This window comes from Choloepus didactylus, chromosome 1 (assembly GCF_015220235.1).
Source record: "Choloepus didactylus isolate mChoDid1 chromosome 1, mChoDid1.pri, whole genome shotgun sequence".
In the NCBI taxonomy this organism is placed as follows: Eukaryota; Metazoa; Chordata; class Mammalia; order Pilosa; family Megalonychidae; genus Choloepus; species Choloepus didactylus.
In genome coordinates, this window is record NC_051307.1 from 62,154,452 (window position 1) to 62,226,540 (window position 72,089).

Consider the following 72,089-nt stretch of genomic DNA (forward strand, 5'->3'; position numbering starts at 1 on the left):
TGTACAACCAATTTAATATATGTTATTTAATCCTTGACACAATCCAGTAGGTAGTCCCACTCATTATTAATATTTCAATTTCACAGATGAAGAAGTAAAGGCAAAGTGAGGTTAAGCCACTTACTTCATGTTATACAGCTAATAATTGGTGAGCCGAGATTTAAAACTAGGTGATCAACCTCTTAATCATTCTGTTTTCTTGCCTCTGGATCAAAACTCAGGTTAGAAATATTTAAAAAGAAAAAATTTGTGTGAATCAAAACAAATTATTCATGGAAATTAAAATCTCATGCAAAATAAGAAATTTAGCAGATGCATTGAAATTTTAGTCCATTTGGTTGTTTCGAAACAGAAAAAGGAAAGATTTGATTAGATAATCTAGCCCATTCTTTATCGTCAACCAAGTGATTGTATTCAAGTAGGATCCATTCAAACTATGGACCATTCAATAATGCTTCAGGAAGCAGGTGGGCTTCAGCTAGGACCTGAAGACAGGGTAGGTTTAAAAGGGCAGCAAAGCTGGCATAATAAATGAGAGGTAAAATAAACTTTGCATGTTCTGAAGACAGTGAGGAGACAGCTGTGACTGGAACAGAGGTATAGAGAGCAGTTAGATGATAGGATTAGATATTGTTAGGCTTGGGAGTTTGAACTAGATCTTCCAGCAGTGAGGAATCATTAGAGGATTTAATGAGACATGAAAGTGTTTTAGTATTCTAACCTCAAGATATGGAGAATGGATTAGGAAAGGGCAGTCTCAAGTTAGGAGAATGGTTAAGAGGCTTGTGCACAAATCCTGGTATGGAAAACAAGAGTGGGGTGGGGGATGGTGAAATAGGATGAATTTGTCTCTGCCTCTTGCAGGGATGCCAGTCAAGTAGAATGATGTCAGCGCTGTTCCCTGCATGGTCAGAATTAGATGGAGCCTGGTCAGAATTAGATGGAGCCAGAACAAACTGTATCTTAAGAAATAGAATTTCAGAGCTCAAAACTTAAGTTTCAACTCTATTCTCAGGTTTCAGGGGCAAACATGGGGCTGAGAACTATAGCTGAAGTTAAAAGGAGTTGGATTAAATAAAGCAAGACCTGACCAGGTGGTGAGGAGTTAATATGAGAGAAAAGTGAGAACACTGAAAGATGGTCCAATGTTTTCCTGTAGAAAGGACTAGCATATCTAAAGCTCCTTTTTTAGGGGCATAAATTCCATAACCTATTGGCTAACCATCATAAGCAGAGGATGGACAGACAACGACCACTCTGTCTTATAAAATGTTAAGAAATCTATTGCAGTTGACAGTAGTCTTTTTGGGCATTGCTAAGCCGGTCTTGAGGACCTCTGGAATGCTAGATTGGTTTTAGGAGCTTTCTCAAGAATTTGCATTTCTCTGAAACAGCAGAATATTTTGGATGATCACAAATCAGTTTTGAACCTCTGAGGAGACTGCAAGGAGGGAATGAATTTGAGAAACTCAGAAAGTTTAATCAAGATTTTAAAAAATAGAGTGAAATCTAAAATTAGAATTGTATAATTTTAGAGCAGAAAGAGACCTTGGAAATTCTTTGTATTCCCCCAGTGAAGGTCTAAGCTAAATTCTTAAAAATAACATTCACTGTTGTATTAAAAGTGTTTTTATACCTTGAAGATTTTTTTATATATTTTGTAGTATTTTTTAAAGTCCACCCCTCCTTTATAACAATAGATTGGATTCACAAACAATAGTTAAAATTTGCAAGAATAAGTTACTATGAACATTATTGTAAATGTTGCTGTGATATCATTTAAGGAAGAAATAAATTGGGACATTTAGATGCAGATGACAGTATCTAAAACATAATCTAAATCTATTGCCAAAAACCTAGAAAAATTGCTTAAAAGAATATCTTTGAGCATTTTAACATGAAATTTCTAGCCTAGTTTATAATCCTAGCCTACAGTTGTAACCCACACATAAGTAGGTGTGAAATAGTTAAACAGTAAAATCCCCATCTGTTACTGCCAAGGAAAATGGCTGACCAGGATACAGGAAGTAAATAGAGCTGCGATGTCATCAACCAGTTAGGAGGTGTTATCAGGAGGCACAGAAAGAGAAAAATTTAACTTCAAATATAAATACTGACCATGTATAGCAAAGGACAGGAATATGCTGCTGTTAGATTTTCAGACTAGCATGAGAAAATGAAAAAACATTAAAACTGTGATGATAAGAGAGAGAGATCCTTGAAGGATCAGGATATATTTTCTCTAGTTATACCTGATTAAGCTTTATATCAGATCTCTAGGGAGGAAGTGACATTGACACCAGGAACAAAGAAACGTATAAAATATTATTTACACTTTATAATATGTATACTTATGTTTATAAATTAATATAATCTTAATCTTATTAGTCTACTGTCACTTTGAGAGATGTGGGATTATGATCCAAAGACATTGGAATTAATTTGTAACAGGATTTTCTTAGACAAGCTGAGTAGATCCTGGCTTATTTGCTTACTGTTTTTTCCTCATTAATTTGAGCATGAGGAATATTCTTAAAGCCATATTACAGAATCAATCACAGAGATATACTCCAAAATCAAATCGTATTTTTTCTTTACATAGAAAGAGACCCAAATAATAGCAATCATAACCAATTTGTTTTCTCTGGAGAATACATTTTCTGTTCACAAAATAGCTATATATCCCATTCTTATTCTTATTATAATTTAAATCATATAATGAACTATGAAAAGAATGTCATGTCAGTGTACTCCAACCCTCATACTAAACAGCTTTGGACAAATGGCAGCAAATGGCAGTTTGTCATTTCTTGGTTAAAATGTGATTTTTTCAGATCCTTTGGAGATAGCCAACTATAACTTCAATACCCTTAGGTGATTCTTGTTTCCCCTTTTAGAGGTGTTGGGTAACTTCAAATGTGTATCACTTTCAGCATAAATTTTCATATATTGTAAATTTATAGCAGAATATTTGCATTTTTCCATATAAAATACAGATGTAAATCAATGAAACATATACTCAGTATGCAGAAAGGAACATGACACTTTTCAACTGTGCTAACCTCACTGATCAATTTGTTCAAGATAGTAAGGTGGAAAGCTGATATAAGAAACATTCTCAAAAAATAAAAATCCTGATCTAGATGTGTATGTCTTGAAGAATTAGCTAATTTAGCGAAATGACTCCAAGAAAGTCAGATGAGGAACATGCATGCCCAAGATGACCAAAGTATATGAATCACTTCTATAAAAGTAGAGTTCATCTCATTAGTCTTGCAAACATTCAGAGTTGACTTTATACAATATGAATGAAAATACTTGAGCCTTACTGGCTCAGAGTGAGAACTTCAGATTACAATGGAAAGTTTATCACTATAAGATTTTCTCATTAGAAATTCTCCTTTATTGAACGATTTAGCTATGCCCACAGTCTTGTGTTGGACTCTTGGGGACTGAGTCATATGTAGTGATTAGTCCAGATGAGAGCTCATAGGAAGTGTCTTTAGATCATTTGGATGTGTAGGAATGAGGAAAAATGACCCAGAGTTAAAAACCAGTGGTAAATCAAGGCATATGAGAGAGAACATATCTGCTGGTGAATGAGAGTTGTACAGGGAATATTCGGTCTTCTTGTCTTGACACTTTTTTAAAATTAGGAGTATGAAGGTATTCCTATTTACTGCCAATACAAGTCAAAACTCTAAGAGGAAAATGTATTAAGACTGAAAATAAATTATGCCACATCTCTAACAAGATGGACTGAAGGAGTTGACATCAATAATGCTGACACTTTTTGAGGAGTGAATTCCTGATCTCCAATTATAATGACTGAAATGAGGTAAACTAGTGCCTAAAATTCAAATATCATCAATTTAAGTGCACAGAAAAATAGCAAAAGGGAATTTTGAAAACTTCTATACAATCAGAATGTATGACACTTCCTCCAATGATAATTTTTCAAAAATCTTTTTGCTTAAAAATGGAAATGTCTTGGAAATTACACACTCCATTGCCTATTTTTCTTTACTGATTAAGAATGCAAAAGTTTGGAGTTCATGGAAATTCTGTTTTTGATTTACTGCAATATGGAGATTGCTCAGAAGAAAATATGATTCTGTTTTACAAAAAGAAAAAAAAAAGTAATACTGTTGTGAAAACCAAACAGTGATAGGCAGCTAAAACTAGAAGAGTGAGCCATCACTTAATATATTTACCCCAGCATTATATAAATAGTTTATCTAACAATGGAAATAACTCAGTAAAATATTTCCATATAAGCTACAATTTCAATATTAGAATCCCCAAATGGAAGAAGATAAAGATTTGAAAGGAATGGCCTCCTGTGGGAAATCCAGGTGTGGTAGATGATTTTTTATTAACTTAAAAAATTTAATAATGCACATGATTTATGAGGAGTTTACTATGTGCCAGGCACTGTCCTAAGTGTTTTACATGCTGTTCTAGACTCTGTGCTAAATGCTTCTATGAGGTAGGTGCCATTATTACTATGTCCATTTTGCATGTGAGAAAACTGAGACTATAAAAGTTTAAGTAACTTGCCTGAGGTCAACTTGCCACAGTGACTCATCTGTATTTGCCTAGCAATAAAGCATGTACACATGTGCAACATTATAGAAATTGAAGCAACGAAACCGTTTGTTTATTAAAATCAAAAAAACTTTTAAGCAGAATTATGCAGACTGAGCAAGGTTTGATTCCCATTCAATGCTGCAATACATAGCTGTTCAACATCACCATGCTTGGGAATTATATCCAGCACAGACCATAGTTACTTATTAATACGGATTATGAAATTATTTCTTGTTCCCCCACCCCTTCTTTCTCTTTTTCCTCCTCTTCATACACGTGTCATTATCTTCATCAAGGTTGTACATTCTTGGTTTCAAGGATCATTTAAGACAATACTTTTTAAAATATATTTGAGAAGTTGTGGGTTTATAAAACAATCCTGCCTAAAATATAAGATTCTCATATACCACCATCTTGCAATGGTGTGGTACATTTTTTACAATTGATAAAAGCACATTTTTATAATTGTGCTATTAACTATGGTCCATGGTTTAACTTAAGTTTTTTTGTGTTGTAGAGTTCCATGGATTAAAAAAATAATGTTTATTCATGTAATATGTATAAAACCTAAAATTTCCCCTTTTAGCCACATTCAAATATATAATTCAGTGCTGTTAATTATGTTCACAATGTTATGCTACTGTCACTACCATCCAGTACCAAAACTATTCCATCATCCCAAACAGAAACTCTGTACATATTAAGCCTTAACTCCCTATTCCCTACCCCCACCTCATCCACTGGTAACCTATATTCTAGATTCTGACTCTATGAGTTTGCTTATTTTATACCTAATTTACTTCATATTGAGACCACACAATATTTGTCCTTTGGTTTCTAGCTTATTTCACTCCACATGATGTCTTCAAGGTTCATTCATGTTGTCATGTATATCAGACTTCATTCCTTTTTATGGCTGAATAATATTCTATTGTATGTATATACCACATTTTGTTTATCCTTTCTTCAATTGATGGGCACTTGAGTTGCTTCCATTTTTTGGCAATTGTGAAAAATGCCACTATGATCATTGGTGTGCAAACATCTACTTGATCGCTGCTTTCAATTATTTTGGGTATATATATATATATATATATATATATGTATATATAGAAGTGGGGTTGCTGGGTCATATGGTAATTCTATACATAACTTTTGAGAAACTGTCAAAGTGTCTTCTACAGTGGCTGCACCATTATACATTTCCACAAGCAATGAGTGAGTACTCCTATTTTTCCACATCCTCTCCAACACTTGTAGTTTTCTGTTTTTTTTTAAATAGTAGTCATTATATTGGAGTGTGAATTGGTATCTTGTGGATTTGATTTGCATTTCCCTATTGACTAATTATGATGAGCATCTTTTCATGTACTTCCTGACAATTTGTATATCTTCTTTGGAGAGATGTCTGTTCAAATGTTTTACCCATATTACTTATTGTTGTCTAGTGGTAGCATTTCTTTATGTATTCTGGATATTAAACCCTTACAGGATATGTGGTTTCCAAATATTTTCTCCCATTAAGTAAGTTGTCATTTTATTTTCATGATAAAACCCCCTGCTCTTTTTTTTGTCAAGTGGTAGCATTTCTTTTTATATTCTGGATATTAAACCCTTATAGGATATGTGGTTTCCAAATATTTTCTCCCATTAAGTAAGTTGTCATTTTATTTTCACGATAAAACCCCCTGCTCTAATCTTTGTTATTACCTTCCTTCTGTTCACTTGTGTTTATCTTGCTGTCTTTTTCTAGTTCTTTGGTTTTTAGGTTAGGTCTCTGATTTGAAAAATTTCTTCTTTTTAAATGTAAGCATTTAGAACTATAAATTTCCCCCTCAGTACTGCCTTTGCTGCATACTGTAAGTTTTGGGGTGTTTTATTTTCATTTTCATTCCCCTTAATGTATTTCCTAATTTTCCTTGTGATTTGTTCTTTAATCCCTTGGTTGTTTCAGAGTAGGTTAATTTCTACATATTCGTGAATTTTCTATTCCTCCCTCTGTTATTGATTTCTAGCTTCATTAGATTATAGTTGGAGAATATTCCAATACTTTTAATTTATTGAGACAGATTTTCTGACTTAAAATATATTCTATCTAAGACAATAATCCATGTGCACTTGAGAAGAATGTGTATTCTGTTATTGTTGGGTGAAGTGTTCTAAACCAACTATAGTTGGTTTAGATCTAGTTGTGCAAGTCTTCTATATCCTTATTAATCTGTCTAGATGTTATATCCATTATTGAAAATGGTGTATTAAAGTCTTCCAGTGTTTTAGTTTTCTAGGCTGCTCAAAGCAAATACTATGAAAGGTTCAGCTTAAACAATGGGAACTTATTTACCCATGGTTTTAAAGCCAGGAAAATGTCCAAATCAAGGCATCATCAAGGTGATGCTTTCTTCCCAAAGACTAGCTGCTGGCAATCCCTGGATCCTCTGTCACATGGAAGGCACATGATGGCATCTATTGGTCTTTCCCTTTTCTTCTGGGTTTCACTTATGTTCTGGTTTGCTATTGCTGCTGTTATGCAAAACACCAGAAATGGATTGGCTTTTATGGAGGGTGGGGTTATCTAGTTACAAAGTTACAGTCCTAAGGCCACAAAAGTGTCCAAACAAAGTCATCATTAATAAGTACCTTCACTGGAGAAAGGCCTTTGGCACCTGGAAAACCTCTGTTAGCTGGGAAAGCATGTGGCTGGCATCTGCTAGCTCCCAGGTTGCATTTCAAAATGACATTCTCCAAAATGTCTAAGCATCAGCTAACATCAGGGGTGTGCAACTCCAAGCATCTCTGAGTTAAGTCAGCAAGCCTCTGGCCTGTGCCAGCATTTTTAAAGGACTCCAGTAAATTAATCAAGACCTGTGCTGAATGGTTGGGGCCACACCTCCATGGAAATAATCTAATCAAAATTATGACCTATAGTTGGCTGTCACATCTCCATGGAAACAACCTTATCCAAATATTCTTCAACATTGAATTAAAGAATATGGCTTTTTCTGGGAGACATAATATATACAAACTGGCACAGTTGATTTCAGCTTCTTGCTTCTCTGACTTTCCCTCTCTCTGGCTGAATATAGGACTGGCTTGATAGTATTAACAGCCATCTTAGTTGCAGTGGAACAAACCTTACCTGAAGTAACCTCATCAAAAGATGCTGTTTACAATGGGTTTACACACACAGGAATGGATTAGATTTAAGAATATGTTTTTTCTGGGGTATATACAGCTTCAAACCACCACACCTGCTATTACTGCAAAACCATCAATTTCTCTCTTCAAATCTGTCACTTTCTCCCTTTATATATACTTTGGGGGCCCTGTTGTTAGTTGCATATGTAATTATGTTTTCTTGTTGAATTGACATCTTTATCAGTATATAATAACCATCTGTGTCCCTCATAACAGTTTTTGACTTAAAGTCTATTTTATCTGATATTAGTATAGCTAACCCAGCTCTCATTTGGTTACTAGTTGCATAGTATATTTTTTTCCATCCTTTCATTTTCACCCTATTTATGCCTTTACATTTAAGGTGAATTTCTTGTAGACAGCACATAGTTGGGTCATGCTTTTTATCCATTCTCCAATATCTGTCTTTTGACTGGAGACTTCAGTCCATTTACCTTTTTTTTTTTTAAAGAGTAACAGGAAGAAAATTTATTATGTGAGAAAATATGTGGGCACTCTTGCAAAAACAAGAGGGGTGAGAGCAAGAGGCCCCAATATTGTGGGGCAATTTGCTTTTATAGATTAGCTTTACTTACTCCCCCTCCCTCTTCCTTATTCAGGATGCTTTCGCCTATTCTCCTTTATCTCCAGTGCAGTGCCTCGTGGTATATAGTATAATCAGGTGGGTCAGTTGGCTCCAACCTTCTTTGTACATGACTCATTCAGGTGGGGGTCCTTTGGCCCCCATATGCTACTTATTGCTGTTCTTCTCAGAGATATATTTCTCCTTGAGACTTGACCACTTCTGGGAATTTGCCTTTTTCTCATCCAGCTGCCATCCTAATTCTAACCCTACTTCATTTCCCCCCTCAGAGATTTCCAACTCCCTTAATCTTAAGGGAATTTGGGCCAATGGTCCATCTTCTGTAGCTGCTTCAAGCTGTCAGTGAGTCACAGGCCCTAATTATGGGAGCATAGAAGTCTCTAGCTATGCTATTGAGGGTGACTGCTTGAGTGTGGGGAACAGAAGCACAGCCTCTGGTGAGGAGAAGTTTGTTGTGAAAGGCTTTTAATCTGGAAGAAACAAACTGTATGAGAAATTTTATACGCAGTCTGAACAGAAGCATGAACAAAATGGAGTTCAGGGTATTCTTTAGAGTTCCTATGATGCAAGAGCCAGGCTCATTTTTAGTAGTCATGTCTCACGTTGCTAGAGAGACTTACACCTCTGGGAGTTATGTCACATGTAAGGGGGGAAGGTAGTGAGTTTATTTGCAGAGCTTGGCAACAAAAGTGGTTTTCTAGGGAAGACTCAGGCATTAATTACAAGTGGGCCTAGCTTTGCCATTACAGAGATAAGCTTCATAAGGGCAAGCCTTAAGATTGAGGGCTTGGCTTATTAAATTGGGAGTAGTTTTACGTTATTTTTTCTTTTTTTTTTAGTCCTTTAAGGGACTTTGCAAATTTTAAAATACTTTGACTCCTTTTTTTGTATCACATGGAGGTTAAAGTTTTTAGGATATAAATAATATTATCCTTTACCCTGTATTCAGATTTACCTTAGTCATTTATATATTGCTGTATGGAGTAATGTTGACTTTCAAAGCTGGAGAAATTTAATTCTTTTAGGTGTTACATAGCTATTTAAAGTTTTAAGGAACTGCTAGGTGAAATAAAGAGCAAAGAATCTTGGTATTTAGAAATAACAATTAAAGCTTAGGTTGTAAGAGCTTACATTTTAAGCCTTAGTTTTTTATAAGCATTTTAAAATGAAGTTACTTTTAGACATAAAACTATTTGACAGTTGTTTTATATTGGGGTCATCAACTACAAACTATAGCAGAAGTTTTGTCCTGTTTCACTTCTACACATTTACCAGGGTTATGTTAATTAACAGGTAGAACATAATTTTTATACTTGCCATGCTTTTCTTTTAAAGTCTTTTTTGTTGAAAATATTCTGACTTATAACTGACCACATATACTTTTAGAGAAGTCTTAGAGTAAAGTAGTGTAGTACCTTATTTTTACAAGGGGAAAGAATGAAACTTTTGTAACAGCTATCCTTTAAGAGTGTGAAGACTTGTTTTTGAAATAAAGGATAACTTCAACATAAACATAAAATATTTATTTTTTTATACAGAGTGTTTAAATGGTTAAGAAAACCTTTTATAACCTTTCATTAAGAGCAGACTAACAATTTACATTCATTTAACAGAATTCACTGTTTTAAACCTTCCACAACTTTCTGCATCCATCTAGGGTTGTGGTCAGCAATGACTGTAAAGAAGATTCACTTTCGTACAAGGGATATGTTAGTTCATAAAACTAATATATTGCAAGACTGTGCTCTGAGGTAGTTGGAAGTCAGTAAGGTCTGCTGCTAAAACATCCTTTAAGGTATGGAGATTATTTTGAAACCCATGGAGTAGCACTAAGTGAGCAGGATGGGAATATTTAAGTCCCTGACATTCAAAGATAAATAGGTATTGAGAGTCAGGGTGAAGAGGGATACAAAAAAAAATGCATCTTTAACATCTAGGACTGAAAACCTGAATGCAAGCAAGGGCTACTCAGCAGCTGGACCCAGATTGCCTTTATTCCATACAGATGGGTCTATTTGCTCAACCATCTCCTTTGGAATCCTGAGAGGCCTCTATCTGATAGGGTCCTTGGGGCATGCAAGGGGGTAAACACTGTGCAGGTTTACTTGTCTTATGATAGCCCCAGGGAATGAAGAAGATCCCTCCCTAGAAGGAGGGTGAGGCATTTAGGGACAATGAGAAATTGATGGGACACTAGACAAAGGAGAGGGTTAGTGAAGGTTCTAATTTTGGCTTTACCATCAACTCCCATAACTAGGTAGGTCCAGAGTGGCAATTCAGAACAGAGTAAGTGGCTCTATTTAACTAAGAAATTAATAATCTTGCCTTCCACGTCATGTATCACCTGAGGCTCCACTAAGTTGATGGTCAGATGTGAATTCAGCAGGGCCATGTGTGGTCTCAGGCATCCTCAGTCTTCTTCACTGGCCATGAGCAGGGCTTGAGGGGCTATTCTGCCCCCCCCTTCAGGAGACAGTACTCTTCCTGGCCCAATTCTCATGTTGGTGGCATTTGGGTCAAGAGGTCAAGGGTTGTCTGAGTTTCTGGCACTTTCTCTGCCAGTGGCCCTCTGACTCACAGTTGAAGCAAGTTCCTTGAAGGGCTTGGAGTCATGATTTGGGTGACTTTAAGGGGACAGGGAGTTTTTAACATTGCAATAAATTGAGCCTGTTCTCTGGTCTTTTGCTTATCTCTTCTTGCCTTCTCCTCCTCCTCAGCCTTGTTCCAGTTGTTAAAGATAGAAAAGGCAGATTCTAATAGGTCATTAGTGGGAGTTTGCAGGCCCATGGAGAGCTTTTGCAGCTTTCTCCAAATGTCAGGGGCAGACTGGCTGTTGAAATAATTGACCAGCAAAATTTGAGCTTCCTGGGAATTAGTATTAGTATATTTTTTAGGACTTCTAATAAACTTCCCTGGAACAGAGCCATGTTTTTCTCTTTTTCCTGAGTGATCTTCCTTAGACTATTATAATAAACTGGCTTGGCAGTACATATTCTCATGCCTTTTAGCAAACAAGTTTTAAAAGGGGATCATTAAGAAGATTTTCTTCTCTAATGGAAATTGAGACATAGGTACAACACAAATAACGAGTCTATCTCACGTGCTTGTCTTGATAGAGACCTATGAACATTTGGGCATAGGGAATTTCTGACTACTTGCCCTGTCTTTTACAGAGAGTCTCATTGGAGGGCTATACTTCCCCATCTTTTAATTTATGCTGACTGTTGGCATTTTGTATTTTCTCTGGAAAAGGAAATAGAGGAGCCTCACTAGCACCTGTATGACCATGCGGCATTCCAACATGCATCAGAGCTGGGAATTTCCCTCGTCACTGGCCCAATCTCCCGGGAACATGGTGGGGGGGTAGGTAAAGTCATCGGGCATCCCTGGGATAAGACACTGGGCATCCCTGGGACATTTCTTCTCAGATGTCTAGACCTATGCTCCTGAGGTAGGGTTGCCTGCCCCACCTGAGAGAAATTTAGAACAACACTCCTGGGAATACCTTTGTCCTCTAAATTTCCTGTTTCCTGAGGGCTAAAAAGTGAGCATGCTCTAAAAGAAGGGGAGCTTTATATTCAACCACAAATTGTCTCAATAAAGACTAAACAATTAAGGCCTGGAGGAGAAACACTCCCTTTGGCATAAAACAGAGATGACTCCCTAGAATGTTAAAGAGAACACACTTTTTTTAATATGAGAATCTTTAACCTAGAATTCTATGTTAGAAAAGATGGAATGTCTCAGAAGGCATTGAAAGCCAGAAAGAGGAGAAAGAAGACTTTCTTGGAGACAGGGGAGAGGATTTCTTTGGAAAAGGTGAAAAAAGGAACAGATTCAGCAGGAGGAAGGGGAAAGGAGGGGCAAGGAAATCTTCTTAGGCAAGGGAGGATTAAGAGATGGTCTTAAGAGGGGAGAAAGGATAGATTGTGGGGAAGTCTCAGAGAACTGAGGAAGGAGAGAAAGAGGGTGAGGGGGATCAGGACTTGATTTAGTTTCCATTGGACTCCTGCTCAACTCAGGGAGAAGCCCCCAGTCAGGTCCCAAGGGCAGTATCACCCACTGCCCTGAGCCTCCTTGGATCTTCATGGTATGGAGACAGGCTCCTGCTACCTCTGAGGAGAGAGCAAGAGATTCAGAGTGGGCTGAGTTTATGTCCTGGGGCAGCCAGATCAGAGCCCCTAGATTCCTAGGGACACAGAGTTGCATGAGGACATAGGAGAGGATAGCAATGAGCCAAGTGAGAAGAAAGTGAAAGCATGTGGCCAAGCCTCCTGGTCAATAACTGTGAGTTACTAGTCCAGACAGAGAGTAGTGCCTCCTGGCTGGCTCACCAAAATATATTGCCAGATTTGGCTTCCTAGGTTCTTGGCCATGCCATGAGAAAGAATTCAAGGGCACAGCACAGCACAGAGTAAGCAGGCAGAAAATGCATTAAGAATGCATGTGAAAGAACATGTGGACACTACTGCAAAGACAAGATGGGTGAGAAGCAAGAGGCCTCCATTTACCTTTAAAGTCACTACTGATAATGTAGGACTTTCTTTTGCCATTTTGCTGTTGAGTCTTTTTAACTCATACCTTTTTGTCACAATTCTTCTGTTAATGCCTACTTTCAAATTTATTTGACTTTTTTATTGTACCCTATTGAGTTGCTTCTCATTTCTATCTGGATATACTTTTAATATATTTTCCTTGTCATTACCATAGAGTTAAAATTTAACATCTTAAATATATAAAAATCATATTTGATTTGATACCAATTTGACTTCAATAGCATAGACATACACTCCTCCTATACCCTTCTGCCTCCCCCCTTTTTGTACTTGTTACAAATTATACCTTTGTATATTGTAAGTCCCAAACCACAGATTTATCATTACTCTTTATGCATTTGCCTTTTAGCACCTGTAGGAAGTGAGAAGTGGAGTTATATACTCCAAATTACAGTATAATAGTACTGGCATTTATAATTGTCCAAATAGTTACCTTTACTGGAGGTCTTTATTTCTTAATGCTACTTTTAACCACCATCTAGTGCCCTTTGCTTTCAGTCTGAAGAACTCCCTTTAGCACTGTTATAGAGCAGGTCTAGTTGTGATGAACTACCTCAATTTTTTTTTACATGGGAATGTCTTGATATCAACCTAATTTTTGAAAGTCTCACTGTATACAAAATTCTTGTTTGGCAATTGTTTTTCTTCAGCACTTTCAGCATTTTAACTCACTGTTGTCTTGCCTTCACCGTTTCTGAGGAGAAATTGGCACTCAATTTAATTGGGACTTCCTTGTACATAACACACTTCTTTTCTCTTATAGCTTTCAGACTCTCGTCCATGGCATCTGATACTGTGATCAATATACAATGGGGTGTATTTTTCTTCATGTTTATCCTGTTTGGTGTTCTCTGGGCTTCTTGGATGTTCATATTCACATCTTTTGCTAAGTTTGGGAAATCCTCTGTCATTATTTCTTTGAATATTCCTTCTACTCCTTTCTCTCTTTCTTCTCCTTCTGGGACTCCCATAGTACATATATTGGTATGTTCAATGGTGTCCCAGAGGTCTCTTAGGCTGGTTTTGCTTTTTGTAATTCTTTTTTCTTTCTGCTCCTCAGCCTGAGTCATTTCAATTGATGTCTTTGAGTTCACTTATTCTTTTTTTCTGCCAGCTCCAATCTGCTGTTGAAACCTACCTGGGAATTTTTCATTTCGGTTATCATGTTCTTCAACTCCAGTGGTTCTATTTGGTTCTTTTTTAAAATTTCTATCTCTTTACTAAGATTCTCATATTGCTCATTAATTGTTTTCCTGATATACTTCAGTTCTTTCTCTTTATTTTCCTTCATCTCCCTGGGCATTTTATTTTGCCCTTAAACTCTCATTATTTTAATGATACAGTTGTAAACTTGGGTTCCCAAAGTGTCAAAATCCTGAAAGCCTCTATTTCTAGGAGTTACATAAAAAGAGAACTAACAGTGGGGTGGAAGATATCTTGAGTTTTTTCCCCTGGTAACATTTAGAAACCAGAAAAAAGAATCTGGGCTCTTAGTAATAGACTTCCAAAATAAAATTTTATGGGAGTGTTTTTGTTTTAAGGAACAATAAAGAGAACATGATACTGCTCAAATAGGACAAATTACTTAAGGAAAAAAAAGCACACACCAAAGACTCTTGGCACCAATTCAAAGAAACAGAGCTAACCAGATTTTGATCTATATACAATTAATATAGAACTTTTTAACAGGATCAAATGCCTATAACAAAATACAAGTCCCCCATCTTTTGGCAATAAAATAAATGGAATCAGTATGAGGATATTTTAGAGGAGCTTAAGGTCACATTCAGAATGAAACAGACAACTTTCAAACTTAGAAAACATAATGGGATCTTTCATTAGCTGCTTGATTATATCATGTCTAAATAGAAACAGGATAATATCTAAATAGATGCTTATTTTCAAAACTAATATAAGCTATTTATCATGAAAAGCCTATACCTAATAAGCTGTTTTTCTTCTCTGTTTTGCTATGTTCTAATGTGTATGTGCTCAAGTTTAATGAAGACTATCCTTTGCAACTCCTCTGAAAAGCAGAAAAGCAAGAAATGAAGTAACGAAAGTAAGCCTAAGAAGTCATGGGGCTCTGAAAGCCTTTTCTCTAGCTGGTCATGGCCACTTATACTTCAATACAGAACGTTAGAGTGCTTTGGGAAAATGAATCATCTTGACTAGTAGGTTTCTTGTCAAGGTCCATCAGATAGCTCTTAATCAGACCATTAGTCTAAAGCTCTTGGGTAATTATTAAAAAAAAAAAACTTTAATTTTCCTATTGAAACCTTTTATTCTGTTGCTTTTGGTACTTAAATAAAACAGTTTGCCCATAGTTCACTGTACCCTAGACTTATAATACCAACTTATATGTGGTCAGTTAGGAACCAGGCCAAACTGCATTCTTCTTAGGTCTATTTGGTTGATAAGTGGTACTTAACTAATGATTTCTTTCATTTAACCTTTAATATGAACTCATAAGTCATGTTAATTATGCCCCAAGATATGAAGGACTGATGGTAATTCAGATGGGCACCTCTGAAAAGGTTTGTTAATTTCCTGTCCCATTTTAGCCAGATTTCTTGGAAAACTTTGGGGAAAGATTAAATTCCCCACCAATCTGAAACTGAGTGCAAGTTTTTATAACATTAAGTGGAAAAAACAAGAATTGCAGCATAGCACCCAATAGTTCTCCAGGGATAAAAATCATTGACCAAATAAACACTGTGAGTCATTGCAGTAGGCAAATACTCCTTAATGGGAGCTTGAAGGCCAAAAAAAAAAAAAAAAAAGGGAACATCACTGGATCCATTACAGAAAAGAATGGGCACCAACCTCGATAGTGCACTCCAATTCCATACTGTTTCAGTGCCCTTAAAGCCTGATAACTGTTAGTGTTTGTACATTTGCCATGATGCTTCTGGTCTTGAAGCAATGTTTGAACTCTTTCAAATGGAGTGAAAATTATTTCTGTTGTCCCTCCAAGTACTGTCACCATGCTAAGAGTTACAAACTCTGGGGTGCTGACATGCTTATGGAGAACACAAGTAAAATCCTCATACAGACCAAACTTAAGGGCCAGTGTAGTTGTCTTCTGCATTAACGGGGGAAGGATTCAGTGGTACAAGTTTTGGAAACCATCTCTCTCAACTGAATTGTATCCCAAGTTTTGATTTCAGGTAGCTGTTGTCAAAAAAGGACCTTCTAAATAGGAAAAGTGATTGCTATATTGTTGAAAGCTGCATAGCAGCTACACAAGTAACCTTCGTTTCACAAACATTTGTAATATGAGTTGATATAACTTGATTTGAAGATGTTATGATCAGTGGCTTCTTTTCATGGGCTTCTGAATCCATCATGTTGCTTAAGAACTTTCTATCCATAAAGGATTTTTTTTAAACCTGTAACACCATCTGAGCCTGATGGTAGCTTTTTGATATCTTTCCCAATTTCATCTATTGTTAATGTCTTTTAGGTTCTTTCTTCTGGAGACAATTGTGGGGACTGAATTTCCCATTACCACAGCTTTCCCAACTCCTGCCAGTTAGCTGCCCATCTGCAGTTTGGTGAGTGAGGGGACAAGCCAGTTCCCATGCAGGAACAGACCTCCTTGAGCATTTTTAAGATTATGTAAAAAAAAACCTTTGTTTGGTATGTTCACTCTCTGGTCTCCTGGATTTTTATCCTCTTCCTTTGGTCAGGACATCATTTCCTGTTTCTTTGTCTTTTGTAATCTTCTGTTGCAGTGTACATTTTGATATTTTAAAATGTTAACTCTGGGATTTATTCCCTGACATGTATGTATCTTGATTTTGTAACCAGCTAGTGATATGACAGAGATTTTCTTGAGTGTCAAACATCCTGTAGGGAAGATCTGCAAGGGTCAGGGTCTTCCCTCTCTTTTCTGGGCCTGAGTCTTGTCCTGGGCTTCTGTTTGCTACAGGCCTTAGAAGTTCCCATGTTTACAGGAGATAAATTTCCCTTCTACCTCCCAGGATACAGGCTGTCTTCCTTTCCCAGGAGTCCCACTGCTGGAGTTAAAGCAAGGAAGCCTTTGCCCTAGGCTGTCTGCCTCAATTGTTTCTTCAAATGCTTTCCTTACCTCAAGCTGCTTTTGCCTTGAGGGCAAATTCTGGGAGGAGGTTTATGCCAGAATGGAGTTTGCCTTTCCCAGGTGGAACAAGGCCAGGGACCAAAAAGGGAGTGCTGGCCAGTTCCAAACTGACCTGGAGAGGGGGTGAGGAGGGGGCCAGGAGAGTTGCCAGGAACTTCTTCCATACCTTCCCAAAGCTGCAAATGCAGATCTTCAACTGTCCTCTGCAGCTCTGAGGAAGCCTGCTATCTTTATCTCCTCCACTGCCTTTGTTAGGGAATGTGAAACAATGGCTGCTTTCAGAGCTGGCCTCCAGCTATCTGAAGTAGCTAGTCAAAAGTTATGATCAGCAATCATCTCATGACCACCCTGGATCTTGGAGAAGTGGATTTTTGTGTTCCTTTTTAGGCCTCAGCAGGCTATGCCAGAGGTCGGACCCCACTGCTGTCTGCCATGACAATGGGGGTTAGGTGATGGTAACTGCCATGCAGAGAGAGCAATTTACTGGTATTTACCATAATTTATCAGCCTTTTCCTCCTGCTCTTCTCTTGATGCTGTACAGTGCTCTACTGAACTCTCAAGTTTTGAAATAGTTGCTTCAGACATTTCTTGCCTGTTTAATATTTGTTCTGGTGGAGGGACTGATTCCCGGAGCTTCCTTCTCCACCATCTTCCAGTCTAAGTCAATACTTTCTTGAAGTTTGAATTTTCTTTATAATTTTCCCATATAGGGCTTGAACGTCTCCATAAGGGAGAACTTATCCCCACCAGCACTGTCAATTCCATCTTTGGACTGAACTAACAATGATTATCTTATAATAAAGCTAAGATTATCTTCTTGTAAGTTTCAATCACTATTCCTAGTATGGTCCCTTGGCCTCATAGAATAAGCCATTTTCAATATGCAATTGCTGAGTAGACTAAGTATATCTCACATAGAGTAAGGTGCATGTTAAATATGATAAAATCTCATGATATTGTACTATTGGTAGGTATGGAAAAGATAGGAAGAGAGGAGAGGAGAGCAAAGAAAGGAGTGTTAAAAAAGTTTTATATAGGAGGAGCTAAGATGGTGGCATAGAGAGGAGTGGAAGACTCTTAGTCCCCCCTTGGAACAATTCATAAATGACCAAAAAACTAGTAAATAACCTGGAATAACTGTGGGGAAACAAACGTGACTGTCCACTCATCATCCACCAATCTGAACTGGGAGGAATGCCTGAGATTGCAGCATAAAATCTGTAAGTAAAACTGTGGACCCAAGCTGAGAGCTGAGAGCCGAGAGCCCCTCACTCATGGAAGCCTCGCGGTGCTGGAGAGCAGCACTCTCTCAGTCCAACTCCAACTGTGGTTTTAATGTTAACTGCTCAATACAGGCAGCGAATCCTCAACAAGCAGAGGCTTTTGTTGACAACTGACCTTGGGAGAGTCAGGGGACATATCTGTCTCAGTACGGGAAGCCCAGAGGATTGGGTGCTATCTCTGGCTGACAGGTGAACCTGGGAGCTTTTCTGTCCCTTTCTCTTTCTGTGGAGAACACCTCAGCTGTTTTCAGCCTGCAGCGCTTTGCAGTAAAGACAGCTTCAGCCATTTTAAAATCAAAACACTTTGATCAGCAGAGCCAGAGAAACAAATAACTTATTGATATGCAATGACCTCTCTGGAGGGGGCATAGCTTCCCAAGAGGAAAGGGAGGGGCCCAGCTCTACTGCCTGCATTTGCAGAACCAGACCCCAAAGCCTGGGGGAGAAGAGCCACAGGCCAACCCTCTTACACCAACCAGTGAAAGACTGACAGGTGCATCTGCTGGGCAGAAAAGCACAGGTGTATCAACCCTCTAAGAAAAACCATCAGGGAAACCAGGTACTGAATATTTCCTCCTTCTGTGACCTGAGCCTGTTCTCATCTGGGAAAACCTGATTGGGGTGGCCTAGGAGGTCAGATGCCTAGACAACAGAAAACTACAAACTACACTAAGAAAAACAAACCTATGGCCCAGTCAAAGGAACAAATGTACACTTCAACTGAGATACAGGAATTTAAGCAACTAATACTAAATCAATTCAAAAAGTTTAAAGAAGATTTCGCAAAAGAGATAGAGGCTGTAAAGAAAACACTGGGCATACATAAGGCAGAAATCGAAAGTTCAAAAAAACAACTAGCAGAATCTATGGAAATGAAAGGCACAACACAAGAGATGAAAGACACAATGGAAACATACAATAGCAGATCTCAAGAGGCAGAAGAAAACACTCAAGAACTGGAGAACAAAACACCTGAAAGCCTACACCCAAAGGAACAGATGGAGAAAAGAATGAAAAAATATGAGCAATGTCTCTGGGAACTTAAGGATGAAACAAAGTACAAGAATGTAAGTATCATTGGTGTCCCAGAAGGAGAAGAGAAGGGAAAAGGGGCAGAAGCAATAATAGAGGAAATAATCAATGAAAATTTCCCATCTCTTACAAAAGACATAAAATTAGAGATCCAAGAAGCACAGCATACTCCAAACAGAATAGATCTGAATAGGCCTACGCCAAGACACTTAATAATAAGATTATCAAATGTCAAAGACAGAGAATCCTGAAAGCAGCAAGAGAAAAGCAATCCGTCACATATAAAGGAAGCTTAATAAGACTATGTGCGGATCTCTCAGCAGAAACCATGGAGGCAAGAAGGAAGTGGTGTGATATATTTAAGATATTGAAAGAGAAAAACTGCCAACCAAGAATCCTATGTCCAGCAAAGCTGTCCTTCAAATGTGAGGGAGAGCTCAAAATATTTTCTGACAAACAGACAATGAGAGACTTTGTGAACAAGACACCAACCCTACAGGAAATACTAAAGGGAGCAGTACAGAGTGATAGGAGAAGACGGGAGTATGTGGTTTGGAACACAATTTTGGGAGATGGTAGCACAGCAATGTAAGTACACTGAACAAAGATAACTATGAATATGGTTGACAGAGGAAGGTTGGGAGCATGTGAGACACCAGAAGAAAGGAGGAAAGATAAAGACTGGGACTGTGTAACTTGGTGAAATCTAGAGTGTTCAACAATTGTGATAAAATGTACAAATATGTTCTTTTATAAGGGAGAACAAGCAAATGTCAACCTTGCAAAGTGTTAAAAATGGGGAGGCACTGGGGGAGGGATGCAATCAATGTAAATTAGAGACTGTAACTAACAGAATCATTGTATTATGCTTCCTTTAATGTAACAAAGGCGATATACCAAGGTAAATGCAGATAAGAGGGGGTATAGGGGAGGCATGTTAGACACTTGACATTGGTGGTGTTGTCTGACTACTTTGATTTAGGGTTACTTTTCCTTTTGCTACTTCCTAGCTGTCATTTTTTTCCTCTTTCTTTTGCCTCTCTACCTTCTTTGACTCTCCTTCCTGCCCTGTGGAAGAAATGTAGATGCCCTTATATAGATAGTGGTGAAGGTGGTGAACACATAAATATGTGACCATACAGAGAACCATCGATTGTTTACTTAGGATGGAATGCATGGTGTGTGAACAAAACCATCTTAACAACAAAATGGGTTGATGACAAAACCTCAAGGGCAATATACTGAGTGAAATAAGCCAGGCACATAAGGACAAATATTGCAGGGTCTCACTGACAAGAACTAATTATAATATGTAAACTCATAGACATGAAATATAAGGTACCAAAATATAGGACGAGGCTTAAGAATGGGGACTGGTTACTTAGTATGAGCAGAATGTTCAACTAGGATGAACTTAAATGTTTGGAAATGAACAGAGGTGTCGGTAGCAAGATGTGAGAATAACTAACAGTGCTGAATGGTGCGTGAATGGGGTGGAAAGGGGAAGCTCAGAGTCATATATGTCACCAGAAGGAAAGTTGGAGGACAAAAGATGGGAATGTATAAAACTGAATCCTATGGTGGGCAATGTCCATGATTAACTGTACAAATACTAGAAAACTCTTCCATGAACCAGAACAAATGTATGACAATACATCTAGAAGTTAATAATAGAGTGGCATATAGGGAAGAAATATATACCTATTGCAAACTATATACTACAGTTAGTAGTATTTCAATATTCTTTCATAAACAGTAACAAATGTACTAAACCAACACTACGAGTCAACAATTGAGGGGGGGTTGGTTAGGGATATGAGAGGATTCGAGTTTCCTTTTCTTTTTTTGCTTTTTTTAATCTTTCACTTTATTTCTTGTCTGGAGTAATGAAAAGGTTCTAAAAATTGAACAAAAATTAAGTGTGGTGATGGATGCACAGCTGTATGAGTGTACCAGGGGCAACTGATTGTACACTTTGGATCTTTGGATAATTGTATAGTATCTGAACAATCCCAATAAAAATTTAAAAGAAAAAAAGTTTTATATAGAATATTTTAAAATGAATTAATACTGTTCTTTAATGAAGATTCTGCAAACAGGCTGAAAATAGAAGCCCACAAAATTCCGCCGATACATCAATAAATCCATTATCTTCAACTGGTTTGTTGCTTGCTTGCAGGCAATTTTTTCAAGAGGATGCTTATATATATTGGATTCTTGTTAACATTAATTTGCTTAGCAAATCTTTCTTACTATATGTTACACATGAAACATTGGGCAATTCTGGGCTTGAATATTCCCCATTCTGAATTAATATGATCTGATGTTTTACAGGAGAAGTTTTTGTTTGGAGGATATAGAGTGTAAATAAAAATTGACAAAAAACATATGCACTCATTATTCTTCCTGAGGTGTGCTAATTGTCCACACAATTTAACTTCAGGTATATTATCTTGGTTTTTAAAATTTGTTGCCAATAATGTGAACAAATTATAATGCCTAATACTAGTACCTAATACAGTGTTAAGTAAATAGTAAGTATTCAATAAATACTTGCTGAATTTAATTAAGTTGAATTAAGGCAGGTAGTAGAAAAAATTTACATAGGCTAGTCAAATTTATAAAGCTGAAGAAAAATGTTTCAAAGTCTGGATTATATTTTAATTTAGCTGGACACCATACAAAGGCCCAACACAGTTATGAGATTGAAATAGTTCAGTGAATATCACTATGCCAGGAAGAAATAAGTCATGTAAAATTGTCACATGGAAATAACACTAACTTTTGAAACCTGCAAACAAATTAAAGGAGTTAAGCTGCTAAAAGTCAAACAAGCAGTTCTGAGCCTTCAATTTCTTCATCTAAAAAATCATGATAGATTATTTTACTCTAATAATTAGTGGGCTGATTAAATAAATTATGACAAAATACTAAACAGTATGTGTATTATCATCTTATTTTTTAGAATTAAATTAAAATAAATCCATAGAAAAAGTTCTGGAATGATACACAGTACACCAGAACAGGTAACAGTGGATCCCTTTGCTTAGGTGGGATGATTGACATTAAACAAATATTTACTGAGTTTATACTATGGGGGTCTTTGGACATTAAAGTTCCAATTTTCCATTATTAAAACATTGCAAAGGAGGAGTAATTGTCTGAAAGTCAATTAAATTTAAAAACAAAAACTGACAACTCCCTGCAGCCACACTCCTGCCAAATTCTGAGAGGCAGGCTCAAAGAGTAAAGGATTGCAAATTCATCAAGATATATATTGAATGAATTGCCAAACACTGAGAATTTCTATGTCTTTTTATAGTCATTATTAAGGTAAGGTATAATGTTGATCAACTTTATTTTGATTAAGTTGCTTATGGAAAAACTATTTGTAGTCAAATTATCTTGGGAAAACTTGTCAAAAGTTTTCTTAGTGTGTATAACTCTGTAGGACTTTTTCAACCTAAAAGCATAAAAATCACAAAATCTCTTGGTTAGATCCAATGGAGAAGATGAACACAAGAGCAGAGAATATGAGCGTCCATAGAATTGCTATGTGGGACCATTTCTAGTCAGAGGCAGCATGTTGCAGAAATATGCAGAGACATTTCATATTGCCCATATGAAATGCTGGGAAGGCTCTTTGCCAGATCAAAATCACAGCAAGAGACACCCTTGAAGAAGAGGAGGCCTGTCCTTCTGAGGCTTTACCCGAGGTCTCCTGGTTATGGCGCTTCGCTTGCAGCCTTGGGAGTTGTCAGTTTGCAGAAACCCCAAATTCCGGTTAGCAGCCCTGTCAACAGGTCCCAAACCAGCAGTGAAGCCTGAAGTGGACTCTCTGGAAAATGAAGCTGTTGCCCAGAATTCACCAACCAGAATCCCCAGAATCTGGAGCTCTTAGCATTAGCCAGAAAAGAGTGTGGTTGGGGAACAGTGCGGCCCTCCTGTGAGTTCTGGCACAGGTTACGAGTTGTAAGGACTCAACATTATATTAAAGCATTTGTTGACCGTCCAAATGGCCAGGTTGTGGTTTCAGCATCCACTCATTAATAAGCTATTAAAAAGCATCTTTATAGGACCAGGAATGTGGTGGCTCATGAGGATGTAGGAAGAGTGCTGGCAGAGAGATGCTCAGAGGCAGGCATCAACTTCATGGTCTACCAGCCAGCTCCTTGGGAGGCAACCTCAGACTGAATGAAACAACTACAAAGTGCTATGACAGAAGGCAGTGTGGTACTACAGAAACCTCAGAGAGTCTATGAATAAAATAGAAACATTAATTGTTTTGAACTTGTATAAGAATTTCCACCATTACATTAATCAAAAGAGAGCATCTGAAGAACAACCAGCTTGGATCTTTTATGACAATATAGTAACAGTGAAATATTATTTCTAGTAAAGATTGTGTGCCCTTCTCTCTTTGTGGTGGTGTTTTAATCAAGAGCCCCTCTCTTGGACCTGAGAAAGCTATTTGAGCAAAGTACTAACCAATTATAATTAGCTTTTGAAGGACAAATTGAAAGTTGTTTATAAATTTAAAATAAAGGCCTATTATGGAAAAAAAATCACAGCAAGCAGCATCTTCTCTCTATACAAATAAAAAGAATGGTGTGTGGGTAAGTGATTCCCTATGGTGTCATATAGACTTAGTCCTTTGGGAATCTTTGACTTGAAGATTGTTTTATCAGAAAATGTCTGACACTATAAGCCATCAACTGTGGGATGTTTGTAAAACAGGGATGATGATTTTCTAGTTTATTTAATTTTATTAGAAATTTACTTTTATTTTTGTTTCAAATTTCCAATTTGACCATTTACATTGACAAAATTAACAGTGACTGCCTGTAGAGGCATTGTTTGTTAATTCAATAGATATAACAAAGAGGCATTTGATAAATTAATAGGCGTTATTGGGAGTAATCAGATAATAGGAAGGAAAGAAACAGACATAGATGCTTTTGAATAAAGGCAGGAACTATCAGAAAGATCAATAGATATAAGGACCACACAATGAAAATAGAGAGCATGAGGTTTTTGGAGAGAGCAGTGTATTGGGTGTCAGAGTCCAAGTCTTAGACTGGGCTGTCCATACTACATTTGTGATCTAAGAAGAGTCAGTTAACTTTGGTGACCACAAATTTTGTGATTTCTTAATATAAATAACAATAACATATGCTTCCCCCAACTTTGGTAGGATTGAATATAATAAGATTTTTTTAAATTCAGTTTTATTGAGGTATATTCACATATCATATAATAATCAATGGTATACCATCAATTGTTCACAGTACCTGTGCTGGTTCGGTTGTATTATGTCCCCCAAAATGCCATTATCTTTGATGCAGTCTTGTGTGGGCAGGAAACGTATTTGTGTTGATTTGGGTTGCAGACTTTTGATTAGATGTTTCTGTGGAGATATGATCACTCAACTGTGGGTGAGATCTTTCATTGGATAATTTCCATGGAGGTGTGGCCCCACCCATTCAGCATGGGCCTTTATTAGTTTACTGGAGCACTATATGGGCTCAGACAGAAGGAGTGAGCTAGCTACAGCCAAGGGAGACACTTTGAAGAAAGCACAGGAGCTACAGATGGAGACAGTTTGAAGACAACTATTGAAAGCAGACTCTTGCTCTGGAGAAGCTAAGAGAGGACAAACACCCCAAGAGCAACTGAGAGTGACATTTTGAAGAGGAGCTGCAGCCTAGAGAGGAATGTCCTGGGAGAAAGCAATTTTGAAACAAGAAATTGGAGCAGACGCCAGCCACGTGCCTTCCCAGCTAACAGAGGTTTTCCAGACACCATTGGCCATCCTCCAGTGAAGGTACGCAATTGGTGATGTGTTCCTTTGGACACTTTATGGCCTTAAGACTGTAACTGTGTAACCAAATAAACTCCCTTTATAAAAGCTAATCCATTTCTGGTGTTTTGCATCCCTGCAGCATTAGCAAACTAGAACAATATCATTATGTAGTTTCATCACCACAATTTTTGAGCATTTTCATTAACATACACATAAAAGAATAAGAATGAAAGTTAAAGCAAAAAGTACATTTAAAACATCCCACACATCTATCCCTCTCTATTATTCATTTACTTTTTGTTCTCAGTTTTCTATTCATCTGTCCATACACTATATAAAGGGAGTGGGAGCCACAAAGTTTTCACAATCATAAGGTCACACAGGGTAAGCTATATAATTATATAATTGTCTTCATGAATAAAGGCTACTGGGTTGCAGTTCAACAGTTTCAGGTATTTCCTTCTAGCTATTCCAATTCACTAAAAACTCAAAAGAGATATCTATATAATGCATAAGAATAACCTCCAGAATGACTTCTCAACTCTATTTGAGATCTCTCAGCCACTGAAACTTTATTTTGTTTCATTTCTCTTTCCTCATTTGGTCCAAAAAGGCTTTCTCAATCCCATGATGCCAGGGCCAAGCTCACCCCCATGAGTCAAGTCCCATGTTGCCAGGGAGTTTTACACCCCTGGGAGTCATGTCCCACATGGGGGGAAGGCAATGTGTTTACCAGTAGAGTTGGCTTAGAGAGAGAGGCCACATCTGAGAAACAAAGAGGTTCTCTGGCGGAGACTTTTAGGCAAAATTTTACATAGGCTTAGCCTCTCCTTTGAGTAACAAATTTCATAAGGGCAAGCCCCAAGATTGAGGGCTCAGCCTTCTAAGTTGGTAGCCCCCAGTTCTTGTGAGAACATCATTAATTCCCCAGGTGGGGATATTTAATATTTACACATTTCCCCCCAGCCCCTCAAGGAGACTTTGCAAATACATTTTTTTTCTCTGCCCACATTGCTTTCATATGTATTGGGGCTTCACACTAACTTGTACAAAACACTAGATTTCACTCCCTTTTCAGTGTTCCATGTAATTATGTTGTTTGAATAAATTGACCATACATGTAAAATTATATAGTGTGTTACAAACAATATAGATTTTGCTCCTAATAAATATCTCTTCCTTTGGTCTCATACAGAAGTTGAAGTTTTGATAACACTGTCAATATCTTCCTTTACCCTTTAATCTGATCTACCTTAGTACTAACCAAGTTCATTTCATTCATATCTCTAATTGAAGTCTGATCTCTTTTTTCAGACTCCTTAATATTTGCTGTATGGGGTAATGCTGATATTCATAGCTGCCAGACTCTGGCTCTGAGTCTCAGTTGTTACACAAATACCCAAAGTTTCAGGGACTGACCAGGTTATACACAAAGAGCTCAGCATCTCAGAATTTAGAAATAACCATTATAACACAGGAATAGATGTAACTGCTGTAAGAGCTTACAAGGTAGGAACCTTTACAATAAGCCTTCCCCTGATAACCTATGCTCTCAGTCTTAATTCTCAGAGTCCACATTAATGAGGTATTATAACTTTTTTCTTTCCATTTCTGGCTTAGTTCACTAAAAATACTATCTTCAATTTCCATTCACCTCACAACTTGTAGCAGCTGTGTACAGCACAGTTTGCCATTCCATTCATCAGTTGATGTACACTTAGGCCACATCCATCTATTGCAAATCATGAATACTGACACCATAACCCCACTGTTCAAATGTCCATTTGTGAACCTCTTTTCAGTTCTTCCAAGTATATACCCAATAACTGAGTTGCAGGACCATATGACAACCCAATGCTTAGCTTCCTGTGGAATCACCATACTGCCCTCCAGGTGGGCTTCAGAATTCTACGTCCCCACCAATTGTGATAGGTATATCCCTTTCTCCACATTTTATCCAGCACTTGTATCCCTCTGTTTATTTTTTAGACAGTTTTATTCACATACTACATTCCATCCTAAGCAAACAATTAATTGTTCCCAGTATAACCACATGGTTTTGCATTCACCACCACTATCTATATAAGGACATTTCCATTTCTTCCACAAAGAAAGAGGAAAAGGCAAAAAAAAAAAAAAAAAAAAAAAAAGTAAAAAGAAAAAGAAAAAAAAAATGATAACTAAAAGGTAACAAAATTAAAATTAAAATAAAATACCATAAAAAAGTCAACACCACCAGTGCTAAGAATCCCATACCCCTCCCTTATAACACCCTCTTATAGACATTTACCTTTGGTATACTGCCTTTGTTACAATTAATGGAATTGTATTACAATGTTACTGTTAACTATAGGCTCTAGTTTGCATTGATTGTATTTTTACCCAAATACCACCCGATTTTAACACCTTGCAAAGTTGACACTCATTTTTTCTCCCTCATGTAAAACATATTTGTACATTTAATCACAATCATTGACCACTGTAGGTTTCACTAAGTTATACAGTCCTGGTCTTTATCTTCTGTCTTTCCTTCTGGTGTCCTACATGCCCCGAAACTTCCTCTTCCAACCATACTCACAGTCATCTTTGTTCAGTGCACTTATATTATTGTGCTACCATCACCCAATATTGTGCTGCAAACCTCTCTATCCTGTCTTTTCCTTTCTGTCTGTAGTGCTCCCTTTAGTATTTCTGTAGAAATACTACAAAAGGTATCTTGTTCACAAACTCTCTCAGTGTCTCTTTGACAATATTTTAATCCCTCTCTCATTTTTGAAGGACAGTTTTGCTGTATATAGAATTCTTGGTTGGCAGTTTTTCTCTTTCAGTACCTTAAATATATCATACTACTGCCTTCTCACCTCCATGGTTTTTACTGAGAAATCTGCACATAGTTTCATTGAGCTTCTGTGGTATGTGATGGCTCACTTTTCTCTTGCTTCTTTCAGAATTCTCTCTTTGTCTTTTACATTTGATAATATGATTATTAAGTGTTTTGGCATAGGTCTATTTGGATCTCTTCTGTTTGGGGTACACTGTGCTTCTTGGATCTGTAATTTTATGTCTTTCATAAGTGAGGGGATATTTTTAGTGATTACTTTCTCCATTATTTTTTCTGCCCTTTCCCTTCTCTTCTCCTTCTGGGACACCAATGACACACATTCATACACTTCATGTTGTCATGAATTTCCCTGAGATACTGCTCATATTTTTCCATTCTTTTCCCTATCTGTTCTTTTGTATGTAGGATTTCAGATATCTTGTCCTCAGTTCATGAACCTTTTCTTCTGCCTCTTCAACTCTGCTGTTGTATTCTCCATTGTGTTTTTCATCTCTTGTATTGTGCCCTTCATTCCCATAAGTTCTGTTTTTTCAGACTTTTGAGTTCTTCCTTATATTTGCCCAATGTCTTTTTTGTATCCTCCATCTCTTTTGTCATATCTTCCCTCAACTCATTGATTTGATTTTTGAATTGATTTAGGAGATATGTTTGATAATATTTAGTTGTTTCAATTCTTGTATCTCAGTTGAAGTGTAAGTTTCTTCCTTTGGGCCATATCTTCATTTTTCCTAATGTGGTTCATAATTTTTTGTTTTCTAGGCATCTGGTTTCCTTGATTACCCCAATCAGATTTTCCCAGACCAGGTAAGCCCAGATCTCAGGAGGAGACTGTATTCAGTATCAGGTTTCCCTGAGGGGATACACAGAAGATTGTCAGACTTTCTTGTGAAGCCTCTAGACTCTGTGTTTTTTCCTATCCTGCTGAATAGGTAGCATTTGTCAGCCTGCAGCTCCCCAGTGGAGTAAAGAGGTGTGGTGCCTTTAATTCTAAGTGGACCCTGGCCTGGCCAGGGGCCGAGGGTGTCAGAAGCCAAGCTAAAGTTTTTTCTGGTTTCTCCCAGTCCATGGGATCTCAATTCTCTGTGGGAGGGCAGCCACTTGAGCTGGGCGCCACCCCAGTTTCTCTGAGAAGATACACCCTTTAGAGGGTTATCTTCTACAGTTGAATTCCTCCTATATCTCTCTGACTCTGTTAACTCCACCCTTGCCTGGGCCAGTGCTGACAATTGAAAATGCCTGAGAAGACATAATGTTGAGTGAAATAAGCCAGAAACAAAAAGAGAGATATTGTATGTCACCACTAATTTGAACTCTGTGGAAAATGTAAAATAAGTGTCTTATATTGTAGAATATAGGGGACTTATAGATAGAAACTAGTGAAGGGGAAATGATAATCTAATAAGAACAGATAAGATATTGAGGGTAATCTTATTGATATGGGAATGCTCAGGAATGACTATGGTTTGTTAATTTTTGGATTGTGGTAGGAACATATTGGAAGCAATGTAGTTATTTTAGGATATCTGTTTTTCTTATTCCTTTGTTTTGTTTTGTTTGAAATGTTTCTTTTTAATTTTTTGGTAAATAAAGTTAAAAAGAAGAAAATGGCTGTGAGTTTCTCTAATGAGCTACTTAGGGTGAGAGGGAAAAAAATGGAAAAATAGAGTAAGCCCTTTTTCAGAGCCAGTCCCCAGTCCCCCAGTTTTGCGGGTCAGCCAGTGTTGGTACCTGGTTCTCTGTGCCCCTTTTCTTGAAAAATGGCCATTTTCCAGTATTCTGAGCTCAGTTGTCTCCAAAAGCCTCTGTCCTTAAATATTTATGTGTTTTTTCTATCAGCCCTGCCTCCTCTCTGCTGGGAGGAATCTCAGGTTCCTTTCTTGCTTGCTTTGGGTTTATCTGTGCTTATAGCTTGTATTCAGTAGTCCACATTTGTTAATTGGAACCACAATTGGAGCTTTGTTGAGTTACTTTCCCTCTGTCCAGGTAACCTGCTTCTTTTTTCCACAGGGAATGTTTCAGCTCAGTCTGCTGTACTGGTGGGGGAGAGGTGCCAGCCCTGCAGTTAGGGGAGCTTTACCTTACAGTTCTGTGGTCCAATCTCAGCTGTGACACCCATTCCAGTCTAGTGTATGATGTGTTTTCAGTCACAGATGTCTTCCAACAGTTGTTCCAGACTATTTACTACTTGTTCCTGGCTATTTACTAGTTGTTCTAGAGGACTAACTAAGTTCCACACTTCTCTATGCCACCATGTTGTCCTGCCTCATAAGATAAGGTTTTACTGTGAAATAAATGTCACTCATCCTGAGACAGAAAATGAGATGGGTAGTTGAACATAAAGGAAGGAGAGAATTTCTCCACTTTCAGAGTTGGGTTAGGGAAGTGAAGAGAGAATAGGTGGTTTTGGGCCTATATAGTGAGACCCCTCTTGACCCAGACAACATAGCACTACAGATGAACATTAAGGGACATATTTGTGGGTATTACTAAAAAGAGTTTTAAGAGATAAGTTGCTGAAATATTGAGAGCCCAATTTTAGTGACAGGAGACTGATCATAACACTCAATAACAGAGATTTCCTGCTCTGCCCTAAACCTCGAGGATTTAATGTCAAATCACCTGTGTTCCCACAGTGATCATATAAAATAGTGAAATTCCTCACCTATATGAACACACTTTCTGTTTTGTCTCCTTAAGGTGATAGTAATCAAGTTGTTGACTTTTTGAATTGCAGATGTATCTATCTCTTGGTGTTATCACAGGAAGAGATACCCTGAGAAGAGAAAAGAGAAATTCTTGCAACAAGTAGGATGGTATCTCAGAATCATTTTATTTGGATATTCAAGTGAATGTGCCCCATTTTGTATTCCAAACTAGTTACAAATATATATGTGTAAGTGCAGATGAGTGGAGAGTGTGTGTGTATGTATGTGTAGGTGGATGTTTTAGAAACTGAAGCATTATGGAAATTTAGACACTCCTTTAACTACATAATTCCAACAGGTGAGAAACTTGGAAATTTAAATTGAATGAAATGATGAAAAGGATGTACAGCCCCACATTAAAGGTAGGCCAGGAGAAGCACCTAAGATAGAGGGATTTTGTTCATTGCAAAAAAAGATATTTGGAAGAAGGAGGCCTTCCTACTTTTGATAGCATCAAGAACAACTATGATAATCATGGCCAAATAAGAAGTAGTATACTGGATAGTTCTTGATTAAGTATCATCAGAATAATGGATTGAGTCAAAGAAACAGAACATGGTAATCAATAGATTCAATGAACTACAGAGGCAGCAGCAACAATAGCAAAGGTATCACTAAAGCAGAAAAGCTGTCACACAGTGGTTAAGTGAATGGTGTCTAGTGCAAGGCTCTGGGTTTGAAGCCTGCTGCTATCAAGTGCTAGCTATATGACCTTGGGCAAGTTAGTTAAACTCTCAGTTTCTTCATTTGTAAGGTCAGGATAATAATGCTACCTAATAAGAATGTTTATGGCAAGGATTGAAAATATGAATACACGTAGAGTGCTTAAATTAATGCCTATTATCAGCTGTGCCAGTCTGAATGTATTATGTCCCCCAAAACTCCATTATCTTTGATGTAATCTTGTGTGGGCAGAGGTATCAGTGTTGATTAGACTGTAATTCTTTGAGTGTTTCCATGGAGATGTGCCCCACCCAACTGTGGGTGATGACTCTGGATAATTTCCATGGAGGTGTTATCCCACCCATTTAGGGTGGGTCTAAATTAAATCATTGGAGCCACATAAATGAGCTGACAAACAGAAGGAACTCAGTGCAGCTGAGAGTGTCATTTTGAGGAGGAGCTACAGCCAAGAGGGACACTTTGAAGAATGCACAGGGGCTGAGAGAATAGCTTCAGATGAGAGACAGTTTGAAGAGGGCCATTGAAAGTAGACTCTTGCTTTGGAGAAGCTAAGAGAGGACAAACACCCCAAGAGCTACTAAGACTGACATTTCTTTGAGGAACTGCAGCCTAGAGAGGAACGTCCTGGGAGAAAGCCATTTTGAAACCAGAAGTTTGGAGCAGATGCCAGCCACATGCCTTCCCAGCTAACAGAGGTTTTCCAGACACCATTGGCCATCCTCCAGTGAAGGTAACTGATTATTGATGTGTTACCTTGGACACTTTATGGCCTTAAGACTGTAACTGTAACCAAATAACCCCTCTTTTATAAAAGCCAATCCATCTCTGGTGTTTTGCATTCTAGCAGCATTGGCAAACTAGAACATCAGCATTAGCTATTAATAATAAGAATAAAAATAATACAATGGACTGTACTTATCAGAGTGAGGTATTGTCTCCTCTTCTCTTTCAGAGCCCAAACATAAGAGTAATAAACACTAACTACTTTAGGAAGCACCCAGCCACAAAGTCACAAAATTCTTACTTTTACATAATAAAATGTAAATCCTAAAACTATGTTTACATAAACCATAAAGACATTCACTTTTGTTTTCAGTGAAAACATTCAAAAGAGATATAAACCCACTGCCCTTTTCACAAAGACATAAAATATCAGATTTACTCCCTACATGACTATGGTGGTTTGAAACAGTATGTACCCCCAGAAAGACATGTTCTTAGATTTAATTAATTTCAGTAGGTGTGGACACATTGTAGGTAGTACTTTTGATGGGGCTACTTCAGTTTCTGACTCACCTCATTCAGGATGGGTCTTAACCCTCTTACTGGAGTTTTTTTTTTTTATAAACAAAATTGTTTAGGCTTGCTAAAGCTGCCAAAATGCAACATACCAGAAATGGATTGGCACTTTTTATTAGTTTACAAATGTACAGTACTAGGGCCATGAAAATGTCCCAATTAAGGCATCGACATGATGAAGAAAGGCTGCTGTCATCCGGGGTTCCCCTGTCAGATATCAAGGCACATGGCTGGCATCTGCTGGTCTTGCACTTGTGGGTTTCATTGCTTTCAGCTCCTTGTTCCAGTGGCCTCCTCTCTGAGCTTCTGTAGGTCTTCTCTTAGCTCCTCTAGGGCTTTTCTCTCTAAGTTCTCTCAGATTTTTCTGCCTTTTATCCTTTCATAAAGTAGTCCAGTAAAAGATTAAGACCTACCTTGATTGGGTGGGTCACATCTCAATTGAAATTACCTAATCAAAAGATACCATCCATAATAGGTCGGAACCCACAGGAATGGATTAAAAGAACATGGCATCTCTGTTACTGCAAAGGAGACGTTAGACCTGCTTATAGTTGTGCCTAAGAGTCTCCCCCTGAATGCCTCTTTGTTGCTCAGATGCAGCCCTCTTTCTCTGGCTAAGCCAACTTGGCAGGTGAAATCACTGCCCTCCCCCCTACGTGGGATCAGACACCCAGGGGTGTAAATCTCCCTGGAAATGTGGAATATGACTCCTGGGGAGGAATCTAGACCTGGCATCGTGGGATGGAGAACATCTTCTTGACCAAAAGGGAGATGTGACATGAAATGAAATAGTTTCAGTGTCTGAGAGATTCCAAATGGAGCCGAGAGGTCACTCTGGTGGGCACTGTTTTACACTATATAGATAACTCTTTTTAGGTTTTCATGAATTGGAATAGCTAGTACTAAATACCTGAAACTATCAAATACAACCCAATAGCCTTGAATTTTGAAGATGATTGTATAACAATGTAGCTTACAAGGGGTGACAATATGATTGTGAAAACCTTGTGGGTCACACTCCCTTTATCCAGTGTATAGATGGATGAGTAGAAAAATGGGGGCAAAAAAACTAAAGAAAAAATAGAGTGGGGGGGTGGATGATTTGGGTGTTCTTTTTTTTAGTCTTATTTTTTTATTCTTACTTTCCCTTTTTCTGGTACAAGGAAAATGTTGAAAAAATAGATCAGGGTGATGAATGAACAACTGTGTGATGGCAATGTGATCAATTGATTGTATACTTTGGATGATTGTATGGTATGTGAATAAATCTTAATAAAAAAAGTGATAAAAAAAGGAACATGGCATTTTTCTGCAGTACATAACAGCTTCAACCTAGCACAAAAATGAAGGCAGAGAGAGAGAAAGAGAAAGCCACAGAAGCAAGAAGCTGAAAGCAATGAAACCTGGAAGAGAAAGAGAGACCAGCAGATGCTGCCATGGGCCTTGCCATGTGGCAGAGGAGCCAAGGCTCACCGGCAGCCAGGCTTTGGGAAGAAGGCACTGCCTTGATGATGCCTTGATTTGGACATTTTCTTCGCCTCAAACTGTAAGCTAATAAATTCCCGTTGTTTAAGCCAACCCATTTCTTGGTATCTGCTTTATGTAGCCTAGGAAATGAAACTAACGACCAGAAAAGAACTTCAGTGAAAAAGGATATAATTATTTTTATATTCCCTGTGAACTAACATCACATGCTATTGTTGTTTAAATCCCAGAGGACATGTCTTATCTCCAATATTTTAATTCCTTTTGTCTCAGTGACATAAAACCTTGTGTTCTCAGCATAAAGTAATTTGAATACCTCAATATCAGGGAAAAGACCATGCTCTCTCTGACTATCCTGAACAGGGGTGGACTTTGAAAGGTATGGCCAGGTGTCATGAAGCTCATCCCAAAGCAGTGATTCATGCCTTCTCTTTTGGGACTCATTAAATTCAGTCTTATTGGACTGTTTGGTGCTATAACTCCTGAAAAGATGCATCTTTTGGGTATGTGTGTTTGTGTTGGGGGGAGGGGGGAATATAATCTGTATGTGAACATACTTATTGGAGACTTCCATAAAAATTCAAAGTCAAAGTGTTATAATTAGGTTAGGAAGCAGGGCCAAATGATGGAGGAATAGATGTACTCCTATTAATTAAGAAAAATTTTCATATTGGGATTTGAGTGTTATTCAGCTTGCGTTGCTTGGTCTCATCCAATAAACTGACTCATCCTTTGAGATTAATCTCCTATGAAACTATTCATGTTGTCATTACAGACTGAAGATGTTTTTAGCCATTCAAACACCCTTGTATAGAGAATTCTCTCTGGCAGTTTGCTATTGCCAGGATAATGGAACTGAATTATGGTTAAAAATGGCCCATGTTTAGCCCCATTGACTTTGGCAAGTAAAATTTCTCCTGTAAGAAACATTTGTCTAATTGTCAATCAGTGTTTTGATAAAGACTTGGCTCATCATTGCATCCCAAACATCTAGCCCAGTGCTTGGCACTTAAAGGTACTCAGTGAGCTATTACTACCATTTTTGGTTATTTATAATGCACTCTTACTGTGGGAAATTGTAATTTGTTTTTTTTTCCACAGGAAAAAGACATTTTCTCCAACTGTAAACTATTCCAGAAACACTGTCATTATAGATGGTGTTAGGGAAGGAAAATAATAATTATTTTCCAGGAATTCATTTACATGCTAGGATAATGCAAAATACAATGGATCTTTGACAAACAGCCATGACCTTTAATTTTTTATTTCCTACTCTTTCTTCCCTCGTATTTTCCCAACTATACACTGGATATTTCCATTTGGTTAGTCAGCATGTTCTAAGCAAAACTCATCTTTTACCGCCTTCTCCTTCTGCATCAGAATTCTCTGCAGTTTTCCATGACCTGGTCACCCACACTTGAAGACTTAGCAGTATCTTTGACCAGTCTCTCAATTTTTCTTCAAATTATCCAAAGATTCAGTGATATGAACATATTAATTATTTGAAATAACACATATCTATCCATTATGTACATTCTTGCTTTTCCATTGTCATATCACAACCTTGGTCCAGGCTTCTATCACTTTGTATCCATCCACCTCTCTGCTGCTACTTTCTAGTAATGCCCGGTCATCTTAAACTGCCATTATCAGATACATTTTTTCATAAATAATTATTTTATTATATTATTTCTTCTTCAATGTCCTTCAGTGATACATCCCTTTCTTAAGTGCAAGCAAGATCTTTGAATGTAGGAATTACATATTTCTGTGAGTCTAAAGGACTTGATTTATATTTAATAACACCTGTTCAGAGAAAAAGTACTGAAAAGTGAAGACAAATTATAATTTCAGAAGTATTAAAAGTTTGCGGAAAACATGCATCTAAGAACCAAAGAAATATGGTACTTTCTTCATTTCTGTACCCCTAGAACCCAGCCTAGTGCCTATTACACAGTAGTCACTGAGTAAATATTAACTGATGATGAATAAACATTATTACTTCAAATTGATATGCAGTGTCTTTGGTTCTCAGTCTTAGCTTGCCCCAGTTTAAATCCATATGCTTTTTAGAGTTTTTAGTTTCTTTACTTTTGTGATTATTTAAATTCTCTCCTCTAAGCCTTTCTTGGTTTTGTTTTGTTTTAGGTGATCTCTGCCTCCCAGACTGATAATGTTCTGCTTATCCTTCTGTTCTCTCAGTTCTAAACTCTTGCATTTGATTATCAGTAGTTTGGCACTTAGTCCACTTTTACAGGTGTAACCAGATAAAAACAATTATTATCTTAATAGGTGGTACCAGAACTTCACTCACCAAAAGTACTATATCTGTTAAGGAAAATACCCTCATGGGTCATTTGAATGTGAAAAAGTTCTGGAAGTTGCAGGTAGAATAAAAAGAAGGTGGAGATGCCCTGCATAAGGAAACAGTAATGGTGAGAAACTGACCTTTTGGTGCCTTTCAGAAAGGAGGAGTAAAAAGAAGGTAAACTTAAGCAGGAGGCTGAGGGGAAGGCTAGAGGTTAGAGACTGAGGCAAAGTTGATGGAAATGGCCAAGGGACATTTAAAACACCAATATATCTAATATTCTATTGTAATTTTTTTAGTGTCACCATCTGAACCCACTGGTGTATTCTTAGCCCTCATAAAGGCATTATGTGAGTGTGGTTAATTTTGTGAAAATCACTTAGATATGATGTCTGGGTTATCTGGTGTGGTATAGGGACAGCATATTTAAAACCCAAGATGGTCTATAAGTTGAAATAGGAAAAAGGAGATTGAAATAGAAGTAGTCAGGAAGAACAAACCCTCCCTTATTCCCCAAGCTGCCACTGATATCTGATTTACATCTATTTGTCTCCCTCTAAGATACTTAGTAGCAGAGACCTCAACTTTTGTTCTTTTTATACTTCCTTGCTTTGCCAACAATGAAGCTCATAGTTCATATTCATCAAAACATCAATTTGAACAATTTGTCCACTTTGATTGATGTAGAAAAACAATGCAAATATCTATAGAGTGACTGAGCTTCAGTTTAACTTTACATATCTGTCTCAGGTTCTATTACTAGAGAAATCTCTCTAAAGTATCTTGTTTTCTAATATGTAACTGAAGCTTTGTTCACAATATTTCCTGTCACTTGTGGGTGGAAACTAATAGGATTGCTATGAGCCACTGAATCGAAATATGGTTTAGAGAATATAGTGAGTAATGGTCTTGGTGGTTTATTGGGCAGGAAAAACATTTACCTTGTGAAAAACCCAGATGGGTGTTTTTTGCTTAACACTCATTCATATCTCACTTAACATAGTGCCATGTCATTTTTCACTAGATTGATATCCTCTAGCCTGTAGTTAATTTTTATTTTTTAAGAAGAGAGGGAGGGTGCTGTTTTGCTGAGTTTCTCCAAGGAGCAATTCATTAAAAAAGTTATAAGATTAATGAATAAGAATTTTCTTCAGTGATGCAAATAGATACCAACTGTGGGAAATATCTATAAAGAATGCAGTCTTGTTCCTTTGGGCTCAGAATCTCCTCCACCCCCAATGCTTACAACTAGGAGAATTGAAAGACCCTTATTATAAATCTATGGGAGTGATTTAGGCTAGAGTTCCACTAATTCATTCAATGAATAATATTCATCATCTGTTATATGGAAAATATAGCATTGGGCACTGCATGGAAAGCAAATATTAGTAAGAGAAAGTTTTGGATTTTATAGTCTGGAGTTAAAATCTAGTGTATAATCTAGGCATTGAGTTAACAATAACACAAAGTACCTTAAGAGAAGCTCAACTAATAAACTAAACTGTTGAGAGGAGTACATGTCATTTTAGTTGGCCTGAGCTGAATATTGGGTTGGGTTGGAGTTAATATGTGAGTACAGGGAGTAAGAGAGAGTACAGGGGAATCCCAGGTAGGGTGAGAGACATGTTTGCCTCCAAAATCTCTCTTCAGTTTGCCTCTGACTATTGCTGGCACTTTATTCCTTGGGACCCTCTTTACTACTTGCTTATCCTATGGCATTAGATTCCTAACAGGTCTACCCTGCTATGAAAAAACTTTCAATGGTTTCTCATTGTCTACTGAAAAAATAAAGTCCATGTACAAGGCCTTCATAATCTGGCCCAATTCTACCAGGGGCTATTTTGCCACCCAGGGGACATTTGACAATGCCTGGAGACATTTTTGGTTATCACAACTCTGGGGAAGGTGCTTCTGGCATTCAGTAGGTAGAGGCCAGGGATGTTGCTAAATAAACAGGGCAGTCTCCAATAAAAAGAATTATCTGGTCCAAAATGTCAACAGTGCCAAGGTTGAGAAACTTTTGGTTTACATAATATTTAATTAAACTATGTAATTACAATAACAGATACAAAAAATTTGGGAAAGTGACTCAATAAATGTAAAACTCAACTAATGACAATAAAATCCATGGATGAATGAGAGTAGCCTGTTAGCTATAAGTATTTAGCATGTACTATGCATTAGTCAATATGTTTACATAGGCAATGCAGTGCATTATTTAATCTCAAAAATAAATGCTGTTTTAGTGAATGGTGATTAAGGAAGCTTTTACCAAACCTGTATTTTCCTAAACATGCTTGTTTCTGCACACCCAACTTTCCCATCTCCCTTTATACAATTACAGTATTTACTCCCATTTGGGGAGCTCCTCTTTTCTTTCATGGTCCTGACACAGTTTGTGACCATTGTGTTCTTATCCTCAACCTGCCCAGGCACGGGTTTGGACATGTCACTAAGGCTGAGCCAATCCTAGAACCACATCCACCTAGACACAGTAATTATCTCACAGAGGTGCACATTTGAACCACACCAGGCCAATCAGAGTTGTAGGTGGAGAGGAATTGGTTTCCTCCACTTACAGAGTAAAAAAGGATGTTGTCATCTTCTTCAATGCATGGAAAAAACCTGCCTGTTATAGGAAATAAAGAAGCCAACATGCAAAGAGAAGCAGAGACCAACAAAAAATAAGAGCTGAATGGAGACAAACACTGTGGTGGCACCAAGGCTCCTGATCCAGACTCTGAATTACTGGTTTCTGTGACTTCTCTTCCAAGTTTATGAGCTATATCACTATGCTTCCTAGCAGATGAATTAATTCATTTCCCTTTTTAGTTACATTGATTGTTTCTGAGTTGTGCTCATATGTAATCAACAGAGTGTTAATCAATCGAGTTACTCCATATCTAAGGGTGTAAATAATATAGGGAGCACGCATCTTGCAGCAGGATGGGATCTGGGATATCAGCCCTTATTGTTACACAAAATTTCCTTCAGTCTTGATCAGGGACACAAACTTAGGGATACTCTACCTTAGCAGCTCAACATCTATATATTCCTATCAAAATCCAACAAAATTATTAAAGATCAAAACACTAAAGCTTTAAATTTTAATAGACAAAGAGCTCAAAACATTTACAATTTGAAGAATTTTGCTTTTCCTTTATATGACCTCAGCAGGAATCAGCATGTATGCCATCATAACAGAGTCTGCCCATCAGGTCCAGATGTGGCCAGATGTTGTTTTAAGACAAATCCTTTTTTGGTCAAGGTTCCTATTTCTTTGGCAGTTCATTCCTTTAAGAATAGGCTTCTGATATATTTACTCCCAGTAAGCGTCATGTTACCAGTACCACACCCAAAGCTCCTTTTGAAACTTGGTTTTCAGACTTGCTTTATTTCTGTGTTTCTTCAACACCATGCCTGCCTTTGTCTAGGCTACTGTGCTGGTTTGAAAGTATTATGTCCCCCAAAATGCCATTATCTTTGATGTATGCAGATGTATCTGTGTTGATTAATTGTAATTCTTTGAGTGTTTCCATGGAGATCTGACCCACCCAACTGTGGGTGATGACTCTAATTGGATAGTTTCCATGGAGGTGTGGTCCTGCTTATTCAGGGTGGGCCTTGATTAATTCACTGGAGCCCTATAAAAGCTCAGACAGAAGGAGCAAGCTTGCTACAGCCAAGAGGGACACTGACGAATGCACAGGAGCTGAGAGAGAAGCTTCAGCTTACAGAGACATTTTGGAGATGACCTTTGAAAGCAGGCTTTTGCTCTGGAGAAGCTAAGAGAGGACAAATGCCCCAAGAGCAAATAAGAGTGACATTTTTGAGGAGCTGAAGCCTAGGGAGGAACATCCTGGGAGAAAGCCATTTGGAAACCAGAACTTCCAGCAGACACCAGCACGTGACTTCCCAGCCAACAGAGGTGTTCTGGACACTGTTGGCCATCTTCCAGTGCAGGTATCCAATTGTTGATGTGTTCCCTTGGACACTTTATGACCTTAAGACTGTGAATTTGTAACCAAATAAACCCCCTTTATAAAAGCCAACCCATTTCTGGTGTTTTGCAAAAAGGCAGCATTAGCAAACTAGAACAAGCTACCTTAGGGCTATTGAGCTTAAATGGGAAGATTATATCCTTAATCTGATTTTCCCCTAGAAAAACTTTAGTCAACTAAGAGTTTGCATTGGAGGTTTGTCACTCAACGTTTTTTAGTCCCATTTCTTACTTTTGGAGTGTGGGAGCAGCTTACTTGCCAACGTGGAGGGCTCTAAATTTCTGTTTTTTCCCTCCAATTCCATTTCATCTTGCTTTCAAATAGTCAGTTCTTGCTGAGTTCATTTCTTTTGGCAATACCTTGCTAAATTCTACAAAAAAACACCAATGCACAGTATTAAAGCATTATTTCCCACCCTTTTCCTTTAAAACCCCTGGTTCAATACCTATGTGAGCTGCCTTCCAAGTCACTGCATGCAATAGCTTTATCAAGTATTTTACCACTGCAAAACACATTATCTTTTCAGCTTCTGATACCAGTTTCCTTGCTGTTCATTAGCCACTAAGCAGAGTCACATATTTTAATTTTTTGTTATACCACATTCAGTTATTAGTTTCTTTATTAGGATAATCAATGTTGGTTAGTTGCCAGAATGTTCTGAAATTTCAGTGCTTATACAAGACAGGTTTAATCTTGCTCACATTACATGAGAGTTGGTGGCTATGGGATGGAGGAAAATCTCTGTTTCATGTGGTTGGTTATTCAGGAAACCAGGCTTATTAAGGTGCTGCCATCTTATAGCTACACTGCCTGGAACATTTGGCTCTTGAGGTCTTCCTGGTACAGGAAGGCAAGAATGGAGAAGACATACCAACTCTTAACTTCTCAGGATTAGAAGTTATACATTTCACTTCTACTCAATTTCGTTTGCTTAACTAGCCACCTGGCTCTAATCTAAGTGCAAGCAAGGCTGGGAAAAATAAGGAAGGTCATGGAATATTTGGTGAGCTCTAACTGTCTGTGCCCCTGAAAGCTACTATAGAAACAGGCAGATGTGAGAAGAAGACTAGGCATTAGCAGCAATGTCTTGGCAAGAAGGTGTCCGTGGTAGTAATTTATTCTGTTCAGCAAATATTTCCAGTTATCCTTCCATTATTGTAGTATTGTATTTTTCTATTGCCTTATGTGTTATAGCTATTCATTACTCTAGACAATGAAATGTGAGCTGAAGGATTTGTGTTTCTTCCCAGCAGAATCTTTAAGGGCAGTATGCAATTTGTTGTGCACTATCTTCTCTCCCTCAATGACTGGCAGTGTTCCAGACAGAGGTGGCCTCATTACCTTGAGTTGCAGAGTAAGTATGTCATGGAGCAGAAATCCAGCCAGATCACAATAGACATGTAGTGAGAGGTGAAATAAATCATGGTTTTAAGTCACTGGGATGAGGGTAGTTGTTATCACTGAAACATATTTCATTCCATCCTGATTGATTATATGTTTTCACTTCTTTGTTTCTTTTATGTCAGGGGTTCAACAAATGTCTGTTGAAGGGAATTTTAAGTGTCTCCTCTGCTTGTTTTACTACTGTTTCACTCAGTTGCCTTTGTGTCTGCTATTACCAGTGACGTTTCCAACAGAACAAATTTCTAATAGTTCCCAGGATAGTATCTGAACTAATGGCCATTCATGATCTGGGGTAAAGAATATGTGGGATGTCCACAAATGGCTCCTCTTATCCTTGTTTTCAAAGCAACTTTCAAAACACAAATCCCATGCCTTCCCTTCCTTCCTTTCTTTCTCTCTCCCTATTTCTTCTCTTCCTCCCTTCTTTCCTATTTTCTTCTTCCATTTTGTTGGAGGAAAACTTTCTTCACAATGACAACAGTACAATGAATCTTAAAAATATTCTTAAAAATTGTTGAAGTGGCTTCATTTTACTTCTAGGTTTAATTACAGGTAGAATGATATGACTGAAAATAATCTAGATTTGGATTCAGAAAATTTGGTTTTGAATCCTGTCTCTGCTATTTACTAGCTCTGAGAATTTCAGCTAATTTCTTCAACTGTAAAATGAGGCTATGTCTATGGTAGGTCTGTATAGATTAGAATGAAATAGCAACATCCTAAAGTAATTTGTGTGGAGAATAAAAATATATACTCAGGGCCCCCCTGAAGAGCTGGGGGAGGATGCAGAGGTGTTGGACTTCCTCACCTGGATTATTGCTGATGTTCTCACAAACACTGGGGACAGACAGCTTGATGTGCTGAACCCTCTGTCTTGGGGCTGACCCTTATGGAGCTTGTTGCTGCAAGAAGAAGCTAAACTTGCTTATAATTGTGCCTAAGAGTCTCCCCCTGAGTGCCTCTTTGTTGCTTATATGTTGCCCTCTCTCTCTAACTAAGCCACCTTTGCAGGTGATCTCACTGCCCTCCCCACTATGTGGGACCTGACTCCCAGGGGTGTAAATGTCCCTGACAATGCAGGATCTGGCTCCTGGGGATGAATCTGGACCTGGCATTATGGGATTGAGAACATCTTCTTGACCAAAGGGGGATGTGAAATGAAACGAAATAAAGCTTCAGTGGCTGAGAGATCTCAAATGGAGTTGAGAGGTCACTCTGGTGGATATTCTTATGTATTATGTAGATAACACTTTTTAGATTTTAATATATTGGAATAGCTAGAAATAAATACATGATACTACCAAACTCCAATCCAGTAGCCTTGACTCTTGAAGATTATTGTATAACAATGTAGCTTACGAGGGGTGACAGTGTGGATCGCACTCCCTTTATCCAGTGTATGGATGGATGAATAGAAAAATGGGGACAAAACCTAAATGAAAAATAGGGTGGGATGGGGGGATTATTTGGGCATTCTTTTTTTATTTTTATTTTTTATTCTTATTCTGATGGATGATTGTATGGTATGTGAATGTATCGCAATAAAACTGAATTAAAAAAAATGAGGCTATGTACTACATCTTCCACTATAATAAACATGAAATATTATATTTGTGAAAGCTTTTTAAAGGTTACCTGATTGTAAAATGTATTGGTCCTCTGCATTTGTCTGTTCTGTACAGAATTTTTAATACAATCAACCAGAAGAAACTTAAAGGAAACAATCTTTAAGAAAAGTCTTTAACCTGCCAATCTGTATAAAAAACTATTGACTAAAATTTTAATATGGAATTTATCCAATCCAGATTTATATCTTTAATAATACCTGGCAACAAAATGATTAAATGAAAAGGATTGAATCTACACAGAGTTGTAAGAAGTTATGGTATAAGTTACCAGATAACTTAAGCAAAATTCTATTTAAAAATAATTTTGATATTTACCTTCAATTATCCTCATTAGGGAACTGGCAAAACTCATAGCCAGTTGTGCATAAAGGAAATGTGGCTCATGATTCCCTCCTGTTGGTTTTAAGATTCTCTTCTCTTTTGTCATACAGTTTTGAATCAACCAATGACTTCTGTGTCTCTTGCCTGTTGATAACTCAAGTAACTGTCCTGGAATTATTGTTTTCTTGCAATTTCAAAGAATTCTTAGTAACTCTTTCTAATAATTTCTTTAAAAATTTAAATAGATAGCCCTTTTTGATAGTTAATTCCACAGAGCTAAAGATTGCTGTTTTAATTTCACATAATTTAAGGTAACTCTGCCAGATCTCATCCATTTGTCCTCATATCCACATCAACTTTTGTATAGCTTAGTTTGCTTTCTGTCCAGACAGGCTGACTCAAGTAGATGACATCAGTGAGACTCCATGCCCTCTGGCTTCTGGTTGAGTTTGGTGAATGGGGAGCCCTGGAAGTTCAAAGGAGAGAAGGAAGAGAGTTAGCCATGGTACTCTTCCTGCAAGGTCTCCTCCAGCAGGCTGTGGCTCTCCAACAGATGGTTGCTTCTCTCAGTACAGCAGGTGTAACTCTCTCTGGGTTCCTGTGACTATTCCCTCCCGTCTTAATAACTTGACTATTCAGATATTACTTACCCTTGGAAGTATGGTGCTCATAATCCACATCATTGCAAATAGACTCTTTGTAAATACACCCTTTTAAAATTATTCTATTTTGACCTACCATCTGTTTCCTCTTGGGACACTAAGTGTCCAATGGATGTCTCCTTTTGAGTCTACTCTGCATATTCCTACTTTGTCTTTTGTTATTGCTGTTGTTGGCACTTTACCTGTGTATGATATCTGCTATGCATGCCGTTTCTGTGTTTTTTTTTTTCTATTTAGTATTATGTGTCTCTGAGCCACCTCTATGTTCTCTTTCAAATGAGGGCTGTAATTTTCAGATCTGTAGTGTGAAATATATGCCCCTTTAGCATATATATTCTATAGATAACTAGTCCCATGCATAACCACAGTAATACCATCAAAGTCAGGAAATTAACACTGATACAATACTATCATCTAAAATGCAGATATCATTCAAGTTTTCCCAATAATGTGGTTTGTGATCAGAAGAATCTAATCCAGGATCACACCCTGTACTTGGTTGTCATGTCTTTGTCATCTCCTTTAATTTGGTTCAATTCTCAGTCATTTTTTGACTTTCACCTTGACAATTTTGTCAAGTTAGTTTATTAGCTATCTATAAATTCATATTTTTCTAATATTTCCTCATGATTACTTTGAAATTGTGCTTTTTTTTACTGCTGGAATAGCACAGTAGTGATTTTGTGTTCTTCTTACTGCATCCTATCAGGTGGTATTTGCTTTTAATTTGTCCCACTATTTAGGATGGTAATTTTAATCATTTGTTTATGTCATATCTGCCAGGATTCTCCACTCTAAGGTTGCTCTTTTATTTTTGGCAATTAATAATTGTTTTGTGGATAGTTGAGACTATGTCAATACTCCATTCCTCATCAAACTTTCATCTACAATTTTATCATCTATTGAGGATTCTTGGCTGGATTAGTTATTACTATGCTGGTTGCTGAATATTTATTTTCTAATGTTACCATTTCTTCTGCATTTTTTAGTTGGCATTGTACCCTAAATGATTTATTCCTCTCAATATATTTTACACTTATTTATTTATATAGGTATGGGCTGGTGAATCTTTCAATGAGTTTATAATTATTCAATGGGTTTATAATCTTTTTTTTTTTTTTTTTTTTTTTTTACTGGCTTTTACTGTCACTATTCATTCTGATGCTTAAATTTTCCCAGATTGGCCAATGAAATTCCTTTCAAGCTGGCTCTTATAATTCTTTGACCATATCCTTACTATGTGGAATAAGATATTGATTTATTTTCCCTATTCTAGCCCTGAAGTCAGCCATTTCTCCAAAGAGCCCTAGTTCCTTTCAGTGGAGAATTGTATTTAGAAACCAAGATCTGGGCTCTTGTCATGCTTCTGAAGTATTGCTTCCTCCAGACACTCTGAATGGATAGAGCTGGAGAATATATTCATGTATATATTCTCATACATACATTTATTCACTAGTACATTTGTTATTTATTACGATATAACAAATTGCCACAAAACTTAGTTGCTTAAAACAGTATTTATTACTTCAGAGTTTCCATAAGTCCAGAATTCAGGAGCAGTTTAACTGGGTGGTTCTGACTTGGTATCTCTCATGAGATTGCAGTTAAGATGTCGGCTGGGGTTGCAGTCACCCTAAGCTTGACTGGAGCTGGAATACCCACTTTCCAAGTGGCTCACTCACATGCCTGACAAGTTAGGGCTGGTTGTTGGCAGAAGACCTCATTTCTTATGTCATGGACCTCTCCATAAGGCTCAGTGTCTTTCTAGCATGGTGGTTGGCTTCCCCCAGAAGTTGTGATGACAAGAAGGAAGTCAGAATGTCTTTTATGACCTATCCTGGAGAGTCACACTCTAACATTTCACATTACCCTACTGGCTACAAATATCAACCCTATTCAGTATGGCAGAGGACTACATGGAGGTATAAATACCTACAGGCAAGAAAAATTGGGAGCCATCTTAGAGGCTGAATACCACAAAATCTATATTTATTTCTCTAGCTCTCTCTCTCTATTTCTATCTTTCCTCTCTAACGCTATCATTTTTATCTCTATATTACATCTATCATCTATCTATCTATCTATCTATCCAAAATTATGAGTTCATACCAATGTCTTCACGCTTGCTAAGATCCCACCTTGCTAAGTTTTTGAACTGAGTTATTCAAGAAGGAAGGTAAGTAATACGAGTCTGTTTTTGTTGTTGTTGTTGCTGTTGTTGTTGTTCTGAATTGTAATGTGACAATCTAATAATTCTTAGATTTGGATTAGGGAAACAAATCTACAGATTTCTTCTGAACTGAAAAGCCTTCTTGCATGTATGCAGAAGTCCTGAACTCTGTGACACTTCCTGGGTGTACCTGCCAGGCGTCTACTCCCCTGACAATATGATTGTTCATCCGTGATTTTGCCTCTCTGATGCGTGTGGAACCTCTGCCTCATAACCCTCATGTCAAGGACATTTTTATGTAGGTTACATTTACATCCTTTTACCCCCTCCTCTTCTTTTCTTTCCCTTTCTTCCTTTCTCTTCCTTTCTTCTTCACTTTCCATAGCCTTCATCCTGTCCCATTATTTTAGTTGCTTGGGTTTCAAGCTTATCAGTGATAAGATATTACTTATTCTCATAGCAACCTTCAGGTGATTAATTTGTGGTGCTAGAAAAGCAAACCTCCAATGATGCTTCATGTAAAAACATTGAGTATATTAGAATGACCTTTCACATTTTTAGCCCTCTGTTTCATATGAGTGCTTGCTTTGTGAACATGGCAATAGAACTTTCAAAAAGTCCTCATTATTCCTGTCTTTCTGTTCAAGAACTTACTAGTGACTGAGGAATTCAGTTTCTGAATAAGAAACCTGGAGAGGCAACACAGGATTTCCCATACATAATTAATGATTATTTTAGCAATTTATCTTCTCCAAATTGCATGCTGATGAATCACATAAACATTCCTGCTCTGATCCGCTCATCACCAGAAATACAGGGTGATCTACTAGATGAGACATTTCCTGAGGGCTATGAGACAGAGGTTCCAGACACACCAGAGGGGCAAAATAATGGATGAGTAAGCTGTTAAGCCATTATGTCCTTTAACAAAAAAGATGGATAATGGATCTTTTTTGCATGATGCAAAATTAGAGGTTGAGCTTGGTTAATCACCACAGAATTGCATAATGTTTTAGGGAATTTGGATATGAGTTTTCTTCTCTATTCATAGAAAGATATCAGTTTGTTAGAAATATATCAGTTTGTTATGCTTTGCCTGTGGAAAGATGAATGGCAGAGGTGACACACAGACAACATAACAGAACTAGGGGCTGACAACTCAACTCAAAAATTTTTACACCTCAGTTGAAAATAAGATATGGAGGAAGTAAGAAGAGGGACCACCTACATAGTGTGCACACAAGGGAGTACATACTTGGTAGGTAGATGAGGAAATGTGAGCAGATTACTATTTAGGGTACTTCATGGGCTTTGAGATTATTATCATTGCACAAAGCTAATATGTCATGTTAGTTTTGTGCTGTGAAGTATTCACCATAGCTTGTAAAATGGCCTACATTTTTTAAGCTAAAGTCAATGCAAAATTTTATCTAAAATAACGCTTTAGAAATATTACCCCCCCCCCAAAAAAAAGAGTAGAAAGAGGAAGAAGTAAAGTAAAGAGCTGTAGAAGACAAACATTTTTAAATGTGGGAATTGACGCTTTATAGCAACACAGACAAATTCCCTAGATCTAGAAATAGCAAATTCACAGAAATAGAAAGCAGATAAGAGATTGCGGGTGAGGGAAATAGGGGAATGGAGGAAGGGAGAATGTTTGTGTGTAAAAATTAAAAATGTCAAGAAAAGAAAAAACATCCTAGATAAGACCGTATGACAACATTAACTGCACTATATAATATAGGGAATTTCCAAATACCTTTTTAATCTTGTGCTTCTGTTTAACTATACTAAGATTTCATGAAAAGAAACTAAAGCTGGCTTTTGATCACTGCTTCTTGTACTATTAAAAAGATAACAATACAGCAACATTTCTTCAATGTTAATTTTGATGTTAGTGTTTCTTTGTCTTTTCATCCTAACTCTAGCTTTTCGCCACATATTTAATGTATTCATTTAAGTGTAAGGAAGGGCATTAATCTTAAGAAAATATATGAAGACAGAATGAGCTATGATCAAACTCTGGGTAGGGAAGGATTAGAAGGAATATAAATCCCAGCAGTTCTTTTCCAGTAGTCATCATGGAAAAATTAAGGAAAAAACAAAACTTGGTTCTACTGCATTTTCAACTACAAGTCAGACAGCCTGTCTTTCTCTTTCCTTCAGTATTTGTTCTTTCACTTGTTTTTATAAGAGAACTAAAAGGAATGAAGTTCATGGAGTTTCCAAGTAAGATTTGCAAATGGTTAACAAATTAAAAAGTGAGAAAACATATTAAAACTTTCTGTTCAGGAAAGTTTTTTTTTTTTTTTTTTTTTTTTTTTTTTTTTTTTTTAGCAGGGAGAAAGTCCAAAGGAATAAAATCATTAGAGTTTCTTAACCATGGTGTGATTGTTAGGTTCATGCATCAACTAGGCCAGGTGATAGTGCCCAGTTGTCTTATCAAGCAAACTCTGACCTAACCATTACTACAAGGACATTTATGGCTGGTTAATAAACCAGAAGACTGGTTTATTAAATCACCAGTCAATTGATTGCATCTGTGCTGATTATATCAATGGAAGGCGTATCTTCCACAATGAGAGAATTCGATCAGCTGGATTTAATCCAATCAGTTGAAGGCTTTTAAGAGAAAAGAGAGAGAACCTTCACTTCTTCTTCAGCCAGTCAGATTCTCCTGTGGAGATCATCAGTGACCTTCATCAGAGTTGCCAGCTCACTGCCTGCCCTATGGAATTTGGACTCAGCATCCCCACAGTTGGGTGAGACACTTTTATAAACTCTCGTATTTACAGATTTCTCCTATCTGTTGTTTCCTTAGAGAACCCTAGCTAATACACATGGTATAAAGTTTGTTATTATTTTTCAAAAGATAGCAATAAAATTTTCTCTTTTTCCAATACAGTTTTTTTTGTGGCACAAAAATATTATTGATCATTATACTAGAAACCATTATCTTGTCTCTCTAATGTGGACTACTCTTTCTCATAATAGCTGTCATTTTTCCCTAGGGCTTAATCCTTCTCTCACTCTAGTCTAGGTGGTCTATGTGAGGCAGACACTACCTCTCAGTGCTTGTGTGCCTCAAGTCTGGACAATCAGCATATTCCAACCCCTAGCAATAGTGATGGGGCAGGATGGTCATGTGACCCAACTGAGGCCAATGAGAGTCAGTTCTGGGACTTGGTTCTATATACTGGTAATAAGAATCCTTTTTTTTTGGCTTGCTGTTGTTGGATGTTGGGCAAACCCTTTCATGGGCTAGGAACCACCACATAGGATCAGCTGGAGAATAGAGGCAACAAAGAAGTAAATACTGTTGAGAGGAGAAAAAGACAGAGTCCTGACAATCACATTTGATTTTCTTGATGAAGTTGGCTTTCTAGATGAAATTTATGATCAAAAATGAACAGAGCATAAATATAGGCTATCTAGACTCAGTTTCAATTGTTAAGCAACAAGTTGCCAATTCTACAGAAATTTAAAAAAATTTTTGCTTTAACTTACCCAGATTCTTAATATTTATTTAACAAAAACATTTTAGTATTCATGTGCCAGCCAGTTTTACCCACTTTACCTGTAACAATTCTTAGTCCTCTAACGATCCCATGACATAGAAATTACTGACATCCTAGTTTTACTGTGGAGGAAGTTGAAGCACAGAGATGTTATGTCATTTGCCCAAGCTCACAGGGCCAGCAAGAGTCAGACCTGGGAATTGGATCCCATCAGCCTGTCTCCAGAATCTATCTTAATCACTCTGCTATGCTCTCTTCAGAGCAGTGTCCTTAACCACCCAACTTATGAAAACAAAGAATGTATTTCTATGCATTTTATCAAGAAAATTGGGGCCAACAGATATTGTCACATAGCTTGTCACATAGTGAAAACAGACTATGAAGCAAATGGTTCTGTGCTTAAGTGTGGGCTCTGAATTCAAAACACCTGGGTTTGATTCCCAGCTACACTGATTATTTAGCTGTGTAGGTAAATTATTTCATCTCTGTGTCTCTGCTTTCTCATTTATAAAATGGAGCCAATAATAACAAAACAACTCTGTAGCTTGTGTGGATTAAAAGTGACAATGTGTGTATGGAATTTAGCAGAGTACACTTTTTAACTATGGTTATTAATAATAAATCCAACCAATTTTTTATGACATTCTTACACAAGATGGTTTTCTCTCTCTTTTCCATATATATTTTCCCTCTTAATACACCTACTCTTTTTAAACTAGTCATTCTACTATTTTCTTTAAAAAAATTCTTTCAGACTTTTAGTCATCTCTGGTTTTGTCATAATTATTTCATCCAGGTCTAATAGGGTTTTCTTTGGGAAGAATGAGGAAAATGGTGAGACACAGAAAAAGTCAAGTCCCTGGCCCTACCTTTTTGCCTCTATTAGAGAACAAACAATGTACTCAGACATTTCTTGTTCCTGTAGAAGTTGAGAGATATTGGCGCCATTTGTTTGTTTTGCCTAAACTGTTTTCTTGGGAGAGGGACTATCAACTGATGACTATTTGTTAGGTAGTTGCCTCTGATGCCCATGATTCTATACAGGAAGTTAGCATGGCTGTTATTTTGATTTCAAGGGTAAAAGGCTAAGGATCAATTGCTAGGTGTATTAAAAAATTTTGCTACTCTGAATGACAGATAGGAAGATATTTAAAATGTGTAATGATATTTACTGTTGGAAAATCTGTGCAGAGGCAAAGCATTATGCTTTGTGGGTCATGAGCATCTACAAGTAAGTGCTTCAGAATATTTTCCCCAACCCAATCCAGTGATGGATGATTTGCATGCACAATAAAGAGATAGAAGAGGCTTTTCCCTACTCCACATCTGAGGAAAAGATATGATCTACTCCAGGAGGACGCACATGGCACATAAAAGCAATCAAATGACTGTTCCGTTACACTCATCTTCCTTCTAAGACTTTCTATACTTACCAGCTATGGAGATCAACTAATGTGTAATTACACTCATCTTCCTTCTAAGACTTTCTATACTTACCAGCTATGGAGATCAACTAATGTGTAATTATCATTTTTACCATAATCGCATATGAACTCAATAGTTTACTTCTCCTGCTCCTGGGGTTCAAATTCAATAATGACCAAGACTGATCTGACCTAATTAAAATTACCCTGTTCTAACATTTTGTGAACAAGTTAGATTTTGGCGTGTTGGAGAGAAGCAGAAAAGTGACCTAATATAATTCACTTTTATCCTTAAACATTAAATATAATCTCTTAAATTTTTTTCATGTGGTGAAGAAATGCAAGAAGTAGAAAATATTTTCACTTGAGAGTTTCTTCTCGCTGTTAACAAGAACTGTTATGAAGTGAACATCACCTTTTTCTCAGAGGAATTCTCTATTTGGCCATTGTTGGAAGCAGGATGTGGTATTAGATGGGGAACTTGACCTAGAGATACTTGTGCTAAATTGGACCTTTGAAGAAGATTAAGCAGATTTTCCAAACAATGGGTTTAAGGTTTAAGAGCAGTGACATACATAAAATTGGATCATTACCCTGCCTCACTTGGCACCAACTTGTCTTGGAAACCATGAGTCACCTTCCTCTAAAATGCTTTTAGAACTCATAGCTTAGTTACGTGACTCAGATAGAACTTTGAAAAACTGATGGCAGTGTTAATTATTTTGTAACAAATTTTTCTGATTTTCCAAATTCTAGGGACCTTTCAGATTTTCTTGCTTATTTTTTTGTGGCAAGTGAGCTGGCATATGCTGTTGCAGGGTTGGGATGTTATTGTGGAGGTGAGGGTATACCTATCATGGCCAAGATAATTGGGTCCACAGATTCCTCAGTGAATTGAGCCATTTGTGAATTAAAATAAAGGCACTTTTCAAACTGTGATTTGCTTCAGCCCATTAGGTTGTTTGACTGTAGGAAATAAGATGAAGCAAGAGCTTAAGAATAGTACTTTCAATATGAGTTATTGCAGTGACTGACTGTGGTGGTTTGAAGCTGTATGTACCTCAGAAAAACACATTCTTAAATTGAATCCTTTCCTTGGTTGTGCACTGATTGTAATTAGGACATTTTGATGAAGTTACTTTAGTTAAGGTGTGGCCCACCTGAATCAGGATAGGTCTTAATCCTTTACTGGAGTGCTTTATAAGCAGAATGAAATTCAGACATAGAGAAAGCCAGAGGAAGCCAGAAGCTGGACATCAACAGAATCCAGAGACCCAGGGACGTTGCCAGGTGCCTTGCTGCTAGGAATGAAGGATCGCTGGCAGCCGGCCCCAGAACACCAGTCTTCAGAGAAGAAAGCATCACCTTGATGACTCCTTGATTTTGACCTTCTTTTAGCCTCAAAACTATGAGCAAATAAATTTTCATTGTTTAACCTAACCCATTTCATAGTATTTACTTGAACAGCCTAGAAAACTAAAACACTGACAGAATATCAAACAGAAAAGAAATGTAGGGGACAGAAACAGTTATTCAATTCACCCAGGCAAAAATAAAAAACCCCAAAACCACGGGTCATTTAATAAATAAAGGAAAAGGAGGACTTTGGGGGTGACTTAATAATTCTGCTTGGATAAATAAATTTGATTTTATTTTGCCTGTTTCTCTTTCGCTTTCTTGCATTCAACAGAGTACTTCATGGAACTTTGTTATAATTTGGATACTGCTAGATTTTATTGGTTACTGGGTCTGTGGTAAGTTATGAATCTTTTTTGCTCTGGATTGAATCACATCCCCCACAAAAGACATCTTCAAATCTTAATCCCCATTTCCGTGGGTGCCAATAAGACCTTTTGAAGATGTTATTATTAGTTAAGGTGTAGCCAAATTTAATCAGGGTGGGCCTTAATCTGTATAGCTGGAGGCCTTATAAGGAGGAAACAAACAGTCAGAAGAAACCAGAAAGGAGAGAGAGGTCACCATGTGATAGAGCACTGGTATAACCAGAATGCTGCTGCTGAGGGAAGAAAGCATGGCCTTGCTGACATCTTGATTTTGGACTTCTAGTCTTTGAAACGATGAGATAATATATGCCTGTTGTTTAAGCTAACCCAACGTGTGGTCTTTGCTGTAGCAGACCTGGCAAACTAAGACTGTTTTCTTATTATAAAAACAACTGATCCACGTACCAGAATAATTGATAAACAGAAGACATCTAGTAGTATAGATTACACTAGACAAAATGATAACCTAAGCAAACAAAGCACTCAAAAGATCCTATCTAGGGTGATGTGGGTTCCCGGCAGGTCAATATATCAGAGCAATGGTGAAGCCAGGGAGAGATGACATTTGGAGATCTGAGAAGGTAGGTGTGCCAGTTTGGATATATTATGTCCCCCAAAATACCATGTTCTTTTTTTTTTTTAAATTCAGTTTTACTGAAATATGTTCACATACCATACAATCATCCATGGTATACAATCAGCTGCTCACACTATGATCACATAGTTATGCGTTCATCACCACAATCCATTTCCAAACATTTTCCTTACATCAGAAAGAATCAGAATAAGAATAAAAAATAAAAGTAAAAAAAGAACACCCAAACCATCCCCCCATCCCACCCTATTTGTCGTTTAGTTTTTATCCCCATTTTTCTATTCATCCATCCATACACTAGATAAAGGGTGTGATCCACAAGGTTTTCACAATCACACTGTCACCCCTTGTAATCTACATTATTATATAATCATCTTCAGGAGTCCAGACTGCTGGGTTGGAGTTTGGTAGTTTCAGGTATTTACTTCTAGCTATTCCAATACATTAAAACCTAAGAGGTGTTATCTATATAGTACATAAGAATGTCCACCAGAGTGACTTCTCGACTCCATTTGAAATCTCTCAGCCACTGAAACTATTTTGTCTCATTTTGCATCCCCCTTTTGGTCAAGAATATATTCTCAATCCCATGATGCTGGGTCCAGATTCATCCCCAGGAGTCATATCCTGCGTTACCAGGGAGATTTATACCCCTGGGAGTTGGGTCCCACGTAGTGGGGAGGAATGCCATGTTCTTTGATGCAATCTTGGGGGGGGCAGATGTATTAGTGTTGATTAGATTGGAATACTTTGATTGAGTGTTTCCATGGAGATGTGACTCAATCAACTGTGAGTGAAATGTTTGATTGGATAATTTCCATGGAGGTGTTACCCCACCCATTCAGGATGGGTGTTAATTGGATCACTGTAGTCCTACAGAGGAATTCACAGACAGAAGGACATCAGAGCAACTGAGAGTGACATTTTGAAGAGGAGCTACAGCTTACAGAGGCATTTTGAAGATGGCCATTGAAAGCTGACATTTTGGAGAAAGCAATTTTGAAACAGAACCTGGGAGCAAAGGAAGAAGATGCCAGCCATGTGCCTTCCCAGACAACAGAGGTGTTCCAGATACCATTGGCCATCCTTCAGTGAAGGTACTCTGCTGTGGATGCCTTATCTTGGACACTTCCATGGACTTCAGACTAGAACTTTGTAACCAAATAAACCCCCTTTATAAAAGTCAATCCATTTCTGGTGTTTTGCATAATGGCAGCATTAGCAAACTGGAACAGTAGGCAAATTGTTTCACTGCCCAAAATTTGTCAGTAGGATTCTCAGAGGCAGGAGTCAAGATCTGGGAAATGAACACCCAGGAGTAAGAAAGGTCCTGAAAGCTCTGAAAGGTTGGAATACAAGGAGGGTAACAAAGCAAGTCTTAAATATAGGGATCAAAACAGGGATTAAGTAACCAGACTGATTTCACCAACAAGGCAAAAGCTCAGTCCAATCAGTAGCCAGCAACCATTTATTGAGTGACTGCTGTGTGCCATTGATATACTAGGTTCTGAGGGTACAGACAAAAATAAGATATAACCTCTTCCCTCTGGTTGCTCACAATGAGAGACAAAGACATACATTTAGGGCCTATATTGGAGCAAGAGTCAAAGGACAATGAATGCTAGAATAGAAGCTGGCATTATTTATATCTTTTCTGCCAAATATTACAATTGGTCTAAGATATTGGGGGTAAAGGGGGATCTTCAGGTGGGGAATCAAGTAATTCTGTTTATTAGGAAAGGTCAGGAAGAGTCAGGGCTTGCACCTACTGAGTGTATGCAGGGGCATATGGATGGCATTTTCAAAGTTTTGACAGATAATTACTTGCTCTAGATCCTATGGTAGTTTGAAAAGAGCAGTGAACAGAGTTGGAACTCTCGTTTACTCTCCGCAAACAGTGGCCTTCACACATTTTAGTTAAACTGAATATCACAGAATCTTATGGGGAAAATGTGTAGAAAGTTAAACAATTTCATTTGCAGTTGAGGGGAAGTAATTCAAGGAAAGAGAGGCATGGTAAACCATGTTCTTTCTCTATTTTCCCATTTCTCTAGTAAGAGAAATTTTGACTTACTGTACCACCTGTTCCAGTTTGCTAAAGCTTCTGGAAATGCAGTATACCAGAAGTGGATTGGCTTTTACAATGGGGATTTATTAGTTCACAAATTTACAGTTCTAAGGCCATGAAAATATCCAAATTAAGGCATCAAGGGGTAGATACCTTCTCTGAGGAAAAGACCAATGGCTTCTGGAACACCTCTGTCAGCTGGGAAGGCACATGGCTGGTGTCTGCTGGTCCTTTGCTCCTGGGTTACATTGCTTTTAGCTTCTGATTGCAGTGGGTCTGTGGGTTCTCACTTAGCTTCTCCAGGGCAGGCTTGGGGCTTCATCTCTTAGCATAGCATCTCCAAACATCTGGGTCTGTGTTGGCACTGGACATTTTCTAAGCATCTCTCTAAGCTTCTCTCTTAGCTTTTCCTGGGGGCAAATGCTGGATTAGATAACTTAGCTTCTCTCCAAACTGTTTCTCTCAGCTTCTCCAAATATCTGGGTCTGTGTCAGCTCTCTTAAGGATTCCATTAAACTATTTAAGACCCACCTTGAATGGGCAGGGTCACATCTCCATGAAAACAACCTAATCAAAAGATCCCACCCACAGTAAGTCTACACCCATAAGATTTGACTAAAAGAACATAGATTTTCTGGGGTACATAATATATTCAAAACAGCACACCACCTAAGTGATTCTTTAATTATTAGTACACACATTTGATTTCTGTATGTATTTCTTTATGACATTTTGTAGATATCAATTGTTTATAATAACCCTAAGATTGCAACCAAAACAAGTTTGTCATTTCATATGCTGCAGAATTTCTGTATTCCAGCCTGTCATTTACTGAGCTTAGTCCATTGGCAAGGAGTCTTAGCATAGGATGGTGGTAATTAAACCCTAGCCTAGGAATCCAGAAATTTGGTTTTAATCCCACCTACTTCCATTCTTGTTTTGTGCCCTTGACAAGTCCTTTAATCATTATTTACTTTGGCTTTCTCATCTCTAAAATGCTTAGGTCATGCAAGTGTTATAAGTTTTAATGAAATGATGACATAAATACAAATGTTTCTTGGCATCTAGAGCTTTCTACAAATGTCATCTCACTTTTCACCCTCAGTTTTATTCCCACATTGTCTCCTCCTGTACTTTCTTCTTCAGCAAAATGAAATAACATTCCATCTGGAGGACTCTTATTCAGAATTTTTCCCTTCTATTTTCATTGAGAAACACATCATTTCCTATTGTCTGGAAAATTATGAACAAGGACACACGTGACTGTTCTTACTTGTTTCCTCAATGAGGAACGGAAAAGCTGGTTGACTCTCTCTGGTACATTTGACTTTGGTTTTAGCCGAAATTCAACAGTATATGAACAGTATAAGCTAAATAAATGACAGTATATTTCTTCCTTCTGGTAATCTTGATTGATCAAATAGAGGTGGTTCTAGTAGGATATCTTACTTTATAGCTAGCAACTTATTTTGGAAGCTTCTATGCTGAAATTAGTGCTTCTATCAGAAATAGATGAAACAAAATTTAAAAGTCTAAAATGATTTCAGTTTATTACAAATTACTAAGGAACTAATGGGATATTCTCCATCAGGCTCCTCAGGGGCTGTTCCAGTTTGCTAATGCTGCTGTTATGCAAAATACCAGAAATGGACTGGCTTTTACAAAGGGGATTTATTAGGTTACAAATAACCTAAGTTCTAAGGCCATAACAATGTCCAAACTAAGGCATTAACAAGAGGATACCTTCACTGAAGAAAGGCCAATGGCATCTGGAATACCTCTTTCAGATGGGAGGTCACATGGCTGGCATCTGCTTGTCCTTTGCTCCCAGGTTGCATTTCAAAATAACTTTCTCCAAAATGTCTCTGGGCTTCGCTTCTCTTTGCTTCTCTCAGCTCTCTGCTTGGTTCTCCTGGCATATTTCTCTCTAAGCATCTGGGAGTCCTCTCTTAGGTTCTCTGGGCAAACTCTGGACTTCATCTCTTAGCTTAGCATCTCCAAGTGTTTCATTTCAATGGCTGTCTCCAAAATTTCTCTGGGTGTTTTCTCTCTAAGCCTCTCTCAGTGTCAGTTCTTGTGGGTTCTCCTTGCTTCTCCCAGGGGCAAACTCTGCATATCTTAGCTTCTTTCCAAAATGTCTCTCTCAGCTTCTCTGACCTTCTCCTCTCCATGAGTTCTCTTAAAGTACCCCAGTGAACTAATCAAGACCCACCCTGTATTGGTGGTATAACAACTCCATGGAAATGTTCTAATCAAAAGGTCTCATGTAGGGTAGGTCACATCTCCATAGAAACAACCTAATCAAAAGGTACCACCCTAATCAAAAGACAAATAAGTCTGTCCCCAAAAGACTACATTAAAGAACATGTTGTAGGGGACATAATAGATTCAAACCAGCACAGAGGCATACTTCTCCAAACACATATAATGATTATTTGATTTTTATATATGTTTCTGAAGTAATAATGATTTTTTCAGAATATGCCTTTGTTGTTATGTTTGCATATTAATAAATATTTTATTTAACAAATAAAATAGCAACAAAGGCAAATATTTATGGAGAATCACAGCTATGTGTCAAGAATTTTAGATGTTATCGGTATTATTAGTCCCATTGTACAGATAAAGTAATCAAGTTCAGAAAGGTTAAGTAAATTAACCTAGTCAAACTCTTAATACTTTTTTTTTTTTCTGTCAGGATTCAAGTCCAGGTCTTCCTGACTCTAAAATGTAAGCTCCTTCTGTAATGTCATGAGGAAAACTTCAAGATACTATTTTCTATTGCAAGAGTAAAACTTGTGTAAGTTTTAAACTTACCTGTTTTAAATGAAGAGATATTTTTGTCTCCTGCATTTGTATACTGCTCAATAAGTATAGTAAATGAAGGAATGGGTAAGAATTGCACTGGGAAGGAGCTTTGAGTGTATATTTCTGAAAGACACTGGAGAGGTCTTTTGGAGCATGTGTACATTTGTAATGGCTCCTTGTGTTGGATTGGAGCTATGTGTCCCAGAAGAACATGTTCTTAAACATAATCCATTTCTGTGGGCATGGACCCATCTTAAATAAGATCTCTTTGAGATGTTACTTCAGTTAATGTGGGCCCAAATGAATCAGATTGGGATTTAATCTGGATTATTGGAGTCCTTTATAAGCAGAGTGAAAAACAAAAAGTGAAAGGGAGCAGCCAGAAGCTGAAAGTTAAAGGAATTCAGAAGAGAAGGGAGAGGCCCAGAGAGGCTGTGATGTACATTGCCAAGTGACAGAGGAGCCGAGGGCCAAAGATGGCTGGCAGCCAGCCCCGGAATGGCACAGTCTTCTGGGGGAAAGCATTGCCGTGATGATGCCTTGATTTTGGACTTCTCCTAACCTCAAAACTGTGAGCCAATAAATTCCCATTGTTTAAGCCAACCCATTGCATGGTATTTGCTTTAGCAAAGAGATATTAAAACTGTTTTGTGTACTCAAAGTGGGATACTGCTTTAAAAATACCAAAAAATGTGGAAACAGCTTTGGAATTGGGTAATAGAGAGAATCTGGAAGAATTGTGAGGTGCTTGTTGGAAAAAGCCTAGATTGCTTTAAAGAGACTGTTGGTAGAAACATGGAAGCTAATTGTACTTCCAATGAGGCCTTAAAAGGAAATGATGAATGCACTGTTGGAAACTGGAGAAAAAGTGATCCTTGTTTTAAAGTGGCAGGGAATTTGGCAAAACTGAGTTCTGATTTTGGATGGAAGGCAGAACTTGAAATTGATGAATTTGGATATTTAGCTGAGGAGATTTCCAAGCTAGGTGTGGAAAGTGCACCCTGGTTTCTCCTGGCAGCTTACAGGGAAATGAGTGAGGAAATGGAGAAGCTGAGAAATGGACTCTTAAGCACAAGTACACCAGAAATGGATGGTTTGAAAAATTCTGAGCCTATCCTGATAGTGTGCTCTGAGGCTAGGGCCAAAAGCGGCTCTATCAGGGACCTGCCTGAGCTTCCAGGAAGTGAATCCTCATAGTACAGGGCTCCATGGGAGGGTTTAACTGAACGTGGATCTAGTCAGTCATTTCAGTGGAAGTCAGGATTGGAAATGCAGTTATTCAGGAAGGAACTGTGGAAAGTTCTATTGTCTGATAGTTTGGACTCCTGTGAACTAAAGGTAAAACCAACAAGTTTTTTTGTGATATTTGTATAAGCAGAACCACTGCCAGCATGGACTGAAAGGAACAGAAAAGGGATGAATTGAAGGAAGAATGACTTCAAGGGCAGAAACATGGGAGCTGAGGTCTGGTTGTAAGAGATCTCCTCAGACCAAGAGAGCAGGCCCACCCATGTGTGTGGAAAGGGCAGGTTCACCCCTGTGTTTGGAGGGGACAGACCATCTGCCCCAGCACTTGGAGGGGGTGGACATTTCACCCCATGCCCAGAGATCATTGGGCTTGTGCCCCAGCATCCATGGAGAGCCTGGCTGCTACCCAGTGTTCAGAGAGGGTGAGGCCTGTGTCCCAGGGTTTTCAGAGACCCTGGCTGCCACCTCAGTTATCAGAGAGGGTGGATAGAGCCTATGTCCTGTCATTTGTGAAGAGACTGGGCACCATCCCATTGCTTAAAGAGGGTGGGGCCTTCATGCCAGTGTTCAGGGAGAGCATGGGTGCCAGGCAAGCACTTGGAAGGAGTGGGGCTGCTGCTCCATCAGGACCAGAGGACCAAACATTGATCTATAGATGACTCTCAGACCTTGAAATCTAATGGAGTTTCTAGGTTTCATAGGTCCACAGGCACAGGGGACAGACCACACCCATAACCAATTGTCATGAGATGTGCATTTAGCACTGTTGCTGAGATAACTTTAGGCTTTCGGGATGTTGTGATTGAATGATTATGTTTTGTATATGGGAAGAACATGATTTTTGGGGGTCCAGAGGGTAGACTATGGTGTTTGGAGTGATGTGCCCCAGAAAGACATACTCTTAAACTTAATCCATTTCAGTGGGTGTGGACCATTTTAAACAAGATTTCTTCAAGATGTCACTTCAGTTAAGGTGTAGCCCAAACAAATCAAGTTGGGCTTTAATCCAGATTACTGGAGTTCTTTATAAGCAGAGTGAAAGACAAAAAAGTGAAAGGGAGCAGCCAGAAAGTGAAAGGAATACAGAAGAGAAGTGAAAGGCCTGGAGTGGCTGTGATGCACATTGCCAGGCGACAGAGGAGCTGAGGACCAAGGATGGCTGGCAGCCAGCCCCAGAACACTACAGTGTTCTGGGAGTAAGCATTGCCTTGATGATGCTTTGATTTTGGACTTCTCCTAGCCTCAATACAGTGAGTCAATAAATTCCCATTGTTTAAGCCAACCCATTGCATGGTATTTGCTTTAGCAATGAAAAAACTAAAACACTCCTGAACCAATTGCTGACAGTTCATGACTCCTCTGTGGGAGAGAGGGAAGTGGTTTCCAAGAGGAAGAATGTTGGGTAATGAATCCACAGAGGTTCGCTGATGCATTCATTAAACACAACTTCAGATCATTCAGGAGGCTATTGTCTTGGCTCCATCGCTAAAGTATTTCCAAGCTGTGTCGCTGCCACTCACTGTCATCTCTTCCCCTGAGAGGAAGGCTTCCTGGTGCATGCAGCAAAGACATTTATTCCTTCACAGCCAACCCTGGCCTCCAGGGTCACTTGACTCCACTAATGAGCAGAAGAAATAAATAATTCCTGAAAATACATTTTTGCAAGGTACGGGATATAACAAATCCTCTAATCCTGAAATGTTGTCAATGTGTAAGATTATCTGATCATTCCCAGGAATAATTGTCACAGAATTAACATAGATTGAAACCAAAGTACTGTCTTTGCAAGGGAGTCATAGATTTTCTTTTATAAAGTTTATTTTTTCTGATTAAAAAATAATATATGAGTGTTAGAGGATGTTTTAACATAGAGAATATTTGAAAAAAGAGAAAAACATCATTTACAGCTCTGCCACAATAAATAAGACAATTATTGCTATTATTTTGGTGCATTTCCTTCTAGTCTTGGCAAATTGTGCACTTGAGATCATACCAAATATATAATTTAGACCCCTTTTTGTTTTTCCACATAATATCCTTTGAACACTTTCCTAATTTATTAAAAATGCAAAAAATCTTCTAAAAAAGGAATTTTAGCTGATGTTATAATTATACTCAATGTTATTATAAAGTCTCCTAAATATATATGCACAATAATTATATAATATCCATTCCTATCAATGAGCCATTATTTTCCTAAAATCCCACAGATTTTCTACACATTTAGAGAATCAGGAGTAGCAATAAATTTCTCTCAATCAAATAAGGTCAAAATCCAAGTGAAATATTTTTTAACTTCATGTTCTCAGATGAAGAATAATATTAAAAGAAGAATTGGGATTTTGATTAAAACTAAAGTTATTCATTCTTAAAGAAAAGTTTCACTTTCTGTATATCCAGTCATTTTTTCACACTTCCCACAAGATCATTCTGTTTTGAAGGAGGTAAAAGTATGCAGGGGAAGAACAATGCCAGTAGTATACTCTAATGGGATTTATTTTGCTTATTAAAATATACATCACTTTTGTGTCTGTACCAACTGGAATATAAGCAGATTTTTAGTGACAAATGATAAAACATTATGGCATCTACCATAGGTTCATGGGACTGGGTTATACTGTGGTTTTAATCACAACAACTTGATCTATAGTTTGAATATGAGCATTGGGATTTTTTTCCTTCAAACTTCCCTTGTCATCTTTTATAGATGAAGAAATAGGAATGTGGAAGTATAATCATTTGTCTGAGGTCACAGAGGGACATGACTGCACAGCTGAAATATAAGCCTCAGTACTTGACTGAATCCTCAGCTTTGTCCACGGGCCCAGCTAGAGGCATAAAGCTTTTCTCTTCCTCAGCAATGACTTGAGTTCCAGTTTTCAGAGATTTGTTTGACATTGAATCTAAGCTTTGTGATCAGTGCTTAGCAGGAGAAAAGGGGGAGGAATTACTTATCCTTTGCGTATATCAGCATGCAAGTAAATTCTTTCTTTGCATTGTGGAAGGGTCTGAAATTATTACTTATACAATATATCTTTTATCAGTGACCCTAAATGCAAATATTGCTTTGAGGAATGCACATTTAGAGGCCTCCTCCAAACATTTACAGTGCTTCTTTTCCTTATAATTAAAACTTCTATCTACTGTCATTTTAACTAAAAGAAAATTATCAATTGATTAGTTAATTTATTCATTATTTACACTCCTGTAGTCTTCCCAAATGTTTTAATATGGCTTACATTGATGTACATGTATACAGTGATGTTTTTTATTTATATAGAAAACTGTAATCAGAAAAATAGAATATCATAACCTTCATACATTCTACTTATGTGATTATATGATTGAGCTTTGCATTTAGTTCTGGGCTTTTTTGCAGTCTATTTTAGTTTAGGATAGACTACCTGAAAATTATTTGATAAAGCAACATAATTGTTTAAAAGTAATTTATTCCAAGTGAACATACATAAGAAGGCATTAATATTGTTTAAAGACTATGGCTACTGTTGTTTGAGTGCTAGGGAGAAGATTCAATGTTACCAGATGTTTATTGGCTAAGAAATGTTCAGCTGATATTGCAGGCTGATCTGCTGTGTATTGCAAGCAATTAAATTATGCCCAACATACCAAGCAATGAAGACGATCAAGCTTTGAAGTAATTTCAAATTTCTTTACCACAAGTAAGCTAACATGATATTTTAAATATTATCAGTAGTTTTATTGTTTCTCTAACTGTAAATTTTTACTGACTTTCATAAGCTTTTTTTTATATTAAGAATATCAGTCTTCTCTGATACCAAGCAAATATTTTTTTCTAAATTCACCATTTGCTTAGTTATAAATTCTGAATTTGATATCAAATATGGTAGTGAGTCTAATGTAGTTGTTCTCAACCAAGGGCAAGTTTGTACCCAGGGGACGTTTGACAATATGAGGAGATGTTCTCAGTTGTCACAAGTCAGGGAGGGTGCTACTGGAATTTGTGGGTATAGGGCAAGAATGCTGCTAAATATCCTAAAATGCACAGAGTGTCCCCCACAACAAAGTTATCACACCCAAAATATCCGTAATGCTGAAGCTCAGAAAACCCAGTCTAAAGAAGCATTCTGATATATTACTTTTTCCTGGTAGGTCCCATATTTATAAAAGAGAATGTGAAGATTTCTTCAGAACTTTCCAAGATTATATAGTGGCTGTTTTATTTCCCAATCATTATGACTCATTTTCCAAGTATCCACAAATTAGTTGAGGTAAATCAGATGAAATCATTCATATTTGTTTTCCTGTGATGAATCAAGGCACCATCCTGATTTTAGAAGACTTACAAAGGAAACTGGTCAAATTTAAGACTGGGTGCTCACATCAAATCACCCAAACTAGAAATCCTCCCCTAAAGACTTCCTTTTGAAATATCCTTGGCCTGCACATAGCCCTCAAGGAGTCCACTCTAATTGGCAAGACTATTATTTGGCAGAATTATCCTTTTGCCTGTTGCTGGATTTGGATCAGAAAGGCCCAATTTCAAGTCCTTGTACCTCCACTATCCAGCCCTGTGACCTTAGGCAAAGTGCACCACCTTTTGTTTCCCCAAGTCTAAATTCATTAAAAAATTTAACTTACTGAAGTATCACTGACATACAGTAAATTGCACATATTTAAAGTGTACAATTTGGTAACTTTTGCCATATGTATATACTTACATGAAATCCTCCCCACAATCAAGATAATGAATGTATCCATCACCCACACAAATTTCCTTTGCCCATTTGTAATTCCTCCGCTTCATCCCCCAGCAACCACTGATCTGTTTTCTGTTACTATTGATGAGTTTGCATTTTCTAGAATTTTATAGAAATGGAAACTCACACAGAATGTATTCCTTTTTGGTCTGGTTTCTTTTGCTCAGAATAATTATTCCAAGATCCATCCATGTTGTTGAATGTATCAATAATAATTCAGTCCTTTTGATGCTGAGTAGTATTCCATTGTATGAAATTTATTTATCCATTCACCTGGTGATGGTCATTTGTGTACAATACCTTTTTGAACTTCTTTTTCTTTAATAAAGTTTTCACTATCTCTTTATGCTTACTTCTGTAAGCATTCAAAAATGAATTTAAAATATGTAAAAATAAAAGGGTCCAATGGACCCAGATGGTTAGTTTTTTTCTTGACATACTGAGGGATAATCGAGGAAAACTCTCTAAAAGTCTAATTTCTATTTGCCAAAAATATTACCAGAATATAAGTAAGTTCTTTTGAAATTTTACATGTCACTTTAAACAGGTTTCTTAAAAGTCAAATATTTAATGTTTGGGAAAACATTAAAACAAGTACCACTGGCACCACAGAACAATAAAAATGAAGGAAACAATTACAATACTAATCACCTAAATATGTGCTGTGTTTACACATCTTTTAAAGTCATTGGTCTTTACAGTTTCTCAGCTTGAGGAAGTAAGATTCAATTCTACATGGAGAGTGGGAAACAGTAGGTAAGATAAAAATCGCTCAGTAAACATAAAGGACATGGCCAATTAAATTAGGTAATTGCCCAGCTTAAACTTTGAATAATGAAATGCTTTTTTTTCTTAACCTGTATGAAATATTTCTCATGTTTCAGATTTCAGCATTTTAGCACTCTTTTAGAGAACTTCCATCTTTATCAGTTAGATACAGTGAACACAAAAGTTCTGCTTCCCACAAACTGTGATTTGGAAAGTATCAATTAACAATTATGAGCCAGGAGATAGTAATTATCTTTTTTGATTTTTACCTCTTAAAAAGATGGTAAGAGCTTCCAGGCCTGATGGCCATAGGTGCTACAGCAAAGGATACATGTCAAAAACCCTAGAATATTTAGCAATTTATGGTTACTAAAGATTTTTGAGCAGAGGGAAATCTGTAATACTGGAAGCTTTTCAGTCTGTGAGTTGGTCAGTAGAAGCAAGCAAGGCCAGGAATGAATACCTGAGACAACTTCCCCCATGAGTTTTCTACAAATTCCTGGACACATAAGTGTGAGTTCATAACCTAGACCCTTATGAAATCTTCACTATCCCTGTAACAGTTAAAAAGTTCAGCTGGAGAGCATGTCATAATTTTTTTTTCCAGCTAGGCAATTTGCCTAGCCATTGATAGATCTAATTGATTTGATTAAGTGTAAGATATTCCCATAGAAACTGATTACAAAAAGAATTTAAGTTCTACCATAATTTTATGGAAAATTAGTACTAGCTTCATTTTTAAAAAGGCTCGTTTCTTACCCTTTATTATTGGATAATGAAAAACATGTTTTTCTAGTGTTACCAAGAAGCGCCAAAGAACCCACCCAACTCCCAGGCTACTCACTGTTCTTTCTCTTCATTGCTTTTACGTCATGTCCAAGTCTGAACATTTGCACTTAACACATACTTGATAAACTCTGCAAGGCTGAAGGATGTTTGTCTGTGTTACATTCCTCAGCCTGTGAAGCATGTTTTTTCTGCTTCGCATGCCTAAAGGGGCAAAGGTCAAACCTCCTCAGCTGCAGATGAAGTCACCCTTGCAGATCATCTGCAGCTGATCACAATAAAAATGGGGTCTCCCATGAGACTGGTCCTCCCCATTTAGGAGCAGTGATGTCATCTCTGGTGAGACAGGGTGAGACATGCAACTTGTTTTAAATTGAGCTACATAAATTTTTCTTGTCATTTCACTGCAACCTTTCATTTATTTCATTTAGTTTCAAACTAAAAAAAAAATAGAGAAATGAAATAGAGAGGATTTTTTTTTTATCCTAGAAGTTGTTATTCCTTTCTATTAGATTGAGCCATATGAAATCTCTGTTTTTCTATGTCAAAATGATTGAATATCAGCAAACTCTTATGGTTCAAACTGATACCTCCAAAGCATCTTACTTCCAAGAATATGAAATGTTCTTTCATGAGTTCCATAGTGAGGCAGATGTTAGAGTTCCAGCTCTGCCATTTACTAGTGGAGTAACCTTGAAAGCTTTAGGGAAAACTTCTGAATCTCACTTTACTCAGTTTTTAAAATGAAGAAAGTAATACATAACTCACAGTTATATTTATCATGTATATAGTACTTAGAAGATCATTTGCCTACAGAAGGCATTCAGTACATGTTGTAACAATGTAGTATGGTAACACAGGGCCCTTTTCCAAGCAACTTAGAGCCAGATGTTTCAAAATCCATAATTTTTCAGATTTAGAACATTACTGCAGTGTTATATTCAGACTGATTACATAATTTGTGGGGCCCAGTACAAAATGAAAATATGAGGCCCCTTATTAAAAAAGTTTTTAGGGATTTTAAGATGGTGATGGCACAGGGCTCACTTAAGCAGGAGGCTCTGTGTGACTGCCCTACTTTTTTTTTTTTTAATTCATTTTATTGAGATATAGTCACATACCATGCAATCATACAAAACAAAGCGTACATTCAATTGTTCACAGTACCATTACATAGTTGTGCATTCATCACCAAAATCAATCCCTGACACCTTCATAACTACACATACAAAAATAACAAGAAGAATAATTAAAGTGAAAAAGAGCAATTAAAGTAAAAAAGAACACTGGGTGCCTTTGTTTGTTTGTCTTTTTCCTTCCCATTTTTCTACTCATCCATTCATAAACCAGACAAAGGGGTGTGTGGTCTATATGGCTTTCCCAATCACATTGTCACTCCTCATAAGCTACATTTTTATACAATTGTCTTCAAGATTCATGGGTTCTGGGTTGTAGTTTGATAGTTTCAGGTGTTTACTGCTAGCTACTCCAATTCATTAGAACCTAAAAAGAGTTGTCTATATTGTACATAACGGTGCTCACCAGAGTGACCTCTTGGCTCCTTTTGGAATCTCAAGATACACTGACAACAAGGGCTGATAACAGTAATGAAACATATTAGCATTTCTTCAGTGAAATATATGAATATTTACATCAGGTGGGATAAATAAAGACTGTAAATATCCTCATGTCAGTTCAAGTCAGATTTACCACTAAATAAGTTTGCCATAATCTTATGAAAAACTTACAGTTTGTAGAGCATTTTGGGTTTTGGAATTCCAGATAAGGGAATGTAAGTGGTGTTAATTTACTGGAATTTTCATTGTATTTTCCAGGCCAGCCACACATTGGGCAGTTATGTGATAGACTTAAAGGCCAATCAGGGACTGAAGTCAAGGGAAATTGGGCTCCAGTCCTGTTTTGTCACATAGCAGTTGTGAGACTTTAGGCAAGACAGGGTAGAGGCAAAGATATAGTGTGGTTCTCACTTCAGGGGAAGGAACCTTAGGTGGGGGAAAGGATGGATAGGAGGAAAATGAAAACCTTTTATTGCTAGTTGGAGGGGGAGCAAGCTTCTAAAACCTGAAACAACAACATGGATAAATACTCCACAATTTGACTGACTTCTCTATTTTAGGGAGTCCTGCTTTTACATGATTTCCTCTAATGTCTTTTCATCATGGTATCAACTGTCAAACTAATATATTTTATTTACAAACATGTTTAAATGTACTCAGGGAGAGTAAATGTGTTCCCTGCCTGAGCATCTAGCCTAGGCCTGTCTTCGGTTAGAGTTGGAGTCTATGTAATAATAATGGAATAATAATTGAAATTTACCATTTTGGTGAACAGATGGCATTTGCATCCATGAATGACAGAAGCTTGGATTTGGGTTTCCTATTAGTATCTATGATTTATTTACAAGGTGAGTGTTACTGAGTCAGGACCATATATACAAGTAATATCCTTTAATGGTCCAATAGAATGATTCCTGAAGTAAGCAATAATAATGAAACTAAATTAAATATAAGTATATATTTAGATTTTCCTCACAATGCACAAAGAGATCAGCTTGTCTTAATATAGATAATATAGTATATTACTAATTGTATCATCTTGTTAGGATATCACAAAATAAATAGGCAGACTTTTCTTATAGAATAAGAGGATGGAATTTTAATGAACAACTAAAAAAAAAAGAAATGAACAAAACCACGGGGAAAAAAAATACTGGCTTTTAGTATCCTTACAGAACAAGGAATATGAGTTGATGGAATTATCCTAGTGGAACATGAGACTATGCAATAATTTCAAGCAGGTTGGATTTGGAAAATTAAGGGCAAGACCTCTATTCCACTCATTTGCTTCCTAGAAAACAAGTCTGTTTAAGAAAGAAAGCATGACCAACTCTATTTTTCACAAGCAGAATGTGCAATTGTATGTTCTTTGATGGAAGTTCAAGGTAGGAAAGTGTCTTCATATGGTTGGAGACAGACCAAGAAACTTCCAGTTGAAACAACTGGATTATTAGAGTGAAAGAAAATGTTCAGAAATGAGTGTGTTTACCTTAAAATATCTAATGCAAAATGTTTGAAAATAAGTCACCCATTGATAAACAGAAATAAACACAAACAATACGGTCATTGAAATTGAGAAGGGTAGATTTATTTAATAAGAACCACAGATGGTTACTTCTGTATGAGAAAAGCTCCAGCATGAATCATAAATTCTAAACCAACAATACAAGTGCCCATAATAAGCTTTTTATGATGAATGTCAATGATAAAAGATGGACTTTTAAAAAATGCCCAATAGGCCTCATAAAATACTAACATTTTACCATAAAATTCCTACAATTCTGGGTCATGGGGAACTCTGCCTCTACCAGGTGCCCATTAAATTTCACCCTTTCCTTTTCAGGCCAGAGCAGCTGGGTTGATAATTTCCTAGTATTAACCCCTCCTGGCCTCAGGCTGCACCTGTTCACCTATTCTGACAGCTTTCTTTTATTTATCTTTGATAATATTAGAGGTTTTCAAAATGCATTAAGATAATAAAATGAAGCAAACCAAACAACCAACCAACTAAGCAAACAAAAAACCTCATGAATATAAAGAATGTGCATTGTTTCTTATCCAAAATTGACTGTATTCCACTCCGTGTTGCTATGTCCTTCAGTAGGCACCTCCCAATCACCTCTACTCCTGTCTTTCTAGGAGAATAATGGGATTCTCACATCTTTTGGAGCCTTTCCTTATTTTGTGTGAGTTATGGGATGCTACAACATCCTTCTAAATTCTGTGTTCACCATTAACAGGAAGAGCCTTATGCCTCATGATGTCTAGAGATGTGGCGTTTCATCACATTTTTCTTTTCTGTCACAGTATTCCTCTTTCCAAATCTTAAGACAGTTTTAGTTTTACTTTTCAAAAAAATTTTTCAATTTTTCCTGCTAATTTTGCTGTGTGAAATCAATAATAGTAAAAACAGTCACACATTTAGCACTGATAATGTACCAGGCACTGTTCTGAGTGCTTCATATGTAGTAACTCATTTAATCTCACAACCTCTCTATGGAAGAGGCATTAGGATTATAGTTTCCATCATAAGGAAGGAAGCAAGGAAACTGAGTCAGAGAGTAGTTAAGCACCTTGCCCAAGGCTACACAATTAATAAGTGGCAGAAACCTGACTTCAATCCAAACAGGGTGGTTACAAAGCACTGCTCTTAACCTCTTGATAATGTGTACTCACCTTATCGTATTATCCTCTATAGATTATTTTTCTTTGTGCCTTTATTCCTAACTCACTTTATCCTCTCATGATGGAAAAGTCTTCAATTCTTATAGCAAACCAGAAATAAATACTAAGAGTGTTTTTGAAACCCTTTTAACTTCTCTTAGATGAGATATTTTCTAGCCCTGTGTACCAGTTTGAATGTATTATGTCCCGCAAATGCATTACCGTTGATGTAATCTTGTGTAGGCAGACCTATCAGTGTTAATTAGATTGTAATTCTTTGAGTGTTTCCATGGAGATGTGCCCCACCCTACTGTGGGTGATGACTCTGACTGGATAATTTCCACGGAGGTGTTGGCCCGCCCATTCAGGGTGGGTCTGAATGAAATTACTGGAGCACTATATAAGATCAGACAGAAGGAGTGAGCTTGCTACAGCCAAAAGGGACACTTTGAAGAAAGCACAGGAGCTACAGATGAGAGACATTTTGAAGATGACCACTGAAAGCAGATTCACTCCGGAGAAGCTAAGAGAGTACAAATACCCCAAGTGCAACTAAGAGTGACACCTTTGAGGAACTGCAGCCTTGAGAGGAATGTCCTGGGAGAAAGCCATTTTGAAACCAGAACTTTGGAGCAGACACCAGCCACGTGCCTTCCCAGCTAACAGAGGTTTTCTGGACACCACTGGCCATCCTCCAGTTAAGGTACCTGATTGCTGATGTGTTATCTTGGACACTTTATGGCCTTAAGACTGTAACTGTGTAACCAAATAAACCCTCTTTTATAAAAGCCAATCCATCTCTGGTGTTTTGCATTCTGGCAGCATTAGCAAACTAGAACACCCTGTCACCATGGACTGAACTTCAGTAGTGTTAATATGAAGTTAGATAATATAAAAGCGTAATGGATCTCACCGATTAGGATTTCTGTAATGGGGTTTCATATCTGAAACTATGGAATCTTAATTTTAATGGTCAGTTAGGCTCCATCCAGTTCAAGAATCTATGTAACACTACTTGGAGAGGTTCTTGATCTTAAAACTTTAGGAACACATTTTTTTTTTCTTTTGAGAATAATTGTACTCACATTTTATATTTTATTAATACAGTTTCTTTCGATATATGCCAATTATCAATTTATGGCCTCTCTGCTCTGAAACTATTCTGCAGTATCTGCTCTGCAATAAAAGATGGAAATTCTTTAAGCATCTCTTCTTTACAGTGAGGATGATACTCAGTTTTCTCAGTAAAAGGTGCTAGAAGCACAAAGCAGGAGTAAGGATCTCTTCTGCTGTTTCCAGTGATTCCATGGTCTTTGGTGGTGTGGGTATGAAGATATCCAGATGTGATCTGCCCCAGCCGATAGCCCAAAATATGTGGTCCCTCTGCAACTTGCAGCTTCAGCCCAGCTTTGGTGATCACATTCCTGTGTCCTTCTTGACTCAGATACAGCCT

The 72,089-nt window shown here is 37.5% G+C and overlaps 2 pseudogenes; one reads left to right on the top strand and one right to left on the bottom strand.

Annotated features, from left to right (window-relative positions):
- Nucleotides 1-15,368: 15,368 nt before the first annotated feature.
- Nucleotides 15,369-16,292, bottom strand: LOC119513705 (annotated as a pseudogene).
- A 6,780-nt stretch (nt 16,293-23,072) lies between these two features.
- On the top strand, nt 23,073-23,607 carry LOC119533509 (annotated as a pseudogene).
- Nucleotides 23,608-72,089: the final 48,482 nt, after the last annotated feature.